This window comes from Eleutherodactylus coqui, chromosome 5, assembly GCF_035609145.1.
Source record: "Eleutherodactylus coqui strain aEleCoq1 chromosome 5, aEleCoq1.hap1, whole genome shotgun sequence".
Taxonomy (NCBI): Eukaryota; Metazoa; Chordata; class Amphibia; order Anura; family Eleutherodactylidae; genus Eleutherodactylus; species Eleutherodactylus coqui.
Window position 1 is genome coordinate 270,206,814 of NC_089841.1, and position 60,948 is coordinate 270,267,761.

The following is a 60,948-nucleotide window of genomic DNA, read 5'->3' on the forward strand; positions in this document are numbered from 1 at the left end:
TGAACAGACGCTTAACCGAAAACGTAGCAGAGCTTGAGGCTGGGAGCATTGTGGCCATAATGAGGTCCTTACAGAAGGTCAGGGCAGGGGGCAAGTAATAACCAAGTCCAATAAACAGAGCCGAAGTCAGGAACTACAAAAGTTAGAATTGTCAGGAATCAAGCAGGAGTCAGGACTTTGTAACAACGGCTAATGTTGTGTTATATGGCAGATGCAGGAATGGGATTGGAGGGGCAATGGCTGAGAATGAGTCACAGAGCAGCGCAGGAGAGGTAGAACGCGTGACGTCTCCAGCAGGAAGAGCAGACAGCTTGCAGAGGAGCAACACCCATTGGACGGTTTCAGAGCTGATTAGCATATAACGCAGGAGATACTTATTGGCCGATATCTTTGCAGATGAGACACTTTGCCAAAATATAAAGGTAAGACCCCCATTTATACTGAAAGATGATCGCTCAAAACTGTGATATAAACTGTCGTTTGAGCGATTTTTGGGCGATCATCATTGCATAGTGTATAGTAGCTAATTAGCTACTAAAGAGCTATGCAGGCACAGCGGGACACCGCCGCTATCGCTCAGCAAACAATACAGCTGTTTTGCATAAGCAAACAGCTGCATTGTTTTCTGTGCTCACAGCTTGCATCCCGGGGACAAGAGCTGAAAGAATCTTATCAGCGCTGCCAACTGTGATAACAGCCTGCACTGCTGATAAGAGTTCCTCGCTCAATTCTAGAAAACTAGAATTGATCGAGGAACGAATCGTGCATGAAAACTGCACCATGTTCCTGCATTTAGATCCAACAGTTATCGCTCAAACAGGGGAATTACGTATTCTTACCGATAGTTCCTTTTCCATGAGTCTATCATGACGGCACACATGGAGGTTGCCCTTTGACCTTGTTGGGACAGGAAGAGGAGAGTTTAAGGCCGCCTCCCACCGCTATTCTCCAGTGACTTTCCAATCATCACAACGGCTATACGGCCAAACCCTTTTCATTATTACTGTAAAACAAACAGTTGTACTGCGCATTATACATACAGTAATGACAATAGGGTGGGAAAGGATGTGCCGTCATGATGGACTCATGGAAAAGGAACTATTGGTAAGAATAATTCCCCTTTTCCCACTATGTCCATTCTGACAGCACACAGGCAATACCAGATTATTATGGACACATCTGGGGGGGGACAAGAGCCTGGAGGACCTTCCACCGAAAGGCCAGCTCCCTCTCAGAGTGCAGATCCAACCAGACATGCTTGGTACAAGTATGGATGCTAGACCAGGTAGCAGCCTTACATGTCTGTTCGGCCCAAGAAGAAGTGAGGGCCCTTGTTGAATGGGCTCTTATTCCTTTTGGAACCGCCAAATCCTTAGATTTATAAGCTTCCTGTATGGCTAATCTCAACTATCTACCAACGGTATCCTGTGTAGCTGCCTTCCCTTTGTTTCTACCCTGAAACTGGAGGAATCATTTCTTTGACTTTCTGAAGGTTTGTGAAACTTGTAGATAAGCCAATACCGCTCGCCTGACATCCACACTATGCATGCGTTGTTCTCTAAAATTTTCAAAGTTTTGACAAAAGGAAGGCAGGACAATTTCCCGCTCCATGTGAAAACAAGACACTTCTTTTGGGAAAAACCCTGAGTAGAGTTTTAAAATTATCCTGCCATCCAAGACTCTTCGATAAGGTTTTCTACAGCAGAAGCAAGCCACCACTTCTGGAACGCGCCCTATCATCTGCCTCCTCCGCAGGGATGTTTGGCATTTGTGGAGGGGCCTTACGCTCTCCAGAGCAGGGAACCACTGGGTCTTCCACCGCAGGGATGTGCGACATTTGCAGGGCAGTGGTATAGAAGATCCGCTGAATCCCTGTAAGAAAAGGCTTCTATCCTCAGCACACACAGACCTCTCCCTGCATCCCATTGGGACAGGAAGAACACTGGAGAATAGCAGTGGGAAGCAGCCTTTTAAACTCTCCTCTTCCTGTCCCAACAAGGTCAAAGGGCAACCCCCATGTGTGCTGTCAGGATGGACGTAATGGGAAAAATGGCTTTGAGCGAGAATCGTTGTGTCTAAATGGGCCTTAACACTATTTGTTATGACAGCACATACCGTATATACCGGCGTATAAGACGACTTTTGAACCCCGAAAAATCTGCTCTGCAGTCGGGGGTCGTCTTATGCGCCGGTAATACAAAAAAAAAAAAAGTGTAAAAAAAAAAAATTTTATTACTCACCTCCCACGGCGTTCTGTCGCGCTCCGGCAGGATGTCGCTCGCTCCGGCAGGCTGTCGCTCGCTCCTCGTCCCCGCCGCAGCATAGCTTTCTGAATGCGGGGCTTGAAATCCCCGCTTCCAGAAAGCTAATACACACCTAGGCAGCCATGACAGCATTGAATGGCTGTGATTGGCTAAAGCACACGTGGCTTCAGCCAATCACACTATTCAATGACATCATTGAATGGCTGTGATTGGCTGAAGGCGCACGTGTTAGCAATCACACCCATTCAATGATGTCATTGAATAGTGTGATTGGCTGAAGCCACGTGTGCTTTAGCCAATCACAGCCATTCAATGATGTCATTGCTGCCGGCGTGTGTATTAGCTTTCTGGAAGCGGGGATTTCAAGCCCCACATTCAGAAAGCTATGCTGCGGCGGGGACGAGGAGCGAGCGACAGCCTGCCGGAGCGAGCGACATCCTGCCGGAGCGCGACAGAACGCCGTGGGAGGTGAGTAATAAAATTTTTTTTTTTTCTCCACTGAATACCGGCGTATAAGGTGACAGTTGGGGGGTCGTCTTATACGCCCCGTCGCCTTATACGCCGGTATATACGGTACATCAGTATATCAGTATATTAGGTTAATAGGGCACATTTAGATGACAGACGTCCTTTAAAATAGTATAGCTGGTGTGATGGCACATGTAGACATGATCGCTCTACTGGGCGAAACCATCTAATGAGCTCTTTTATGGTAATTGTGCTGGTAATCTTATTAGACTTTTATAAGATGTTGAACAATGTCTTATCATATCAGGACAACTCATTTACAAACGCCTTATTATAGCATATGGAAATCATTCCTACTGTCTCCCTTAAAGGGTTATTCCTGACACAAGAATGTATGCCATAACCATAGAAGCGAATGGAGAAAGCTATTCACACACAAATGCCTCACAGGATGAGACTGCAGTTGAGTTCCTGCGGATATACCATATATGTTGAACTGGACACCAATTTCTCCAGCAGGTTCCGGGGTATTCTGTAGCTTTCTAATTATGTAGTATGGCATGCGCACGCGTTGTAATAACCAGTCAGAAACAAGCTATTAGTCTCAAATCTCAACTGGGTCTGGGGGGTACAATGCTTAGACCCTCAATTTTATTAAAACCCATAATACCTGCCCTTTATGGGCGTATAACATATGACATTAATAATATTTTTATATATATATATATATATATATATATATATATATATATATATATATATTTGCATTCGTTGAGCCATATAGAATCCCATCCCCTCCCCATGCCCCTCTCAGGTCCAGTGTACAAGCCAGCCTTTGTCTCCCCAACATGTGGTCAGGCACAAACCAGCTTCATTGTCTCAGAAGTTGAGAGGGCGGGAAGGGCTGAGGAAACACCCAAGATAGATACACTTTCAGAGTTACAGTATAGCAATGTGATTTTAACCCTTAAGAGGCTGCACTGAACTTTACATTGGGCTAACGTTATAACACACTTCTTTCACCGTGCCATTGTCCATCAATTAACATAATAAAATTATGTGGCCATTAGCCTCTACAGAGTTAAATTACTACAGCTGTGTAATACATCTAGTTTATAGAAATCAATAGACATTTTATGCTAACTAAACATCATTTCTACTGCAACGTCTGTTGCTGTAGGGATGGTGCTGCTATGCTGATTCAGGATACGATACAGCAGAAGGTGTTACAAGAATATACAATCAAGCTACGAATGACCACTTGTCTGTGAGTATGTATGCGTGTGTGTGTGCCGTTCTTATGCTCCACCCCTGGTGATGTCATCGCTCCACCCCCTGGTGATGCCATTGAAGGTCCTATAACATATATAAAACAGAGTCTGACTGACAGAAGAACACCCCAGTTAGGGCTCTTGAAAAGGAAAGGACAAAAATAACAAAATGAGAATGCAACTAAACCGCTATTATGTCAGACACAACTCAGCAGTCCTGACAGAACACACTGACCTACCGCCACCATAGAGATCCGGTGGGCTGAAGGACCTGTGGTGATGTCACTGTGTTTGTCTTTTGTGGTAATCAAGCTGCTGTGAGTGTGATGTGCCACCAGAAACACTGGGACTATAATGTCCTAATAATTACTAGCACTTATTTATGGACAAGGAAATTGGGTAATGTTATAATGACAAGTAAGCAATTAAACTTTTACTTTGTAGAGTTACTTGTTGCTAGCTACTGCTAACTAAATCCTAGGATTACTGATACCTTGGACACAATACGAAATAACAGCAACCACAGGAAGAACAATAATGCTGAAGAGCCATCAATCCCATTGTACAGAGCTACAAATACATAAGACACAGCTCTTCTTCACAGGATTAACACTATACTAGCATCTACATGGTCTACTGAAAGCACAACACACAAACTCTGGTTAAAGTGATTCTATTATGTGAGCTGTATTACTATTCCAGTCACAACCGCGAACAGTATTACGTTGGCTAACCAGTCCAAGTCTTGTAATGTAATGCATGTTGCTCCACTAATTTTATCCCTAGCACTGTGCAATTTAACATAAGATTTTAGGCTGGCCTCACTTACAGTTTAGTTTGGCAGGAATCTTCACTTCTACTGCCTCAAGATTGTATGAAGTCAGAAGTACAACTTTACCACACTATCCTCTTCAGTTCTCTTGCTTCCATCCAGCTGTCCCCACCAGGTCAACTGCTCTGCTCCTTTTTGGAGACGTTAGGCTCCAGTTCCTGCACACAGTGCTGAAGGTGCCCTCCAAGCAGTCCTCTCACAGCCAAGGTCCATGCTCCCACTGCTTTTCTCATCCTCACAGGCAACAGCTCTCTGCAGACTATTGCACCTCTTTCCTCAGCTCTCCATCAGCCCCTCCAGCTCACCTACATCATCCCTATGCAACAAGAAATTGTCAATTTTATCTGGGCTTCAGCTGATCAATAAGCATCAATCTGGCATGCTCAGTTTGCACTATCAACATTTTGCACAAATTTTGGCACGTGGAATAATTTGGCACAATTTTTGGTGCATCTTCTGTCCATTCCGATAGTAACCTTTTAACCCTTTTCAATGTGATAGGAATAACCCTTTGTTGGTGCCAACCTGCTGATACCTACAATGCAGTGTCTGAGGCACCTCCCATGTAATAAGTTTCAGTGCTGAAATTAACCGATTTACTGCTGAAAAGTTACTGAAAAGTACTGCTTTCATTGCACCATCAGAATTATCCTTATTCGAAGGTCAGGCTACCAGTCTTCCCACTAAACAGTGAATATATATATATATATATATATATATATATATATATATATAGGCATTCAACACCTATAACACTATGATAATGCCAAAGAGGTCTTTCGGTCATAGGGATGGTACATCCCCATGAGCACCCTTTGTTCCACTGAGCTTTGGGTCCGTCCACCTCCACCCCCAAGACTAGGGTCCTGGGCACTTTTACAGTCAGTGCCACAACCAGTACCAGAACCCATACTTGCATCTGTTGGAGCAGAACTGCCATGACCCAATTACACTGTGCTGGCGGATCAGCCACCAAAACTTTCCCCTGAGCATGTATGTCTCCCAAAGCCTCCCCAATATGTGGCTCAACTGTCTTGTCAAGTTTTTGCGGCTACCTCCTCTCCGCCTGAAACTTAACCAGCCCTTGTGATTCCAGCCATACCTTTGGGAACACCATCCCATGCCTACAGGCCCGTGCCCCCTGGAGACCTCTAAGAAGAGGTTCAGGACAGAGACCACTCTGAGCCGAACAGTCAGCCCTGTTGTGAATTTTTTGTGTAGGGGAGAGATGTTTTCCTGACACAGCAAGATGGGGAGCCACAGCTGGGAATTGTGATTTTTATGGATGCTTACTGGCATGCTTGTGTACTTTTGGACATATGTACCCTCATTTGCTTCATGCTCTGCTCCCTAAAACTGAGAAAATGAGGGAAGTCTCTGCCAATCACGAACGCTATAGCAAGTTCTACCCAGTAGATAAGTTGGTGCTGTACTGTTTCATAGTCAGTAACAAATCTAATACCAATGGCCTTACCTCAGCGGGGAAGCAGAGTCTGCCATGGCTGCAGTAATAGGAAGAAGAACCAGCAAGAGCACTCATGTCTCCCTCCCACTTGACTGGAGAGTAAGGCCGGGTCTGGTTCCGCATGCAGGATCCAGCAGCGGGATCTGACTCAGTGCCCGGCCGGTGACCTCTGTGTCCCCTTCTGGATCTGCCTTTCGGATGTGCTGGCCAGGTGATGAGGTGGATTCTGCAGCCTGTTCGCAGTGTCAGCTGCGGAAGCACCGCAGATCGGACGGCTTCCATTGACTTCATCCGCATCCACACTCAAATAGAGCATGCCACGATTTTCCATCCGCGAGCGAAAAATCGTTATTTCCGCTCGTGGACATGGAAAAGCGATTTTTAATGGCATGTGAATATGCCCGTGTACATTGGGCCTAAAGCGCCCGTATACAGGCGGATAGAGAGCTTCCTGTTTGACCACAGAGAGATGGCAGCAGGGTAGAGGGAGTTTTCCTCCTCACTGGTGTGCACTGGACAAATAGATGAGCGGGCTGCAGGGTGCAGAGCGGCTATGACAACTTAGTGATACCAACAGCATCGCCATGGTGAGATGATCTCTGACGAGAAAGAGAATCTGCTTGCTGCAGCGGATAGTTTGTCTGGTTTTGCCCATAGGCAGGACAAGAAATTGAAAGTGAAGTGCAAGCTGCTGCAATGCAGGGTTGAGCAGGAGCCCCTCTACAACCTGCTCGGTGGGGAACATACTAGGGCTCCAAAACTTTAGAATAGCCAGTAAGTTATCAACTGTTAAAAGGAGAGGCTGTTGGGCGGACGACATCATCCCAGTATCAGGAAGGTCCCACACGGAACTACTGAACATTAGAGACTATAAATTTAAGTTAAAGGGACTGTCAGTTACTGTGCACCCCATAAACTAAAGATATGGGCGCAGGGGCGTAACTAAAGGCTCAGGCGCCCTGATGCAAAACGTGAGCTGGGGCCCCCCCTCTATCTGTGTCTGTACCCGTACCCATACCTAAACCATGCTGCACAGAGACATAACTTGAAGCTTCTGGGCCCCAATGCAAAACCTGTCACAGGGCCCCCAACTATAATGCTTTATTCATAGTACTGGGCTCCCTATATGGAAAGGAGAGGCCTTATGGGCCCCTAAGGCTCCTGGGCCAAGGTGCAACTGCATCCCCTGCACCCTCTATAGTTACGCCCCTGTATGGGCGCAAAGGAGCTGAAGCTCTGAATTCAAGAATGTGACTATTGTACTTCCCCACCTCGGCATTCCCCCACTGTCCACTCTTAAAGCCACGGCTAAAGTGCAGGTTGTGGACTGCATGAAATGACAGGACTGTAGTCTGTCTCAGAAAGAATATGCAGGCGATAGAAGTAGCATTGAGTATATCACTTGTCGCGGGTGGTGGCAACGCAGATTCAAGATATGATGCAGCAGAAGGAGTTACAAAACAAGGCAATATTTATTTATGAACCAAGAAATAAAAGTGAGTAATGTTATAATAATACACAGGCAGCTTACTGCAGATCCCCCCAGCACCAACTACAGCTACCAACAGTATATCTACAATAATGTATGAAAAGGAGTCCAATAGAGAAGAAACGTTAGTCACACAATGCAATACACAGTTCATCCCAAAAACAAAAAGGGTTAAAGGGGTTGTCTCACGCCGAAATGGTTTTTTTTTTTTTATCCAATAGGCCCCCCGTTCGGCGCAAGACAAACCCAAGGGATGGGTTAAAAAAAAAAAAAAAGTTTATTACTTACCCGAATCCCCGCGCTGCGGCGACTTCTTTCTTCCTTTACCAAGATGGCCGCCGGGATCTTCACCCACGATGCACCGCGGGTCTTCTCCCATGGTGCACCGTGGGCTCTGTGCGGTCCATTGCCGATTCCAGCCTCCTGATTGGCTGGAATCGGCACACGTGACGGGGCGGAGCTACGAGGACCAGCTCTCTGGCACGAGCGGCCCCATTCACCAGGGAGAAGACCGGACTGCGCAAGCGCGTCTAAAAACGCCAGAAGACAGCGAATTTAGACGGATCCATGGCGACGGGGACGCTAGCAACAGAGCAGGTAAGTGAATAACTTCTGTATGGCTCATAATTAATGCACGATGTATATTACAAAGTGCATTAATATGGCCATACAGAAGTGTATAACCCCACTTGATTTCACGAGACAACCCCTTTAACTCTTCACTTCCCATGATGTGGTAAATAAGGCTGCACTTTGCTTAATGCAACTTTCGCAGTCCAGTCTTATGCTCTAGCACTGAATCTGCAGCAATCCCACAATTCCTGTAAATGTCTCTGTCCTTGTTTGCAGCAGGCCTGCGGGCTTACTCGCTGGTCTCCTGTGGTGTGCACATCTAGCAGCTTTTACTGAGGAGAGCCTCACTTACATCTTGTTGCCAACATACTCTTTGATGTCTTCCTTGGTCTTGATCCATCACTCTACAGCGCAATCCCATGCTCTCTTTTGCTGGTAGCAGGCAGTCTCATTTTCCTTTGCACGGTGCTCTCTGCCTTCTCCAAACAGCCCGTCTCTCATCAAGAGAGTTCAGGCTCTTGTTGCCTTTTCGTCTCTGGCAGCAGCAGCTCCTCTGCAGGTCGTTGCACCCTCCAGCAGCAGCTCCTCTGCAGGTCGTTGCAGCCTCCAGCAGCAGCACCTCAGCTCTCATTCACAGTCCCTGCTGATCTCCTGTGGTGGCGCAGGAAATTGTACTTTTATAGTGCTGATATCAGCTAGAATGTTCCCAGGGAGCATGCTCTGTTCAGTTTGGAGCGGCCATCTTGATGCTCCATTGTGAAGCCCAGTACACCCTTTGGGCATTGCCACACCTTCAGTCGTTTCAGAGGCAGCATTAACCACTTAGGGTGAGTTCCTTACACACTCCGCTATTTGTGGTTGAGGAATTGACCACTTGTCTTCTCCTTGACTCTCCTTCAGTCACATGACCGGCATGTAGTGGCCAAACCACAAACGGTGGAGGGATACACTCAGTGACACCTTTACCGGCTGCATTCTCATTGTGAGAAGCTATAGTCTTGTAATTCTATGTGCGTGCCTATGTAGTCCACAGTCTGCATGGAGCCATGGCTTTGCAATGGGAGAGCGGGGGAATGCCGAAAAGGGTAAGTATAGTCGTCGCATTCCTGGATTCAGAGTTTCAGCTTCCACAAGCCCATAACTTTAGTTTATAGGGCTCACAGGAGAGGACAGATTCTTTTTAACCCCATGTAGCCTTAAGGCCTGTATGCCGCTGTTATGAACAACATCTTAACTGTAGTGCCCTTCCACAGAGTGAACTTTTCATAACTTTGCCTCCACTTGCCTTTTTTTCCACTTCATCCATAACAACCTGCTCTATTACAGATATACAGATTATAACCTTGAAAGTCGTAAATATGGAGCAACACCCAAATAAATTAGGACGACTCCAGCATTTTAAGCTCTCAGTAGCTGGTTTGTTGCTGCTACGTCTGTGGGTGAGCTTCACCTGGCATATGGCAGTGAGATGGCCAAGAAGGTCTGACAGAAGAAAGGAAGGATGTTGATGTTGATGACTTTGAAGAGGAACAGCAGAAAGGACTGCTCTCTGAAGTTAAAAGACTCAGCTGAAAATATGAAGCCCCCTAAACCAACAAAACTTAAAAAGAAATTTTAAAAACAAAACCTTCCAGTGTGAACTCTGTTCACTTTTGTCCTAAATGTTCAAACACTGATCATTATATGAAGAGTCATACTAATTAGTAATGAGCGATTGGGGGAATAATTGATTTGCATCGGTATCGGGCCAATTTCACAAAAAGTATCATGAATCAGGAAGGCTGATTCCGACTCCTATTAAAGTCAGTGGGAGTAAAAATCGGGCTCACTAATTTGCCCTCCTGAAGGTCCCAAATGCAGCCAATAGGCCCCAAATTGCATGGAAATATAGCCACACATCTGGGGAACACTGTGCTCCTCCCAAAAATTGGTTACAATGGTATGCAATGGTGTAGGTGTCAATCATACTACAGGGGTGTTACTGAAAACAAAAGAAGACATGGGTCTTGTAGATCAAACATTTCACTAAAGATGACAGCAGGTGTGCTGCTTGTTTGGAAAGGAATGTCAGAAATTCTGCCAGGTGAAGACAACACTCAAGCACAAACCTGCTCCGAGGAACAGCTGTAGAGCTACCAGGAATTTTGCCCTGCAAGACAGCATGTGTGCTGATTGTTTGAAAAGCAGTGTCAGAAAGTTTGTAAAGAACGACTTCTACCAGGCGAACAGAACAGCCAAAGACGGACTTTCTCCAAGGAACAGCTGTAGAATTGCCCTTTTGTCTTGTGCTTTAGAAAATTCACCTACATACGGGTGTTAGTCTTAGCCAGCGCTTTTAATCCAGACACTGGCGTCATGATCACATAATTCCATTAGTCGCCCAGATCCTGTTGTATACCTTCAACAGTGCACAAAATTACAAAGACCGTGCTGCACTCATTGCCACCGTGACACGGCTCCTCAGCCCCATTTTAGAAACCGCTTAGGGAGTGCAGGCCTCTTCTCGTTTGTCGACAGTTGCAGTACTCTGTGATCGCTCTCTTCTGTTATTTTAGCCGCTGCAACATATACAATATGAAATTCCACCGTATAGGCATGTTACAGATGAGGCGGTTGGGTGGTAGCACAAACTGTCGCTGCACCTCTGCTAGATGAGAGGCGGATGGATGCGAATGCTGACACAGTGGGAGCGCAGTTTCCTCGCATTTTCCAGTGGATGTAAACCTGGGTAATTGTTTAGGAAGTGATGCATTACCGGCTTCATCACATGGGCCAGGCAAGGTACATGTGTGAGATTGCCGAGTCATAGTGCTGCCAGCAGGTTGGTCCTATTGTCACACCTTGTCTAACTTCAGATTGTGCGGGGTCAACCACATGTCAGCCTGGGCCTACAGAGCTATCAACAGCTCATCAGCCATGTGACTGCACTCCCCTAGTCATACTAGACAGCATGTTGGTGCCTACCACGTGCACCGCTATATGGAGGTTGGATTTTGTCATATAAAGATATCTGTGCCAATGTGGAGGGTGTTGAAAGTTAGTATGAAGAGATGGAGGAGGAGGGAACAGACAAGGATGAATGTCCCACAACTCTTGACGGTACCATGAAGTGGACCGCCATTTACGGCTTCATGCTTGACTTACAGGACATTGACCTAGTGTGTCTCAAACTCCAGGGATACATTATCACTCACATGGCGGTGCAGGGAGCAGGGATGGTTTTTTGGGCAAAGAATTGGCGACTAGGCATTTGGTACATTGAGTTAGCATGGAGCATCACGTCTGTGTCCACTAGCCTGAAGGGCAGCCTTTCCATTGCAAGCAGCTGTGCAATACTTGTGTTCAAGCTCTGTGCTCGTGGATGGTTAAGGTGGTATTTTTTCTTACGTTCTCACAGCTCAGAGATGGAAGCTTGGCTGCTGACCCGGGAAACGGTGAAATATGGGGTAGATGTCCATCTCGGCGAAGGTGGTGGAACTTGAGGCATGCTGTGTCATCCACTCTATGACCTGATCTGCGTGCTGAAGATGTAACTCATGGGCAGAACTAATTCTAAGAAATGGCAGTGGGCTTGCCTCACCTCCTGCAGAATGTGGAGCTGTTGCTTCAGTGGTGGACATTTGAAGTGCCAACTTGGTCTATCCTTTACCACCTCCACCACCAACAGATCCCCTAGCCCTTGCTTTCTTCATGTTTGCTTTTATTTATTTTTTTATTCTGATTTTTGGGGGTTCACTTTTTAATGTAGTCTTATGTAACTTATCAGCTAACTTTGTAGTTTGCAGAAAACCACAGTGTTAGGCCTGCAAATAATTCAATAGACCTTGTGTTATATAGGCATATAAACATGATGCAGCTTCTCTCTCCTGTGCTGAACTATAAAATGCCTGCTGGTTGCACTGTGCCTATGCAGCGAGCATGACTGAACGCGAACAAGCAACATGGTTAAAGCAGCAGGGAACAATAAAAGGGTAGTCTCGGTGGCTCTGCCGCTTCCCTCCAACTTGGAAAATTGTGGTCACGGTTGGTGATTCACATGCAAGAGTGGTAAAAATACATTTAAAAAAGTAACTTAAAAAGATAAATTAATATTGGTTAATATCCAATGGACGTTAATCTATTGTGACGCCAGTCCGTTCATGAGTAGGGACCCACGCCAGACAAAGACAAATTAAAATGGGGGTAGTAGTCATTCCTGCGGAGTTGTGTGGTACCTCAGTGTAGTTGTTGCAGATGGTGGAAAGTAATCCAGCAGACAGTCTTTTTAGATAAAAGCAATTTTCAACTCTTCATTGCAGGCGAGAGAGGGAATAGTGCAACTTTCCTGCCGACAACCACAGTGCAGATCCATGGGTAATAATGCTTGCATCACATTGATTAGTGGTAATATAGAACTTGAAATCACATTAGTAGACATGGCATTGAAACATTTTCTCAGGGAGGCTGTGGCAACAAATTGCAGCACTTCCAGCTTTCATCCTTGGTTTTGACTAAGGTTGAATAGACACATCACTGACTCGATTCTCCTCCTCTCATTTGTCTGCTGCTCTCTTCTCCTTCTTTCTCTCCTCTGTTCTCACTTCCACAAAACTCATCTTCTGTTCCTTTTGTTTCTGACCATTCTCTCTCTCTCTTTCTCTTTATAATTCCTTTGGGCTTGTACTCACACTGTGCATTCTTCTTCCCACCACACTGGGTTAGACTAGATGACCTCCTTCTTCTCTCCAATCTCCTTCAGTCTCTATTGAGCTGGCTAGACTTAGCTGGAACTCCCTAACTCCACCCTCTCTCCACCTTTTATACCCTCTGGGTCTACCAATCCTGAGCAAGGCCCCTACTAACTGTATTATATCCTGACTACCTAAGGATGATTAATGGAAAGGAAAGGTAGTTAGTTGACATTCTGCTGAATAATGCAGAGTTAGCTAATGGGAACATTAGAAATTAACCCCTAATAAACCAATTATTCTTGTCGCCTTAGAATTAAAGTATGTAACGCAAATCCTTTTCCACATTTTCTCCTGAGTATGAACATTCATCCTGACACAGTGATAGACGGGCTGTGGGATCCCAACCATGGGGTACTACACGTATATATGGCTAGGTCATGTGATGCAGGCATCCACTAAAATTGCTACCCATATGCAAGATGGAGGACACATTTGGTGACATCAACAATGCGACCTGGCTGCATGCTGCCCCCTGCAGTAGGCAAAAAAAGTTCGGACTAACCTGACTCGATTTTACAAAAATTGGGACGATCTTATCACCCAGCCGATCAAGATGAGGAACACTAATACTGACGAACAACTTCACAATTTCCACCTATGTGGTTGAGCAAATAGAACAGTTAGAGGGGTCTTCCAGGCGATTTTTTATTAATGACCTATCCTCAAGACAGGTCTTCAATAGTTGATGAGCTGGGGTCTACCACTCCCAGATGCTCAGCTGTTTGGGCACCAGCTATCACCAACAAAACTAGCAGGGTCCACAACGGAAGCATATAGCTCCGCCCCCTGTGTAGTGGCTGGTGCTCGTAATTGTAGACGCAGCTCTCATTGATTTTAATGATAGCTGTGCCTGCAACTACTAGCGCTGACCCCTACACGGGAGTGATCTGCCTCCTCTCCATACCGATTAGCGATCCTGTGTGTGTACCGAGCCGCTGACCCTGGTCAACTATTGACGACTTATCCTGAGGTCAAGCCGTCAATAAAAACTGCCCAGAAAACCCCTTTAACTTACTTAGGATCCATCTCAACACCTATATGGTTGCTTGTTCTCATGAGCATCCAGACTACTTTATGACATAGCATTGGTGATAAGTGGTGAAATGGTCAGACATCCCATTTGCAAACATACTCATGAGAAACCTCTTAAACGTCCTACATGTGATTATATCAGTGAGGTATGTTCACGGGTAGACAGTGCAGTATATGACCCTGAGGAAGGGATGTGTTAAAAAATGATCACATCTACGGCTTTGATCGGGGAAGAGGGAGTATTGGAGCAGGTCAGCTACTGAAGACTCCAACTGCTGGCTGTAAAGGCAGGAGCCTCCTCCCCGTCATTTGCTTGCATGCCGCAGTTGATTGTGGCATTATTCCATTCCATTTGGTTTCCTTATTTTTAAGCTTTCCGTTTTATAAAAATCCTATTGAAATTAATGAGGGGAAAAACTGATCAGTTTATTTTCATTTTAATTATGCTTCTCTGCTCCCAAAATGGAGCAAAATAACAGAATTATGACTGAAGCGCTAATGCAGATGTGAGCTGAGCCTAATCATACCCCTTTGCTCCTCCTAGAAAATAGTGCCCTCTTTTGCGCCCTAGACATTAAGAATGCCCCCTGTGCCTTTTCTAAGGTAATATTACTCTTTGAGTGCTGCCTTAGGGTACGTTCATATGTAGCTGATTTGGTGCTGACTAAAAACCACACCAAAATCTGCATCAAGCTCTGTATTAAAACCTGCACAATAGGTGCAGATTTTGATGCAGATCCACAGCAGACTTCACCCTTCAGGTGTTTATCGGTTGTTTACACTGAAAATGTTATGAAGCGGTGGCTACTTCTGAGGAACTGAGGAATAAAATCTGTATACACATAGAGGAACATTAGATTCTCCTCAGGCTGCATGTACCGATGTCTCACTGCAGAAAGTGCCGCCCCCTCACTCTACTCACTTTATACTCTTAAAGGGGTTTTGTCAGGAAAATAAAAAAATCTATACTCACCTGTGCCTTACCGGACCATTCCCCTGGAAGCTGCCTCTTCTCCTGTCCCTCCTGCGGCCTTTCTATCACAGGGCAGAAGCTGGCAAAGGTCCAGCTTCTGCCACTGCTACGACCACTGCCGGATGGCAAGTACTGCCGCCTGGGTCATTGGTCGACGCATGACAAGTGACATGTTGCCCACTGAGTGGCCTGGCCGCACCCAACCTCTGTCGTCTTCAGAGAGTTGACGACGATTGCAAATGTGTCCCCCTTCATGGCGCGCTTGCGCATTCACTGTTGACTTTCTGAGGACGTCAGAGGTTAAACGCGGCCAGGTTGCGTCAGCGTGCAGGAGCTTATGGGAGATGACCCCTCATGCAACAGGTAAACAAGGAAGGGAAGAAATACAATGGGATTAGGTAAGTTTACTTTGTTTTTTAACTGTTTTCTTTCAACAGGTTAGACTAGTTAGGCATGCAGAGTAGTGTTAAAAAGGGTTTTGCTGACAGATCCCCTTTAAAGGAAATGTCCGTTTTTATTCACATTTACCCCTACATTGGAGGATGCAGCCCCTTCCTAGCCTTAAAGGCATGCTCCATCCCTGCAGTCCATAGCTGGCTTATTTACTTTACATTAGGTCAGTTATATTCTCCTCAGTACATACACACAGAGGTGAGGCAGATTCTCCTCAGTATATACACATAGACTTAAGATGGGTTCTCCTCAGCATATACACATAGAGGTGAGGTAGATTCTCCTCAGTATAAACACATAGAGGTGAGGTAGATTCTACACAGTATACACACATAGAGGTGAGGTAGATTCTACACAGTATATACAGACGGGGGTGAGGTAGATTCTCCTTAGTATATACACACAGAGCTGAGGTAGATTCTCCTCAGTATGTACACATGGAGGGGAGGTAGATTCTCCTCAGTATATACACAGAGAGGTGAGGAAGATTTTCCTCAGTATATACACATAGAGGGGAGGTAGATTCCCCTCAGTATATACACACAGAGCTGAGGTAGATTCTTCTCAGTATATACACATAGAGGTGAAGTAGATTCTCCTCAGTATATACACATAGAGGTGAGGTAGATTCTCCTCAGTATATACACATAGAAGTGAGGTAGATTCTCCTCACTATATACACCTAGAGGGGAGCTCTCTCCTTTACCCCCTACATCCAATCTCTCGCCGAACATGTCAGCTGCACCTCAAGAACATCGGTAGAATCTGCCCTTTCTCACCGTAGACATGCTAAAAACACTCACTGTTGGCCTCATCCACTCTCGGCTCGATTACTACAACTCGCTGCTGATCGGCCTCCCGCACCAGACTCTACCCTCTACAATCCATCCTGAATGCAGCAGCCAGGCTCATCTTCCTGTCCAGCCGCTACTCGGACGCCTCTGCCCTGTGCCGGTCACTGCACCGGCTGCCCAGCAAATACAGAATACAATTTAAACTCACTACTCTCATCCACAAAGCCCTCCACAACACCGCCCCGCCATACATTACTTCCCTCATCTCAATCCACCAGCCAGGCCGCGCCCACCGCTCTGCTAATGAAATCAGACTAAGTGCTACTCTAATTCAAACCTCTCATTCCCACCTGCAAGACTTCTCCAGAGCAGCACCTGTCCTCTGGAACGCGCTACCAAAAAATATCCGGGCAAACACTGACACACTAAAACTCTAAAAACGCACCCCTCAGTAAGGCATACCATATCCCCTAAACCAAACCCCTCTGCACCCCCTGATAACATGCTGCCTGTCCTACCGACTGCAGCTTCTGCTACCCATAATCAACCGGCATCTGCAGTCATACGGACTCCGCCACTATACGGTCTGACCATGTGTGTATAGCATCCCTCACTCTCCACCTCACCATACCGTGTACACCTCCAGTCCCTTTACCTTCTGTATCCCCCAATTATTTGTAGTATGTAAGCTCGTTGGAGCCGTGCACCCCTACTGTTTCTATCAATTGATTACTTAATGTAACTGTGGTCTTGTTTTTATTTCCCCTGTATTGAAAGCGCTATGTTGGCACTATATAAATAAAGATTATTATTATTATATTCTCCTCAGTATTTACACATGAAGGTCAGTTATATTCTTCTCAGTATATACTCACAGGTGAGGTAGATTCTGCTCAGTATATACACATAGAGGTGAGGTAGATTCTCCTCAGTATATACACAGAGAGGTGAGGTAGATTCTCCTCAATATATACACATAGAGGTGAGGTAGATTCTCCTCAGTATATACAAATAGAGGTGAGGTAGATTCTCCTTAGTATATACACATAGAGGTGAGGTACATTCTCCTCAGTATATACACACAGAGGTGAGGTAGATTCTCCTCAGTATATACACAGAGAGGTGAGGTAGATTCTCCTCAGTATATACACATAGAGGGGAGGTAGATTCTCCTCAGTATATACACATAGAGGGGAGGTAGATTCTCCTCAGTATATACACATAGAGGGGAGGTAGATTCTCCTTAGTATACAAATTATTTCCCTAAGCTTTTTTGGTTTCTGAGAAGAGAACTATCTCATGTATCGCGGATTTTCACATAGTTTTTCACACTTCAAACTAAATATTGAACTTGTGACCCCTTTACTTTTCCTATTTAGGATCCAAAGAAGAGTTGTGCCAAATTTCATGTTTGTACAACACTGGGAAGTTAGAGAATTAGTTGTGAGTCAGTCAGTCAGTGAGGGCTTAATTTCGATACAGGTGTTTCATATAGAGGAGCATTAGATTCTCCTCAGGCTGCATGTACTGATGTCTCTCAGTAGAATATGCCACCCCTCCCACTCTCCTCATTTAGGAGCTAAAAAATGCTTGTGCGACATTTGGACGTTACATTACATAGGGGTGCCAATACTTTTGCACTTAGCATTGAATAATCGAGTAGTGACCCCTTTACTTTTCCTATTCAGGACCTAAAGAATGCTCCTGCCACATTTCATGTTTGTAAGACATCGGGAAGTTACATTACATAGGGGTGCACTTACTTTTGCAATTAGCATTGAATAGAGATGAGCGAGCACCAAAATGCTCGGGTGCTCGTTACTCGAGTCAAACTTTTGGTAATGCTCGAAAGCTCGTTTCGAGTAACAAACCCCATTGAAGTCAATGGGAGACTCGAGCATTTTTCAAGTTGACCCATGCTCCGCATAGGGGAGGTTGTGTGAATCACCTGAAAACATCAGAAAGTCATGAAAACACCAGAGAAATGGATAGGAAATGGCAGTGGCAGCATGCATGGATGCATCTGAGGCTCCCAGGTTGCACTATTAAGCCAAATTGTGGGCAAGAGCCTGGTGGTCACCCCCCTAATAATTTAGTTGGGCCAGACCATAATCAGCAAGGCACACGTGTTGGCACATCTTAGCTAAGCACCACACTAGGTGGAACGAAGGCCAATCACTGCCTGCGGGTGACACCACTGCCTCTTCTGCTGTGTTACATGCTGGCATTGCACGAGCCTGCGTCCACAGCGTACTGAAATTGTTCCCAGCGCAGCGTCCAGCTGTGCCCATCCCAGACGGGGTAAGGCGTTCACTTGCCCTCATGCCACACGCTTGCTTGATAGCCACACCACCCAGATGTCTATTTATAAGTGTGTATTGATGAGGAGGAACAGGAGACACACACAGCAGAGGGTTGGCAGGGTTAGGCAGCGACCCTCTGTGAAAGTGTGGGCGATAGCACACAATGCTGATGCGAATTGCTGATAAATTAACGTATGATCAGAATTCCAATCCCATGCCACCTCCGTCACAAAATTTCATGAGCCACAAACATGGGCATAAAGGGGACTCAGATGCCAGTACTTCTACACATCTCCACAATTTAACAACCCATTCCAAAACAAAAGATTTTTTTAACAAGAGTGCAGGTAAAAACCTGAAAGATATTTTGAGCGACAGCTCATACTTTCTTAGTGGGATTCGGGTGGCGGTCCACCAACAGGCAAGCTACCGCCTGTCCTAGTCCCTTCCTCTCCCCGAGGGGCTTGTTAACAAGTGCCCCAGGGAAAGACAGCATGTACTATGAAGAAATTAGTGGCCAAAGATGGACACCGCACTGGGATACGTTTCCGTACGCCGTGTGACCCTTTTATAATTGTGCTTCATACCTGACAATTTGCAGACAAATTAATGGATGATTGCCACCTCCGACGCAGCATTTCATTTGCCACAAACGCCAGCGTAGGGGGGACTGAGAGGCCAGTACTTCTACTTTTTTAATGAAGAAAACAACCCATTTTAAAAAGAAGAATTTTTTTTAACCAAGATTGGAGGTGAGAACCTGAAAGTTTTTTTGAGCGAGCGTGAAGGGTATTTGTTTACCAAGAGTATAGGCGAACCCCTGAAATATTTGTTTACCCAGAGTATAGGTCAGTGGTGACGAATCTACGGCATGCGTGCCAGAGGTGGCACGCCGAGCCCTCCCTGCTGGCATACGTTGGCGCTGGCCGCTCAACACATTAGTGAATACCAGCAGGGGCCGCAGCTCCCCTGCTGGTATTCACTCACTGCTCTGCTAGCGGCGCTGATCCCGGCCACACTGTGACGTCAGTATGCAGCCGGGATCCTCTCCCCCTGACGTCTCCGCTTAGGTTCCACGAGAGCAGGGGGAGGAGGCTTTCGGCAGCACACTTACTGCAAAGTGTGTTTTGGAATGCATATAAACTTTTTTCCACACCACTTCTGCCCTATTCAGCTATTCCAGCAACCTGATTGGCTGTTTGGGTTGGCTGATTCACCAAACAACCAATCAGGTTGCTAAAATTGCTGAATACGGCAAAAGTGGTGTGGAAAAAGTTAATATGCTGCTGGATCAGAACAGAGCACCAATGCCAGTTAAAGGAGGGGCGGAGCTTACACGAGGAGGAGGGGGTAAGTATGTGGGTCTCGGGGGGAGGGGCACTATCATAGTGGGGGCCACTAGGGGTGTCACTATCATAGTGGGGGGTGTCACTATCATGCTGGGGGGGTGTCACTATCATGCTAAGGGGCCGCTGTCGGGGGAGGGCGGGGGTGGATCACTATTACCGGAGGGGTCGCTGTGTGTGTGTGTGTGGGTATGGGCACTATCATTGCTGAGGCCGCTAGGGGGGGGTCACTATTACCGCTGTGGGGGGGTACTATTATTGCTGGGGCCGCCAGGGGGTGTCAATATTACCGCAGGGGGGTGTCAATATTACCGCTGGGGGGGTCACTAGTATTGCTGTGGCCGCTGGGGGGGCACTATTACCAGTTGGGCTGCTATAGGATGTCACTATTACCGCTGGGGCCGCTGTGGGATGTCACTATTACCGCTGGGGCCGCTGTGGGGTGTCACTATTACCGCTGGGTCCGCTGTGGGGTGTCACTATTACCGCTGGGGCCGCTGTGGAATGTCACTATTACCGCTGGGGGTTCTGTGGGATGTCACTATTATCGCTGTGGCCGCTCTGTGGGATGTCACTATTACCGCTGGGGCCGCTGTGGGGGGTGTCACTCTTACTGCTGGAGAATGTTTACATGTGGTGGAAATGGGCAGGGCTGTTTCAAAATAGACAGGGTGCAGATTTTGGCTGCTTTTTGGATGCGGAAATGCTGCAGAATTTTCCACTGAAATTTCCGCTGAGGACGTTCTGCAGTATTTCCACATCCAAAAAGCAGTCAAAATCTGCAGCTGTCCATTTCGAAGCGGCCCTGTCGTTTTTAGAACGACGGGGGTAAAATCATATGATGTGATAAGCCCCGCCCCCTGACGTGTTGGCACTTTGCGATAAATAGGTGGGTTTTAGGTTGCAGTTTAGGCACTCGGTCTCTAAAAGGTTCACCATCACTAGTATAGGTGAACCCCTGAAAGATTTGTTAACCCAGAGTGCAGGTGAACCCCTGAAATATTTTTTTAACATAGAGCTTGTACTTGATTAATGGGATCCAGGTGGCGGTCCACCGACAGGCAAGCTACCGCCTGTCCCAGCCCCTGCCTCTCCCCGAGAGGCTTTTTAACCAGTGCCCCAGGGAAAGACAGCATGTACTATGAAGAAATTAGAGTGGCCAAAGATGGACAATTGATTCTGTCTCGGTGTCAGATAGATGGACACTGCGCTGGGATACATTTGTGGACTCTGTCGGCGTATGAAGCTGGAACCAGAACGTTTGCTGAACTCTAGTGGTGAGCCTCTTCAAAATTGGGGGCGAGAACTTGGAGGCGGCCCTCCGAAAAAATTGTTTTGACAGAGCCTTTTGGCTCTCTGAAGAATTGGCTGTTCAGCGTGCTGACATGCTGGTTTAGGAGGAGGAGGAGGAGGAGGAAGATCAGATAAGGATAGACCAAGCTAGTTCTACCCTTTTTTGGGGTGATAGAGGGTGCGTGGTTCTCCAGTTCCAGCTTAAAGATACTTTATGTTAAGCTGCTTTCCACCGGTGGAGAAGAGAAGTGTACAGTCTTGTTATATAGTGCGGATCAACAGGACACACTTGGGCCTATTATGCAAATGCTTTCAGCCAAAAACAAATTAAAAAAAAGAAAAATGAGGAGTTTTGTTAGTTCCTATATAGTCTGTGTACACCAGTAGCAGTATACTGTATAGAAGCGGTAACACTATACAGTATACAGCCGGGATGTTTGTGAATGCTTTGTGCGCACTACTGGTCCCAGGCAGCCAAACTGATGATGCACAAAAGTGAAATTGTAGTCCTAAAAAGGACTGTTGGGTTCTTTGAAGATGGATCCCTGCCTAAACGCTCCTTCTAAGCTACACTAACGCTCTCTCTCATTCACAGCAGCTCTGTCCCTCAGCTAATCTAGCCTCCGTGTGGTCCGAGCATCAGGTGACCTGAGTTTTTATGATCCCAGGTCACCTGTTCCGGCCAGCCAATCACTGCTATAGACATGCACAGGGTTGGCATGTCATAGCAGGAGGTGCCAAAGCCTTCCCTGCATGTTCATTGGCTAAAAAAGCCACTAAACATGTGGGGAGGAGAGGGTGAAGTTTTCCCGAACACTCATGGCGCTCGCTTGAGTAACAAATACTTTCAAGTATGCTAATGGTCGAACGAGCATCAAGCTTGGATGAGCATGCTCGCTCATCTCTAGCATTGAATAATCGAGTTGTGACCCTTTTACTTTTCCCATTTAGGACTTAAGGAATGGCCGTGCTAAATGTCATGTTTATACGACACTGGGAAGTTAGAGAATTAGATTTGGTACATTACACAGGAGTGGCAATACTTTTACACTTAGCATTGAATAATCAGGTTGTGACCTCTTTACTATAACTGTATAGGACCTAAAGAATGGTTGTGCCAAATTTCAGTCTCTCTATTACAACTATCAGGAGGATGTGATTTTAGGGCTGGGACTCAAGATTTTAACACATTCCGTACCTGGGTGATAAAATTATGCATGTGAAATGTCTGCAATGTAGCACAAGGCAGAGAATTAGCCATAAACTAATAGTCCAATCAATGACAATACTCCACATATATACTATTGTAATTATTAGTAGACCAGTTTATTACATAAGTACAGCACCAGAACCAAGCATAAAAACATGTATACAGCACCAGAACCAAGCTTATAACATATGTATATACAGCACCAGAAGCAAGATCAATAAAGGGACTAACTGTAAAGTCAAGTCAGCCTCTGCTTCCTAACATGTGGAATATTGAGGAATATGGTGCACATTGCGCTGGTATAAGAGTGTGGCGCGCCCACATGTAGTCCATACAGAGTATCTAATACAATTCTAACCTTTTTTTAATTTCTTCTTTTGAGTCACTTTTCAGGACACTCGTATTGAGGGTTTCTCAATCTTTCAGTCTACAGGGTGGAGTATATTATATGTGCTGACCACATATAATATACTGTAGTAGTATCTATGAGGTTACATGCCAATTAGACAGCTGATAAAGTGTTCTCAGAGCTGGTGGGGGCGGGGCAGCACTTCTCATGAATATTTATGAGCAGCCATACACTGGAAGTGAAGTACAAAATACCTACCACATCATTCAGAGTTTGTTCCTAAAGGGTTAACTTTTTTTTTTAATTAGAACAAATACAATTTGACCAAATATTTTCTATTTTTTTAGCATAATCACATAATAAGCGGTGGATGTGTGATTGTGCGTCTGAGGTAGAGTCAACAAAGCGAAGTCCACGGTTCTTGAAAAGCCTTCTGTCCTTCAGGTTCATGCTGCCCGGCGCCAGGACAACATAACCCAGGACAGGTATGTACCGTGCGCTCATGCATGCGGCCGCGGCTCCAGGGAAACAGACTTTGAAGGGCTTAACTAGACAAATGTGTTTGGGAAGGCTCAGTGAAACGCAGAATGTGACGAAGCGAAGCCACTGGCTTCAATGGTTTCATTCTGGTGCTCTTCCTACTTGTGAGAGAAGATGGGCCTTGCCCTATATTACTGGGATTTTTTGCGCGCGCAATAGCGTGGGGTTTGAACGGTAAAAAAAAGAAGACTTTTAACTTGTTCATGCGCTCCGTAGTCTTTGCACGTGCGTCAGTCTCTTTAAGCCCAAAGAATCATTCTGCTTGGAGCTCCATAGGGGCGTCTGTCCACCCAGATTGTCTACAGCAGGGGTGTCAGCACGGCTTCAGACTGGCACATGTGCAAATACGCTCGGCGGCATGGAGGGCATCAGAGCATGAACCGGTGTTTGGGGTTTTTTTCAACTATTTAAAAAAACGTGGGGAGATAGGTCCGACCCGATCTTTTCTCGCTCGTAGAATTAACGCGCAAAATACCGCTGGTGAAAACGTAACCATTGAAATCAGAGGTTTCATTTACTTCCGTTTTGCGGACGTGATTTTCAAGGCCGCAAAACAGGACAAAGTCGCAGTCATCTGAAGAAGCCCTCAGTCTGAAAATGCGGTCACAGACTGCACTGCCATCGCCAGACCATAGCACTGCCAAGGTTAGGGAAAAGCCTGCAGGGATGCTGCCCGGCCCGAGGCCAAAAGGAAGGCCGCTATTACTACTGGGAATACTGTGGAGGGCCACTATTACTACTGGGAGCACTATGGGGGCCACCATAACTACTTGGACCACTAAGGTGGATACTGTTACTACTGGGACCACTATCCACTATGGGGGCCACTATTACTACTGGGAGCACTATGGGGGACACTATTACTACTGGGACCGCTATGAGGGCCACCATAACTACTTGGACCACTAAGGTGCATACTGTTACTACTGGGACCACTATCCACTATGGGGGCCACTATTACTACTGGGACCACTATGGGGGACACTATTACTACTGGGACCACTATGAGGGCCACCATAACTGATTGGACCACTAAGGTGCATACTGTTACTACTGGGACCACTATCCACTATGGGGGCCACTATTACTACTGGGACCACTATGGGGGACACTATTACTACTGGGACCGCTATGAGGGCCACCATAACTACTTGGACCACTAAGGTGCATACTGTTACTACTGGGACCACTATCCACTATGGGGGCCACTATTACTACTGGGACCACTATGAGGGACACTATTACTACTGGGACCACTATGAGGGCCACCATAACTGATTGGACCACTAAGGTGCATACTGTTACTACTGGGACCACTATCCACTATGGGGGCCACTATTACTACTGGGACCACTATGGGGGCCACCATAACTACTTGGACCACTAAGGTGGATACTGTTACTACTGGGACCACTATCCACTATGGTGGTCACTATTACTACTGGGAGCACTATGGGGGACACTATTACTACTGGGACCACTATGAGGGCCACCATAACTACTTGGACCACTAAGGTGGATACTGTTACTACTGGGACCACTATCCACTATGGGGGCCACTATTACTACTGGGACCACTATGGGGGACACTAAATAAAATAAATCTTGGTATTTGTATAGCGCCAACTTATTCCACAGTGCTTTCAGGTAATTATTACTTATTACCCCCCCACCAAGCTGGGTTCTCATTTTACCGACCTCAGAAGGATGGAAGGCTGAGTCAACCTTGAGCTGGCTACCTGAATCGTGCAGGGATCAAACTTGCAACCTTCAGGTCATAGGTGAGAGCTTACACTCCGCACCACACGAGGCTCACTATTACTACTGGGAGCACTATGGGGGCCACTATTACTACTAACGCCATTATGGGGGTCACTATTAGTTCTGGGACCACTATGGGGGTCACTATTACTACTAAGGCCACTATGGGGACACTATTATTACTGGGACCACTATGGGGGTCACTATCACTACTAAGGCAACTTTGGGGACATTATTATTACTGGGACCACTATGGGAGTCACTATTACTACTAAGACCACTATGGGGGTCACTATTACTACTAAGGCCACTATGGGGACACTATTATTACTGGAACCACTATGGGGGTCACTATTACTACTAAGGCCACTATGGGGGGCACTATTAGTTCTGGGACCACTATGGGGGTCACTATTACTACTAAGACCACTATGGGGGTCACTATTACTACTAAGGCCACTTTGGGGACACTATTACTGGGACCACTATGGGGGTCACTATTAGTGCTCGTTCACATGTGCGGAAGTGCAAATACATACGCTGTGTATTTGCATGACATAAAATTACTTACGTCCACGTACTATTCACTGCGCATTACATGTGCAAAAATTGCTCAAATCTGCTTGTGTGAACAAGCCCTTATTATGCAATCTTAGGACCAATACAGTTGGGCGCAGGCTCATATACAGAGCGTATTTACACATGAACTAGTCAAAATTCTTTTATTATTTTACCATTCGAATTTCACACTAGTGTGCAGGTAAAAAACCGTAGGAAGATAGATACATGCGAGAAAGATAGGGCAAGTCCTATATTTCCTCTTGCATAGTATTAACGTGCGAGAATCACGCTGGTGAAAACGAAGGTAGTAAAATCAATGGGTTCTACTCTCTGTGTTCAACGAGCACAGATTTCGCATATGAAAATATCTGCGCAAACACGGTCGTGTGAAGGACCCTAACAATTACAATCGGCCCTTTGAAGGCAACTGTAAGGCTGATGTGGCCCTTGGTGACACCCCTGCTGTAGATGTTGCAGGTGGAGAGGCGCTGGTCGGCGGTGGCCCCGTGGCGTGGGGCTCTGTTTGGAATGAGCTGTGTTCCAGTAGAGACATACGTGGGTGCTCTGCACACACCTACCGGTGGCTCCGCAGCATGGACCTGGGGATAGGTTCCCTATAGGGAAGAAATAAGAGAGGCCAAGGTGTTCTGGGAGTGTCTCCTACGAAGATGGGATGACGTGCCCATCCAGCAGACATCAACGAACACCAATCCCAGAACTGAATGATCGCAGAAGAGCGTCGGCAGTGCTTGTCCGTTTAGGGGTTTTCTGCATGTTCTTGAAACAAAGCATCTTGCAGAGAACAGACCTGCTGATCTTTTCCATTTTTGGGTGGCAGATAGCTGAGAGGTGGGACTTGGTCAAGGGGGTGGAGCTAATGTTCTTAGCCATCTATTGCAGATACAGCAGTGGGGGGAGGTTCCTGCTGCAGCCAGTGGATTGACAGTCAATGGAAGGATGGGGAAAAATGGCTGATCTCTTGCTACACGTAGAGTAAAATAGGATCAAAGTAAAGGATGAGACCAAAAGAGAAACTGCTGACTCTTTTTTTACATTTGTCTATTTTTATGTTTACTGTTCCTTTAAGATGGCCATATGCAAATATTTCACAGACACCATGGCAAGAGATACAACTCTCTTTTCTGAAGGTTTTCTGACCTTGCGGCGCTCTACTGTACTCTAGTGGTGAGATCCATAAGACTGCGTGAACAGAGCACACATCCTTCTGGCAAAACGGAAACATTGTTGCATAAGGCTGCTTTCACATCTGCGTTCGGGAAGCAGGAAAGGGGAATCCTCTGGCCGAACGCATCCATATTATGACCGAACCGACAGCGACAATCGGACCCCATTGACCATAAAGGGCGTATTACTCACCAAAATAAGGCATGCAGAATGGCCCAATGTAAATCAATGGGCTGTTAGGCAGGAAAAATATGCGCAGTCCCCATACGCCCATGTGAGTGAGCCCTAAGAGGGAATTAGGGGCTTCCACCAAAACCGGCCCAGGTGACGACACACACCTCAGTCCCAGTGGGCTGACAGCAAGGCACTGGTGCAACCGCAGTGTTTACTGTTGCCGTCCGGCATTGGATATTATGTGCCATTGCGGTAGATGCTAGAAAGGAGTTAGAGCGCAGAGTTATGCCAAAGGAAGGGTTACTACAACGTAAAGCGAGCGCCTCTAGTCTGAGGTCTAACATATTCTAGGCGTCTCGTGTGGGGTCAGAATTTGGTATTTGCTCTGGTCTGGGGTCTGTATTTTTTTTTGGCTCTGGTTCGGGTGCTGAAATAATTAGGGGTCTCATTTGTTGTCTGAAATAATTTAGAGACTACTGCTTTCAACTGTATCTATGTCCTTAATCACTGGCGTAACTATAGGGGATACGGTTGAACCCAGGCCCAGGACCCTTAGGGGGGCCATAAGGCCTCTTTTCTCCATATAGGGAGCCCAGTACTATGAAGAAAGCATTATATTTGGGGCTCCTGTTACAGGTTTTGCATTTGGCCCCAGGAGCTTCAAGGTACGCCCCTGCCCTCAAGCATTAATATTTTAGCAGTATTGTATTTGGGGACATTGGGCACTATTAGTAAAGTAATAGAAGCACCTGGGACGGCAGCAGGCACAGAATAAGTGGTAGCAGCAAGATAGGAGGTTTTGGGGATGGGCTGCAAAAACAAAGGGCCAAAGATGTATGAGCAGCAAATTCTACAGTGGTCAGGAGAAGTCATCGTGAAGGTCTGGGTTGCATTGAGGATGGAGGTCTCGGTTAGAGAAGAAACGGAGAGTTAAAGCCTCCCATCAGAGAATATGCCACCTTTGAATCATTCTATGTATATACTGTTGTGCATAATGTATCCTGCCTTGTGACTGCATTTGAACAATGCTCTACTCACTTGTGTACTCTGCAGACTGCCAATGTAGAACTGGTATCTGACTACTATATGGTTGCAGTGGGGCAGGATTATTGGTCTTTGTACAAGTGGTATGCTATATGAGATATAAGATTACTAGCTGCCAGTTTTTATGGGGGATACTCTACTGTGCACAAATCCCTTTGTTATCCCCCCTTTTACGTTGTCCACAGCTTAGCACGTGGAGCAGTCGCTATAGGGTCGCTGTAAGTCGTGCAAACATTAGTCTCTACACACAAGGGTACCTGTGCTGAGTTCTATGTAATGTAACATGTCGAATACCAATGCATTTCCTACTACATGGAGCTTAGTACACCAATGTAACGGAACAAGATGGACATTCACATCTGCACTGGGACCTCCATTCAGAAGTTCCATCGCAGATCCGGCACAAGATCCGGAAAAAAAACTGCATGCAGGACTTTTTCATCCGGTACAAAGTGAGGCAACTAAGTGGAAACCAATGCGGTCTGTTCGTAAGACGGATCTTTTCAGCTAGGGGATTCCCTTTCGAGGCAGGAAAACGGAACGCCGGGCACAGAAATTAAAGCAGCCTAGCTTATGCAGAACACTGAAATTCAAGTTTTTTTGTGAGTTACATGAACTTAAAAAAAATTCTAAATATGATGGCTCTCCGGCGGATTATTTTCCCATAACCCTTTGAGATGTTGTGCTTTTGCATAAAGGGGCATTGTGGCAGAAATCAAACTGCCCCTGCCTGTCATGGTGGTGGTTGATGTCTCCATAGATCCTCTTCCCAAGTCATCAGAGCCCATCGCTCACTGCCTCCCCCACTGTGTTGGCTGATCAAGTATCATAGACAAAGCAGAAGGGGTCAATCTGAGCCGGAGCTAGGGTCATAGCTACAAAGGGGGCAGAGGGTGCCGTTGATCCCAGTCTGTCACATAAGAGGAAGCCAATATGGCAGGTGATGTTTAAGGGGCCCTGTTGAAGATTTTGTAAGTTACACCTTTGGCAAGGACTCCTTTGTCTCAAGAGGGCCAGAAAAAAACTTGAAGGTATTACCCCTTTACCCATGAAGATGACACAGGAGGAAATTTTAAAGGACCTGGTTTGGGGAAGAAAAAAGTGTAAGAAGTCCTTTTCTACTGAAGGTGTCACCTTTTCTTAATCTAAATAATACTGTAGATAAAATATCCTTCAAGTGTCTCCAAGAGTTGATGTGATGTCTTCTATAAGCTGTTCTCAGGGCCTCCTGCTCAGGATGGATTTCACAACTGTCTTACCATACGTAAATATCAACGACATAAGGAACTTCTTCCAATTAAGAACCTGACAAGTGTGTGACAGAGATAAGCGGCAACAGATATTAAGCTTTATATTACGGTATTAAAACACCCCTCTACTGATTGATCAAGCTCAATAGAATATGCAGAGTGATCTCACAGGAGGCAGGGATCTGAGGAAAGGGTTAACTGCAAGGCACCCTTAGGATGTAATTAGAGGGACCTTGTTATAAAATGGAGAAGGAGGGGGGCAGAGGCCATGAAAAAAGGAAACAAAAGGAAGGAAGGGGGGGGGGGGGGTAGGGAGGAGGGAGAAGGTGGCTTGAATAGGCAGAGGGAGGGTCTCTATTGTATTAATCTTGTTTATCCTTCTTCAGGGTTAACCCCCATCCCCAGGAGCATTCCATGCAAACAAGAAGGTATGTGAGGGGAGGGGAGCAGCTTCAGGAAAAGATGGATGAGAGGAGGGAAGATGAGGGATTAGGGGAGAGCAATAACCCCCCCTCTCCCCTATTAGCAGTCTCCAGAGGAGGGGGGTGGGCTGGAGATGCCAGGACTGGATGCAGGAGATGCAGCATCATCAGCACAGTGCCCGGGTACCACCGGATACTGAATGACGCCCAGCTACCATTCACCAAGAGACATTATAATCGCTTCTCTTGGCAATGGCAGCAATTTATGTGACAAGTCTAAAAAATATGGTCATTTTCCTACTATTTCATACATTTTGTGACAATTGAACTTTTCCTAAGGGTCCACCACTTTGTTGGGGTGCACAAATAGTGTAACTGGATGATACATTTGTAATGTCACCAACTAGCTGTGAACCTATTGTTTCCAAGGGAAAACTGGCAGCACCTGGGGGCGGAAGGTGCAACTAGTGATGCCACACACTGGGGACCAGCAGAAGATTGGGTCCTAGTATGGCTGAACTTCCAAGTAGCCAGCTGTGACATTGGCAACTCTGTAACTCATTCATGTCTATCTATAAGGGGGAGCTACCGTAGAAGGTGCTGGGCCCTAAAGCAAAAATTATAACCAGGCAGCTTGTGGCCCTCTGAGGCTCCAGGGTCCACGTGGAACTGCACCCATTATGGTTTCTATCTATCTATCTCATATCTACCTATCTATCTATCTGTCATGTATGTATCTATCTATCTCATATCTATCTATCTATCTATCTATCTATCTCATATCTATCTATCTATCTCATATCTATCTATCTATCTCATATCTATCTATCTATCTGTCATGTATGTATCTATCTATCTCCTGTCTGTCTCTATCTATCTATCTATCTATCTCCTGTCTGTCTGTCTCTATCTATCTATCTGTCATGTATCTATCTATCTATCTCATATCTATCTATCTATCTCATATCTATCTATCTATCTCATATCTATCTATCTATCTGTCATGTATGTATCTATCTATCTCCTGTCTCTATCTATCTATCTATCTATCTATCTATCTATCTATCTATCTATCTATCTATCTATCTATCTATCTATCTATCTATCTATCTATCTATCTATCTATCTATCTATCTCCTGTCTGTCTCTATCTATCTATCTATCTATCTATCTATCTATCTATCTATCTATCTATCTATCTATCTATCTATCTATCTATCTATCTATCTATCTATCTTCTGTCTGTCTGTCTCTATCTATCTATCTGTCATGTATCTATCTATCTATCTATCTCATATCTATCTATCTCCTGTCTGTCTGTCTGTCTCTATCTATCTATCTATCTATCTATCTGTCATGTATGTATCTATCTATCTCATATCTATCTATCTATCTATCTCATATCTATCTATCTATCTATCTCCTATCTATCTATCTATCTATCTGTCATGTATCTATCTATCTATCTATCTCCTATCTATCTATCTATCTATCTATCTCCTATCTATCTATCTATCTATCTATCTATCTATCTCCTATCTATCTCCTATCTATCATGTATCTATCTATCTATCTATCTATCTATCTATCTCTATCTATCCTATAATGTCTATTGATTATTCAATACTAATTAGACAGACTTGTGAGATATAATTGCCCCCACCCCCCATGTGATGGTGCAGCATATGGACTGGAATACAGAGTTCTGCTTTAATTCTTCTATGATCACATTATCTTGCTAGTTTCCAATAAATCGATATGCCCCCATTGTTTGGGAAGCCCCTGCTCTCTTATTGGTAATACTCTCCGCAAGATAGAATAGTGAGGGGTTAAGACCAGCTACCATTCGATGTGGTCTAGTGACTCAAGGGTTAAGTATCTAAGATTCTGTGGTTTGCTTGAGTGGCAGCTCTGTTACAGGCAGCCAATTGGGAAGAAGCGAGCGAGGTCCACGTGGGGGGAAAGAAGCGTTGATTGGCTGGGGCTGGCTTGAGCAGCCTGCTGGAGCCTGGACCCACGTGGAGCTGGCGGCTGCTGATTGAGCTGGAGGGAGGGGCTGCACCGAGCACCGGGAGACTGGGCCCGACTGGACAGCGGCTCCTCCTACCTCGGGGCCCGGTGAGAGCGGGGACAATCTGGGGCGAGGGGTCGGTGTGGTGCGCGGCGCACAGGGGGAGAGAGGCCTGCGGTGGACGGGGAGGAGGACGGAATGGGCTGAGAGGTAATTTGGGGAGATGAGTCTGAGGAGGGCTGAAGGATGGAGGCCGCGGGGGGCTGAGGATGGGAGGGCGGCGAGACCGGAGGGGACGCATCCGGGAGCCGAATGTGGGGTGCGGGGAGGGGCGGGGGGCTGCAGGCTGGAGTGGTAGGGGGAGCTCATAGGTTAAGGGTGAGGGAGCAGGAGGCTGGGGGAGTAGTTGTTTATGGGGGGAGCAGGAGGCTGGGGGGGGTGCTGCACTTCTGGGGGGGATGGGCAGCAGACTGGTGGTGTTGGGGGAGGCGGTCGAGTGCTGCAGTTTGGGGGGGATGGGCACGAGGCTGGTGGGGTCAGGGGTTATGGGTTGGGGTGCTGAACTCTAGGGGGACGGGCACGAGACTTGTGTGGTTGGGGGTTTGAGTGGGGGACGGGTCGGGGTGCTGCATGTGTGTGGTGAGGGGGCAGGATGCCAGTGTGTTGGGGCCCCCTGGTCTGTTGGTGAGGGGGCAGGATGCCAGTGTGTTGGGGCCCCCTGGTCTGTTGGTGACCATCGCTGGCTGCTGCTTGTACATGGCGGCTCTGGTCCTTCCGGTATTGGTTGGTTTGGGGGTACATCATGGAGCCCCTGTAGTAGTAGTATGTACCCGGCTTGCAGCTCCCGCTGGCACAGTGCGCCCCTGCCTCTTGGGCACGCACAGCGGTCGCAGGGGGTCTTTGTCTAGGCTGCTGCCTCTTTCTAGGTTATGCAGGGGTGTAATGGCACCCGTGGTGTCGGGGTGAGGGGCGCCTCTATTGGCACATGCTGCGATGTTGGGTTGCCAATGGCCTAACTGTTGGCATCCAGGTCTGCCATCTCCAGAAGCCTCTTGGGGGCTGCTCCTAGTGGGGTCTCCATGTATCCGCCCCAGCAGAGCCGCTTCTTCCATAAACCGTCACGGTAACTTATCCACCACCGGATGGCCTTCCACGGCGCCCCCTAGCTGCAGGCCTTTGTGTAGCGGTCATGTGGTCTGCTCTTTGTACTGATCCACACACATCCACTTGCATCAATGTAGCGACCGGAGTAGTCTCGAAAGCTAGCTGTAACCCCCCTTGTTACATTGTAAGGTGTTCTGTCTACAAGGTGACATTGTTTGTCTGCGCGTAGCGCCGCTGCAGCCCCCCGTCTTATTCCGGGGTCTCCTCTGACAGTGTTTTCTCTTGCAGGCGAGGTCCTTGCTTCACTCAGACTAATCCTACTACCTCCTGGGAAGATGTTTCCGCAGAACAGACCACCAGTAAGTTCCTAGTGGCATAGTTTGGGTCTTCATGGCCGCCTCTGTGGACGGAGCCGCTCCCCCCTAAGTTTGGTTATATGTTCTCTTGCATGCCGGCGGTGGCACCGCCCAGAAGGATCACATATTGGGGTACCAGGTTTATCCCTCAGATTGCCTTTAGCTCTCGGTGATGCCCCCTTTCTTCCACTGTCTGGGGACTCCACATAGTCCTTGATGCGGTGGTCCTGGCACTCTAGTGTATGTATGACCACTGTAGAGTGGTGGGCACCATGCCGTAGACCAGTCCTCCGTAACGGCCATGCTTGGTGCGTCCGGTAGTTCTGGGGGGTGTCTTACAATTTGTACTTCGGCCTCAGTTTACCGAGCGTGGGCATTCTTATTCCTCTCTCCTTGATGCGGGATAAACTCTGCTGCCCGCTCCTCTGCCCGCTCCTCTGCCCGCGGATCAGGGGGTTAGATGCAGCAGCACCCAGATGGGGGATCCTGGGACGAGGGCTGTTAAAGGGCTTACCCAGAAGGTACCCACCGGGGTCGGAAGCCTCTGCCCCCTCGTTTCGTGGCTGGTGCTCGGGGTGGCAAGTAGAGCTCTTGTTAAAAAGCAATGAGGAGCGCCATCTCCTACCCCGGTGTATTCCGGCGGGTGCTGCCTGGATACCCCCTTTAGGCCTCCTGTCTACGGGTGATTCTTCATTGCGTTATCTGTGGCGCTAATCCGCACGCGGGTAACGCATGAAACCATTTCCATAGGATAACGATGCCAAGCGAAGCCCGATGTACACGAGCAGAAATGCGTTGCGACTTTCCGCTCACGTATAAAAATCACGGCGTGCCATCATAACAATCGGTTCACGGCCGAAAATCGCGGTGACTTTTAAGTGTTCACCCGCGGTGGAGATCCGCTTGCTTTAAAACGCAACGCCCGTGGACAGGCGGTCTTGGGGTGAATGCCCATGGGCAGAAACGCTACACGTTTCCTGCTACGGAAAAACGTGCGCGAAGTCCACAGCTGTTCTACTGAACCCAATATCTTTCTGCCTGCCAACGATTTCCGCCAGCGGGGAAAAAAGCGCGGCATGTTCTATTTTCCACGGATTTACGCCGCGGGAGGTCTCCATTAATGGAGACCGCGGAAATCCGCCATTACTCACAGGCACTTTTTTGTTTTTAATCGCGGTACCCTTGTGGCGTAAATCCGCGGGCGTATCCTGTGTCGCTCGTGGGCATGAGCCCTTAAGGTAAGCTCTGGGGGTAAGTAATGTAATGGGTCTGCAGCGGCCATGTTTTTGCTCGGCGCCCTCGCTTACTATGTGCGCCATAAGTTGTATCCGTCATGTTCCGGACCTTTCCTGCTTTGAGCCCGGGCGGTATATCGTTGCGGCATCCTGCTGGTTCTCAGTTGTGCGGACCTCTGGGACCCTCCTGTACGTCTGTCCGCTCCAACTCGTCATGGGCGGCCCTGAAACATTGCGTGTGATTTGTCAGCGCTACTCGGCTGTGCCGCGTGTCTTGGGCCGGCTTCATCAGGCCGGCGCAGTGTGTTTGCGTTATGAATACGACTTTTTGTGCCTATTTTCCAGCACTTGTTCCGCCCATAGCGCACGGTTATTTGCGCGTAGAAAACAAACGCACCAATTGGAATGGCTAGTTGTTTCCAAATGTCAGTTTTTTTTTTTGTTTGTTTGTTTTTCCCCTAGCGCAATTCCGTAGTTTTTCCCGCATCTCCTGTGTATTGTGTGCGTTTGTTTCCCCTCCCCCACTGGCTTTTATGCGGGTCTTTGGCGCAGAGAGGTAGCCATGCTCTATATTTTTTTTTGTGGTGCCAGAAAGCGCATGCAGAATGTGCGCACGTGTTTACATAAAATCGCTGGCTTCTATTTGCTGTATTGCGCGCACAAATACGTTATCGCCCCATTTTAATATGTTTTGGTCTGCAACGGATCCACTAATTCCGGCCCCGTAACGGTGGTGAAGCATGGCGGCTCGCTGCTCGCTTATCAATTTGAGGTCTTATTCGCACGACTGTACATACAGCGCTATTTAGCGGCCGCAAAAATCTTGACCATCCGAAGCGTTGATTACAATGTATTCGCTCAGATGAACGATATATATATATACACATATATACACGCTGCGGTGTATTTCTTGGCCGATGCACAGCAGCTGTCCGCGTGAATGGATGAAAATACGCTAACTAGGATCGGCACTAAATCGCGGCAATTATTCATGCAATTTTACGCCACATACCGGAAAGCGTAAAAACGCATGCGGTTGTGTAGGAGACGCGTACGGGTAGACTCACCTGCCGTAGGAATGCTGCGGATAGCGGGGGATTCCACTGCAAACTCTGCAGCGTTTCCACATCCAGAGTCCACAGCAGCGCCGGCCACTACTGCATCACCTGACCAGCGGCGCACATTAGAGGCCGCCGAGAGTGCGAAGACTTTAGTGGGGAGCACGTTATCTATGGAGATGGGCCGGCAGCTGGTTTTCAGTCCAAATCCACTTGCGGCTCAGATGTAGACTCTCGCTTGTGGAAATCCTGCAGCTTTTGCCCTGGAATCTCCCGCTACGTGTAAACCTGCCCTGAATGGGGATTCCCAGTTGCCAAGGGGTCCGATGAGTGCTGCTTGGTTCTGTTGTCAGACGGACCCGCTTGGCCAGGGGATTCCCTGGGCGGACCCCCCCCCCAGGCCGCCTGACTCGGTGAAGGATGGCGATGCTACATACTTTGGCATCACCCGTAATCTGTGTTGTGCCCAGTGTGTACCCACCGGCTTCAGGGGCCGTGGGCATCTTGTGAAGCTTTACAACCTGCTGCTTCTGTGATGTCTGGTGGCAACAATACATGATTGTTACTTCTTCACCGAAACGGGAAAGTCTATAGTTTTACTAGTTTCGCCCTTCAGTTATAGACTAAAATAATAATTCTTTAATTAGATCCTTTAAAAACACATATGGGCTACTTTCACATACTATCAGATAGGACTGTCTGACCTTAAAGGGGTTGTCCCGCGAAAGCAAGTGGGGGTATACACTTCTGTATGGCCATATTAATGCACTTTGTAATGTACATCGTGCATTAATTATGAGCCATACAGAAGTTATTCACTTACCTGCTCCGTTGCTGGCGTCCCCGTCTCCATGGTGCCGTCTAATTTTCAGCGTCTAATCGCCCGATTAGACGCGCTTGCGCAGAAGGGTCTTCTTCCTTTCTGAATGGGACCGCTCGTGCCGGAGAGCGGATCCTCGTAGCTCCGCCCCGTCACGTGCCGATTCCAGCCAATCAGGAGGCTGGAATCGGCAATGGACTGCACAGTGCACCGTGGGTGAAGATCCCGGCGGCCATCTTACTTAGGTAAGTAAGAAGTCGCCGGAGCGCGGGGATTCGGGTAAGTACTGGCCGTTTTTTTTTTTTTATTCCTGCATCGGGTTTGTCTCGCGCCGAACGGGGGGGCTATTGAAGAAAAAAAAACCCGTTTCGGCGCGGGACAACCCCTTTAAGTCCTGAGATATTAATGACTAATATTTCTATCACTGAGACCTGATCAACCCTCAAGTTCTGTAAGGTTCTCTTTGGATATTAGTCAACTACATTGTAACTGACTTATCAGCGGCCATATGCACTATCTGTAACTACCACACGGCCATCCAGCTTTCCCTTTCTGCCTGGAGGCCGAGTAGTCTCACGACCGAAATTAGAGACTTTCTGTATGGAAAGGATACCGTGATGCCCTTTGGTCTTTATGTTGTGTGTGTTGCCCATATGTGTTTTTAAAGGATCTAATTAAAGAATTCTTATTTTAGTCTATAACTGTGAAGGGCGATACATGATTGTTACACGCGTCTGATCATCCCAAACACGTAAGAATAAGGTAAAGCGTCAAACCTGTCTAAGCGGCCGCGCAAATATAAACCAACAACCTGAAAAGTGCACAAAACAAACATATTAAAGAATTTTCTTGAAAACACAGTAAAAAATTATCTAAAAAGTCACCATAGGAAAAACACTTGAGGCACGGATGAGGAACCCCAAGACCAAACCCCGAGGGGCCGTCAGACATAGGATGTCATTAACCCCTTCCCGCTGCAGGGCGTAAGTTTACGTCCTGGCAGCCTGGTACTTCCCGCAACAGGGCGTAAACTTACGTCCTGGAGATAGCACGGGATCACATAAGATCCCGCGCTCTCTCGCAGCTGGAGCCGGCTGTCAGTCACAGCCGGCGTCCCGCTGCAACAGCGGGGGGGCATCGGAGATGCGCCCCCCGCTGTTAACCCCTTCCCTGCCGCGATCTAAGTAGATCGCGGCAGGGAAAGAGTTCACAGAGGGAGCGCGGCTCCCTGTGTGTCTCCGGCCGGAACTCGCGATGTCATCGCGAGAGCCCAGCCTGTCACCATGGCAACAGGACGCCAGACACTGGCGTCCTGTATTGCCTATGCCTATAATCGCTGTATAAGCGATAAGGCATGGCAGAGCAGTAGCTCTGCCATGCCTTATACCAGCGATCATCAGGGCAGTGGTTAAAGTCCCTCAGAGGGACACAAACAGTGTAAGAAAAACAAAGATTAAAAAAAGAATTTTAAAAAATGTAAAAAAGAGTAAAAAAAAACATTTTTTAATGCTTTCTCAGATTAGCATAAAAAAAGGTAAAAAAAATAACACCCCACATATTTAGTATTGTTGCGTCCGTAATGACGCGTACAATAAGTTGCACATGCTTTTGACTGTGCACGGAAAAAAACGCTAAAAAACTGAGGCAAAATGCTAATTTTTAGCATTTTGCCTCACTAAAAACGCAATAAAAGTGATCAAAAAAGCCGTATGTACCCCAAAATGGTACCAATAAAATCTACAGCTCGTCTCGCAAAAAATAAGCCCTCATAGAGCGCCGTACATCAAAAAATAAAAAAGTTACAGGACTTTGAATGCAGCAATTTAGAAAAAAAAAAAAGATTACCCAGAAAAAGGGTTTTTATTGCAGAAAAGTGGGAAAGCCTAAAAAAAATGTAAGAATTTTGGTATCGTTGTAACCGTACCGGTCCGCAGAAAAAATGGAATGTCTCATTTATGCTGCATGATTAACGCTGTAAAAAAAAAAAAAAATCTATGGCAGAATTGATGCGTTTTCTCTTCTGCTATCATAAAAAAAAAAAGTTTTACAATATAGTCTATGTACCCAAGAGTGGCACCGATAAAAACTACAGTTCGCCACGCAAAAAACAAGCCCTTATACGGCCGCGTCGACGGAAAAATAAAAAAGTTATGACTTTTGATAAACGGAGAAGAAAATCCGCCAAAAATTGTTGCGTCCTTAAGCCCAAAATAGGCCGTGTCATGAAGGGGTTAAAGGGCAAACTAATAAAAATGGTATAAATGTGCAAAAATACAAGGGAGAAACGCTGAACTCCGTTGTGTGGGGTGCCTCGCACCATGGTGGCGCCCGCTGTTCGTGTCGGCGTACGTGCCTGAGGGTGGGTGGCTCCTATGATGTGTGTGATTTGTCACCTGACCCTCCATGGCGCTGCGTGCCCGGACACGTGTGCCTGCAGCTATTAGTGATGGCAGCGGTCTCATTGGTTGGGGTTTCTATACATTAATGAGGTTAACACCCCAAAACGTTCAGCGGGCCGCCAGCAGGGAGCAAGACCCCCCCCCCCCCCCCCAGACAGCGGAGGTAAGCATCGCTCCCTTATTGTATCCTTGCACACTTAGAATATATATATTACACTGGTTTGTGTGACCTCGGTCGGATATGCTGAGGGCTCCGTCCTTGGATTCTTCACGCAGCTTTTTTATATGTATCTTTTTGTTTTCGATGCAATTATTTTAATGTCCTTTTTGTGCACTTTTGCTGTTTTCCTGTATGAATAGCGATAGTTTCGAACAGTTTGGTCCTGGATCAAACTTGTCTGCGGAGTCGAGCAATGGGGAATGTTTGGCGCTCGCCTGGAAATAAATGGAGCGTGGTTCACCCGCCCGAGTTGTACTTCATTCAGTGACCGACTGGCCCCCATCGTCGTGATCAGTGGGAGTCCCATCGGCCGGACCCCCACGGTCAGCTAGTTAGCCCCTCTCCCGTGTGTTTCTTTCATATCCTCCTGTCTTTAGGCCACTGACCGCTGCCAGGTGAGTATTGGTGGAGCTCGCGGAAAGTCCCAATAAGGGGATTTCTAGTATATTGCATGAGTAGAACAAGCACATATTGAACCTGCCTGAGATGTTTCCATACGTGTTTTGAAGTCCTTAATGTTGATGACTTTATTGTTGTGCGTAACCCTTTGGGAACTGGTTAATGTTTGCCACCTGGGACATCGTAAGGACCGGCCAGTCCTGTTCCCATGCCCATGTGGCCGGTGTGGAGGCACACCGCCCCTGTAGTTCTGTTCCACGCTTACAGTGGTGCCTCCTCGAGTCGCTGCTTTAGAGATATTCTCCGTGAGGTTCTCCCAACCCATGAGATGTTGTATGTGGTCCAGTAGATTGCAGATCCTGTGCACTTGATCTGGATCCGCTGCCTTACCGCGGTGCTCTACGGAATCCTTTCCTCCACGTTTAACTGATTCTTCGTTCCGGGAAGGCGTGCGTTGTGTTCTGATACTGAACGGCCGCGGGGTACGTTACCCAGCCAGAGACCGCGCCGTTCTTGAAGGGGAAGCGCTTGAAAGCCGTAAAGATCCGAGATCTACTGATGAGGCCCGAATTGTGACTTCTAGACGACTTGCTCAGAGCATCTCCAAAACAGCCGGTCATTTGGGGTGTCCCCAGTGTGTAGGGGTTAGTACCTACCAAATGTGGGCCAAGGAATGGCAATTGGTGAACCATGGGTGCTGAAGGATGGCGCGAAGACCAGTCTGTCTGGTCCGAGTCCACAGAAGGGCTGCTGTAGCACAGATTGCTGATGGATGGGAGTCCGACCGCTAGGACGCCCACTGATCGCCAGAATGGAGACCCCCGTGTCCCCAAAGAGACTAACAGAATGAGTGCAGCGCATGCATGCTCGACCTCCACTCCATTTATTTCAATGGGAGCGCTGACATTGGCAGAGTTCAGGCGCTCAGCAATCTCTGGCGCTGTCATTGACCTGAATGGAGCGGTGGCCGAGCACGCTTGCGCTGCATTAATTTTGTCAGTTTCTCGGGGGACATGGGAACCGCGTATTGTGGTGATCAGTCAAACCCCCACCGATGAGCTTGTTACCCCTCGGTCCTGTCAATGGAAGACCCTCTTAATGCTGGCTATGTTATGGGAAGGTGTCAACCCAAAGTGTATTACAGCTTGCTGTGTTTAAGGCCAAGTGCAGCCCGGTCCGGGTGCCCGTGACTTCTGTTGGACTGTCACAATACCCGCAATGGGCCCATGAGCATCGCAACTGAATAATGTAAGCAAATGGCTGGCTCCGAACAATGTACAAGTCATTAACCCTGGGAAGAGATGGCACCAGGTTGTACTGTGGGAAGTCCAGCCAATGGAGGCAATGTCCTGTTGGGACCCCCGGGGTCTGACGCTATGTTGACGTGTAGCATCTGCCTAAACGTCGTTGCAGACCAAATGCTCCCCTTCATGCCACCGATATTCCCTAATGGCCGTGGCCTCTGTCGGCAGGATGAGCACCACAAACTGGGGGACAACTAAGAGTTCATGGTGGACTCGGACCCCCATTCTACAGCTCTTGGTCTGTTGAGCAGCTGAGGGATGTGCTGGAAGATCAATGTCCATGAAGGACCAACCTCGTAACTTCAAGGATCTGCTGCTATCTTCCTTGTACCAGACCAGGCCCACCGGACACCTTCAGGGGTCTTGGAGTCCATGTCTCAGTTTTGGTGGCCCCTACACAATGTCAGGTGGTCTTCATGCTACAGTTGATGTCCCGCTTTCTACATGAAAAGTAATATCGGTCCTCGTAATACTGATTTGTCGTCTTTTTTTTTTTTTTTGAAGTAGAATGTGTTGACTTGGTGAAGACCTGTGACCGGGATACATGTCCTCCTCCTCTTCCCATGTCAGTGAATGGTGTATTGCAAGTATAAATGAAAGTTTAGTGGTGGTCTACTAAGCAAGTACCTCTTAGCATGGGCTTTGGTCTTTCTCTCCGGCTCCTGTATACCATGCCCACTATAGCTACAACTGTCGCCCCTTTGACCGGCCGACTACCCTGATAACCGCCGCTGTAACCGCCCGGGGTGGTGGTGGTGGTGGTGGGGGGGGCTAGTGGTTCCAGACTGTGGAGCAGAAAACCCAGTCCTGGTAGTTGTGGGTGGCGGTCCCTGGTGAGGAGCTCGGCCGGCGGCTGAGTGATGACACCCGAGACGGTTGATGGTCTCGTAGACAACATGACGCCCCCTGTTGCTGTAGAGATGGAATCCCAAGACCTTCCATATTGGTACAATCACAATGGCATGCTTTTTCAATAATATCTATTAGAGTTAAGAACTGTTTGTGCCTCGGGCGTCCTGGAAGCGGGCGCCGCCCTGTCGGCCATAGTGATAAGTAGACTGACATAAACACTCTGTACTTTTGTCATCTTCTGGCTAAAAGTGAAATGCTCTTATTTCTTCTGCACACCTAGAAGAAAGCGGGCATGTACGTGGTGCTGGACGGTGGCTTCAGTGACCGTCTCCTCTACCAGGTTGGTTGAACAAAGTTTTAAATGGACGTCGGAGCAACTGCAATAAGAATCCGACTCGCCAGCGGGGGGGGAGGGGGCAGTGAAATTGGGCTACTGTGATTAATTGTATTGTGTTTGGAGCCCGTGGACCGCTGTGGCCCCCAACCAAGGAGGAGGAGATGGAAGTCCCTGCGGTAGTTCCTGACCCAGAGTGCATCCATACTGGCCATTTTCCCGTACGCTTTTTGTTTTGCGGGAGGCCCATTGTCTAATGGGGAGCGTTTGCATACAATTTTTTCTCTTGCAGCGCTGCGAGACAAAAACTGCAGCTTGTCCCATTTTGGGGTGATCTCACCCATTCTTCCCCGTGGGAGCTTAAAGAAACAATGCATCACGTTTGCATGTACACAAGCGTTAGGAGACTTCTTCCTCCCCCTCCCCCTCCCCCATAGGGAATAATGGGTGATTTTATTTATTTATTTTTTCCCTTTTTCAGATGTGAGAAAATTAGCAAAATCCGTCACTTTCGCCTAAAAATCACGTTTATGCCAGTGAAATATTGGTCCAGGTTTCTTGCTCTGATATCGCACTTGCATGAAGATCGCCCGTGTCCATGCACCCCTACTGTGGGTTCTGGCGTGCATGTAATACGTACCGCCTGTCTGAGGATTGTGCCCCCTTTACAGCAGTGGTGGTCCCTACTGGCGGTGGTTTCTGTCTGCAGGATGAAGCATCCCGCAACGCTGCAGAAGTAGTTTGAGGAATAGATCAGGTCAAGGTGTGGACTTCAGATCCCCCCCCCCCAATCACAATCTGAGCGTGTGCGGGGGAAGAGTCTGGTCCGTGGAGGCCCCACCTGAAAGCTTGCAGAACTTAAAGGGTCTCATGTCTCGGTCCCGGATACTGTAGGACATCTTGAGGGGGGTCTTGTGGGGGCCGAACCTCAGTGGGTCAGAGGTGTTCTGCTGGTACAAGGGGGACCTACACCATATTGGGCAGGGAGGTTTTCTTCTCATGGGCTGTCTGGTGTGTATGTTAGTGTTTTAAGTTGCTTGTTTCTTTTAAGATCTGTGCTTGCTGTCAGTGAATGGAATCCTTGTTAGAGATCATTGGTATCTGTCAGCAAGCAGAGCTGTTACCTGGCAGTCGCTGCTCTTGCGGTATGTTTACACCCTGGAATCCAGCAGAAATCTGCAACTAAGCGGCGTATTTTTTGCTGCATATTGTGCCATGGATTCACCGAGAATTCTCCCCGTTAATGGGCAAAGTCTCAGTGCCATACCGGTGCCGATTGTGCCAGCTGACGGGGATGGATCTGGGAATCGGTGGTGACGTGTGCCTTCGCCGTGGCTCTGTCACGGTTGTAGAACCCTCAGGTCGGACTCCACTGTGTGAACATCCCCGTAGTTTGCTGTCTGTAAGCGGCGAGTATCCAGAACCTGTTGTAATGTGCTTCCTCTTCCTCCAGACGCACTTACAAGCATCGGTGGCGGCCGGGGCATCATCGGGCCCTCCTCAGAGCCTCAAACTCACTTACCCGGAGACGTTGGATCGCATTAAGGAAGAGTTTCAGTTCCTACAGAGTCAGTATCACAGGTGAGGTACAGCAGGAAAGCTTCTACCTGTGCTCAATGCTGACCGTAGTTCTAGGTAACTGTCTTCTAAACTCCCACAATGCACTGCTTCTCAGTATCCGGATATTGGGAGACTTCTTATATCACAAGGAGATTGAACATGACATTTTCAGGAGTTTAATCCTTTGCAATCCAATTTTGGATTAACGGTTTCCTAGGGGCCTTTCTCTTTCTGCCATTATACAATGGCGCCACCTGCTGGCTAGAGCCAGTACTGCGGTATGGGACATGCTGGGGAGGCCCCCGACAACAGAGCGGCCAGTAATATACAGTAAGAATACCCTGCCGGACGTCTTCCGACATCGGAGCTATACAGCCTTCAATCAGAATGTCTTCAGACGTCAGACAGTGGATTGGAAAGGGTTAAGATGTACAACATTAGCCACACAGTGCTGTGCATTGTCACTGGCGAGTGTCCCCAACGCTCCCGGATGGCCGGCACTGTCCTCTAAGAACCATTATTGGGCAGGTGCAGCTGGTGGAGTTGTCCATGTTATGTCTTCTACACATGGACTCCCCGCTATCCTCCGGGGATCAGTATAGAAGGAGGAGGGGGGGGGGGGGGGGGGTTACAAGTGCTTGAACTCCAAAAACAAACTTTTTTCACTTTCAATGCCTTCTGATGACCAAGTTCTGAATACGTTTTACTGACTGCTTTGCTCTTCCCTCGTTGTCTGAAGTTTAAAGATGGAGTGTGAGAAGTTGGCGACAGAGAAGACGGAGATCCAGAGGCACTACGTCATGGTGAGTTCAGACGTGGGTGCAAGTGTGACTGATATGGGGCATTCATCAGGCTGGTGGTTGGCCAGAGGCCTATATTACTGGTTCCATGGCCATAAAACCAGCCGACACTGTGGACTATGCAGAACTGGGATGAGTAGAATATGGAATGCTTGTCAGTACTGGGATACACCAGGGTTGGAGTGGAAGCTGACCGGTGTAGCAGCCGGCGCTCATAGTTGTAACCACAGCTCTCATCAAAAACAATGGGGACCCCAGCCTGCAGTTACAAGCACGGCTCCCATTGATTTCAGTGAGAGCTGCGCCTGCAATTACCAGTGTCGGCTGCTTCCCGTTCCGAGCAGCTGCTTCCTCTCCGGCCCCGGTGTGGCCGGCACGGACAGTCGGCGCCGCCTGGAAACCCCCCTTTGCTTCAGTGTTTTCTCCTCCCCACCCTTCTCCAAAAACCACAATTTTCTAGAAATGCCTGAGCTGCTGATTATGGTAGAACAGATGAGGCCAAGCGGCACGTCTTCTCACAGTCGTATCACTCGCAGCTCCCTGGCTCTTCTGTCATGTAGATGCTTGCTGTCACTTCATCTGCTTCCAAGGGTGCAAGCGGAAACAAAGGGCTGCGTAGACTTTCTGGTGTCGTCGTGGAACGATTCCCTCTTGAGTCCGTTAAATGGAGCCTGCTAATCTTTTCTCAATATGATGACTTTGTAAGCAAAGTTGTGCCACTAAACGGCTTCCCTAAGCGTTGGCAACTGCTAGCCATATAAGCCCCCTTCTCTGAACCTGCTGTCGGCTGTTGTAGAAGGCCAAAGGGATTGCCACATGGCTTCCTTCCCTGCATTTCTGGCAGCGGTGAGCCTGGAGGTGTCCGGTCTCTTAGGATGCGGGCCAGGCCTCGCTGCTTCTTGCTAGCTCCGTCGTCTTAGATGGAATGCCTTGGTGATGAGTGTTGAAATGTTGCATGTGTTTCTTGCGCTCATTTGCTGCTCTCTTGGAAGGAACGCTCCTTGGTGGGCAGCACTTGGACTATGCCGGCGCTGATACTAATCCTTGTCCTTTCCCGCAGTATTATGAGATGTCCTACGGCCTGAATATTGAAATGCACAAACAGGTAAATCCCAAATCGACCTGCAATGAATGACCTCAGTGGTTTTCTGCTGTCCCTGTTTTGACTTTGATTTGCGCCGGCTTCAATACTTCGTTGGCATTGGGTCGGGTCCGCAGTTGAGCCCGGTAGGTTTAGGCACGACTCGGACAACACATGGCCGGAGGGTGTAGATGCACATCCGCGTGTCCTACTTCTCATCCATGATGCGGACAGTGATAGGATGCGATGAGTTATTTCACCATCGGTCTGCGTGAATATAGTCCATCTGCTAGAACGGGGCCGTGAATTAACACGGACAGCACACGGATCCGAACACGCCAGTGTGCCGGAGGCCTTACAGATGTTTCCCTTGCGTGAAGCACATCTGTTTGTGTTCCTTCGGTCGTCTCCCTCCTTCGCTCGCTCATTCCTCATGCAGCGAGAGTTAAGGTAGCAGTAAATTGCACATTAATGAGCGCGGCCCTCCTCTCTCTGCAAGCAAGTAGAATCCATCACAGCCCCTCGAGGCGGCTTCTTCCCTGCCGTACTCAGTCCTGGCAGCAGGGCCATTAAGACGGGGAAAGACGTTTGTGTCTTGCGGTGTCCTCTCCTGTGTCCTTCACATTACACGTCCCCCTCTCAGCAAGGTGTCCCCCACCCCTCCTCTTCCTCTTTAGACCAGGCTTTGTGATTAGAGATGAATATCCTCTGGATGGGCGCAGCTTTATCTATTATCTGTAATGGGGGAACTTTTCTTGCAAACCACTAATATCCCTGAATCACTTGCTTTCTTACCAACATGAAGGCCTTGTGAAGACGTCTTGGGTGCGGATGTATCCTTCATGGTCTACCAGATGTTACTATATAGCCTAGACCGCTGGATCATGGCTGACGTCTTCCAGTAACTTCATTACCGCTTTAGATTTGCCCTCTCTAACTTTATGTTCCTGTTGGTAACGGCTGATACAATGTATCTGATCCTCTGGTTTGCGGTGAAGTTGTCTTCAGCGTTTCGGATTATTACCTTGTTTGTCTTTTTGTATCTTCTTCCTTTTCACTCTGATTTGATGCATTTGTTGGTTTCCTTGCATACTAGTTGTGGAATTGCACAATGTTAGTGAAGAGGGGCAAAGTGGAAAAACGTTAACGAGAAGGAAATCTGTATGGCAGGCGGATCTGCCGCTCGTGTCCCGTTTTTAGAATGTGATTTTGATGTGAAGTACTCACCTTGGGCCCGCTGCGTGCCGCCGTGTCTGTAAGACGCAGAGAATGCAGCGCATTTATCTCGGTGGACGTGTTCACATTTCTGTATTTTGCGCACACATTTCAGTTGTGCAAAAAAAAAACTCACTTTCTGTGTATCTGCACACCAAAAATCCCATTGAAGTCAAAAAGGGGCGCGCAGTGGGCACGGAGATGCATGATGCCCTGTAGGCGCCCAGCTGGCACTCATGAGCTGTTTCAATCAAAGTGTCTTTTTTCGCACGTAAAACGCGTTGCACAAAGTACAGCATGCCAATGTGTCAGCAAAAAAGCATCGCTCCGCAAAATAGCAGCACTGAGACGCGTGCAAATATGCATCCGCCGGTGTGCGGCGGCCTCGGGCTTTCTACACCAGCGCTAAAATACTTGTGCTAACGGATGCGGTTTCTCTTCCAGACTGAAATTGCCAAACGTCTGAATGTCATCTGCGCCCAGTTGGTGCCGTTCCTGTCCCAAGAGGTGAGCTCTTAGATCTCATTAGTTTCTCTTTTTCCTGTCCTTATTTTGGGCTGACCCCATTTCCTCCCCCCTCCCCCCCCATACTCCAGCATCAGCAGCAGGTGGTCCAGGCGGTGGAACGCGCTAAGCAAGTGACGATGGCGGAGCTGAACGCAGCCATTGGGGTATGTCTTCTCTTCCCTCCTTGTCTCAGCCGCCTCGTTCCTTCAGTCACTCCTTCGGACCTCCGCTTGGGGGGGTTTCGAGATTCTATAATTTAACACTTTAATGTTTACTTTGTACGTCCAAAACTAAAATTTTGTTTTTTCTTCCATATAATGTTATCGCCACTCATTACTTGCAAACCGCTGATGTGAATAACAGCACCAGCTACAAGCGCAGCACCTCTCACACCATGCACCTCCTATTCCACTAACTCCTCACCCGTCTAGTTTGCAGTCCTCTAACCTGGCTGCGGCCGCCAGCGCCTCCAGCCTGCTGGCCCTTTCTGGTGTCCTCGGCCTCCAGTCGCAGCTGGCAGCAAAAGAAGGACTGGCTGACTCGGAGCATAGAGGTAATTCTCCCGTCGCTCGCTCCGTGCCTGCACGCCCCTGCTCTGGTCGGCCAGACTACGCAGTTTAGTAACTTGGGCTTTTCTAACTTTGGAGGATTCCGATCTGCCTGTTTGGGGGTAAACATGATAAAATGGGACAGAACGTTTCTCTTCTTGTGCGACGGAGCGCCTCATTGCCTCATTGTCTGAGTGTCTAGTTTAGACGGGGCGATCTGGACTTGCTGGTGATTGGTTTGGGCGTGCAATGCATTGAAGAGAACGCCTCTGTAGTAAAGGGGGGGGGGGTTATTTTACCTGCACTTGTTCTTCTCTGCTGCCCTCTGATCTGCCAGTTCTGGACTTTTTTTTTTGGCTGTCCAGAGAGTTTTTACCTACCTAATGCGCAATGTGCTGACCAATCAGAGCAGGTATAGTGGATTGGTCTGTAACTCGACCAGTGCGCTGCAGGGGATAGGCAGTCTGGAGATTGTGTTGGCCATCTTGGATGGTTGCGGTAGAACTGCTGGTCCTATAACCTTCCAGCCCGGGGACAGAATTTTGTCTATAAAATGAAGGGTTGCTTGAAGATTTCCAGGCGAAGACTCCTTTTACCTCGGTGCTGTTGATGCGTATGGGGCGCTCGAGCGCCGTGGAGACGCAGAATTACTATCCTCCGCCAAGAAAACAAAATGAAGGAGAAACTTGCAAAGGGAAATTGCAGTTTTTGTTCCCCTTCTGATGGAGACGGGTATTTAGTGCAGAAGAGAAGGAGATGGGGGGGGGGGGGGGGATCTAGATCTGGAAGGAAGAGTGAGATTTCTCAGTGGGAAAGAAAGATGATAAATTAATAATCTTGACTAAAATTAACCAGATCTTCCCCTTTTTCTCTTCTCATGCGTTTCCATGGAGACAGACAGAGACCCAGGGCCTGTAAGTATACGGCGGATCTGTGTGGGCTTTCTGTGTGTGAGGGGATGTGGGGAATATTGTCTTCCTAAGATCTCCGTTCTAACCCTCCGAACATGGTCCTGCATTTTATGCCTCGGATTAAGCTGTAACGGCTCGAGACGGGAGGTTTGGGTGAAAGAAATGCCAATTCAGAATAAAGTGCGCAGATTAGCCGCCTCGCGTCGTCCTCTTCAGATCTGGCGCTCGGTGAACGTCATCCAATTGCTTGTGTTGGTCAGCTTTCTGCCGGTCTACTGGTCAACATTCAAGAGCGTCCGTCGCCAGAACGCTGTTCGTGTGTTCAGACCAGTCCTGTGGGTGATAAAATACCACGTTTCGCTGTTCTCTGCCATCACTGGGTAAATGGCACGATGAGTTGGGGATTTGGCCCTTGTCGGCCCTCTTGGCCGGTGGCTAAAGATGAGATTCACAGTGACTGTTAGTGGAGAATGTGCGGTCCACAAGCTCCCCACCACATACAGGAGCCTGAGGCATCATTTAAAGAGACATGGTCACCTACTTTGAGCGCATAAGCTTAGTTTATGGGGATAAAAGTAGAGTCGCGGAGACCCGGGATCTAAAGGGCCTTCTAGACGTACTTAGAATGACCAAAACTGCGTGACGATCGTTACGTCTAAACGCCCGCCGCCACGCACTCTTCATTCGGCGCTCAGTTTCAGCCAGAATAAAAATCATTGGCGGTCCGTTGACTTCTCGTGACGTTCTGACGCTCCCCGCTCGCTGTATACGTAGTATGTGAGGCTGTGAACTATGATCTGCGGGTTTAACCCCTTGAGTGGCACGCCTGGAAATTTTCCGGCACGAGCTCCACTGCTCATAGTGACATAGCCCAGAAGATTTCCGGGCTATGTATCACTATGGGAGCTGCAGAGCACAATGCCACAAGCTGTGACAGTGTGCTCTGCCTGCACAGACCTACAGAGAACAAAGCAAGGGCTTTGAAAAACCAGCAGAAGATATTGCCGACATGTCGGCAATGTCCTGCTTTGTTTACAAGTTGCCATAGAGACCATCGGCTTGTCAGAAGCAAGCCGATGGTCTCTGTGACAGGGAGAGCTGGTTGTTAGCTGTCAGAGGACAGCTAGGTACCAGCTCTTACAGCAGAGATCAGAGAAAACCTCCGATCTCTGCTGTGTTAACCCTTTACATGCTGCAGTCTATGTGACTGCAGCATGTAAAGGGCTGTCACCATCGGACCCCCAGAATGTGATCAGGGGTCCTGATGGGTCCCTGTGGAAGTCCCCTAAAGGGAGAAAAAATCAAAAATACAATCACACATGTGGTATCCATGCGTCGTAATGACCCAGAGAAGGAAGTTAATACATTATTTAACCCCTTAATGACATGACCCCTTTTTTTCTTTTTTCCCCATTTCTTTTTTTCCTCCCCCCTGTTTAAAAAAATCACAACTTGTCCCGCAAAAAACAAGCCCTCACATGGCCATGTCAATGGAAAAATGAAAAAGTTATGGCTCTTGAGACGCAACTGCAAAACTAGTTGAAATTCAATGATTAGACCATTTTAAAAAACCTGCCCTGGTGGGCACGACAGGGTGGTAGGAAACCCGCCACTCAAGGGGTTAAACGTTCTGCGTGAACGAGTTAGTGGTGATCAATGACAAAATAAAAAGGAAAAACAATGCTTGCGCTCACGGGAACACAGAAACGGTGACCACATTGATTAAATATATAATCCATTTATTTTAATCCCCAATATACTGAGCTCCGCGTTTCTGCGACTTTTCTGTCGCCTTTTTCCAGCTCGAGTGACACAAGTTAATACAGACTATTTATACATGATTGTAAAAGGAATGGCTCACCAGTCCATGTGCAACAGACGGTGCAGGCCGTTCTCTGAATGAATTGGGCGGAGATTCCGCTACCTGGGAGGGTCAGGTTGCCGTGGTTACCTCACTCTTTGACTCGCTACATGTGTGTCAATTTTTTTTCTTCAATGAAACTTTATCTTTACTTGTCAACAGTTTGGACAGTAATTGCCTTTCACGATCGATTTGCTAGCGGGATATATCACCCGACATAGCAGTCATCATATCATATAGTTTATATATCACCACGATCGAGTTAGAATACATTATATAGATAAGAAATGTATAATATTACATAGGATTCTAATAAATAATTAATCTAATAATCAAGTCAATAAAAAAAAAATTTTAAGAAAACTTTTTAAAAAAATGATGTACATGATGTTCGACAATTCATGCAAACTTTATAATAAAATATCATAATTTAATAATCAATGCCAAAATAATCCAGTTATATCTTTTCCAGCATTTCGTTTAGCCCTGCAGGGACGAGCGTATTCAGCCTATAGATCCAGAACATTTCCTTCCTTCTCAGGGATGAGATGGATCTGGAATCTATGCTTCCCAATGGTGTCACTATCATTTTAGACGCGTTTCCGTTATGGATATCAAAAAATGTCTGGATAAACGAGGATTCCTAAAGTTATTTTGGATGTTCTGGCGGGGGTTCCCGATCCTACTCTTTAGTTTATTTATTGTTCTTCCCCCGTATCTTAGTTTACACGGACATTCGATGAGATAAATAACTTTTGAAGTTAGTTTAATTTTTGGGGGATTTTAAAACTATAAGGACAGGTATATCAGTCCCTGTTTCTGTGTTCCCGTGAGCGCAAGCATTGTTTTTCCTTTTTATTTTGTCATTGATTGTATAACGAGCCCCCATAATTTTGGGTGGGTACTCGTATATTTGCTGGGCGGCTCTCCACGGATAAGGGACTCAGCTCTATATTTCTACACGCGATCCAGGATTATGGTGCCGGTGAGACCTGGGCATTAGTCGAGCCTCACCTGAGCACCCGCTGAGTGTTTCTTTTCATTTCACCACAACTGATTGCTGCTAATTTTTATTCTTGGCGCTCACTTAATTCTCGAGTTAGTGGTGATGTCACTCGCTTGTGTAGAAGGGACCTCAGTTTTATACTTGCCTTCCCATTGTTAGCGCTCAAACCCATCACTAAATATATTGGGGTGCACTAAGTAGTCCGACCGTTCAGTACAGCATGAGGACTACTTGGTGCCCCCGTGCATTCAGCGGCAGGCTTCTAGGGGGGAAGGGAAGTCTTCAGACTCGGCTACTACTGTAAGCTCGGCTTTAAGGTACAATGTAGCTGCCGGCCTCCACCTGCATATTCTAGAGTCTACTGTAATGTGCTAGCTGCTCTTTGGGAAGACGCCTACAACTGCCACCAGTCATGGGATTGCTTAGAAAACTTTGTTAAACTTTTTGGGAAGATGGCTTCTCCTGCACTTTCCTGCTTTTAATTCATTTCTACCTTTTTGGCTCCTAACAGAGCTGCCTTACTCTTCCAAACGGGGAGCGAGTGCGAACGTTATCAGATTACCTGAACAGCAACAAAAAACGCAAGACGGAAGAAAAAGACTTTGGAACGGATTATGTGAGTCTTGATTGGATGTCCAGTAATAGTGTTTCAGCGCCTCCCCGGGATGTCGGTGCGGATGGTAGAGTGCATGGGACGTCATGAGAGGAGCGAAGTCAGAGGCTTTACTAATGGCCAATCGCACAAGTTCAGGGAAACTTATGTTATGCCCCCCCTGTTTTGCAGGGCAGTGACGCTGACCGCAGTGAAGACAATCTCGTGGTGGATGAAGTAAGTTGTGGGTGTTTTTTTTTTCTTTTGAGGCATTCCTGCAGAATCAAAGCAAAAAGGTTTTTAAAAGTTGCAATAAGTATGATTTGTCTCTGCAGGATCCGGCTTCACCTCACAGCGTCCACTCCTACTCATCGCGGGAAAACGGTGTGGATAAAGGTAACCTGCAGAGAAAGGACCCTCCACCAGCAAGTCCAAACTCCATGACTTCATCCAGCAGCATCTCCCCTTCCCGGAGCAAAGATCTCCCCACGGTATGTGCACTCCGACTTGTGTTGTACCAGGCGGTGGCACCTACTGTTGTGGCAGTCGTTGGACGCCATCATTATTCGTGCTCTGTAGATCATGTTGGGTTTCTTTCCTAGCAAGTAGAAAAGGCTGGGACCCCAGGCCTGAAGTCGAGCACCCCAAATTCTCAAAGTGATATGAGCACGCCAGGCCCAAGTGGGGCGAACGCATCTCAGTTCCGACCCCTCTCCAGTAAACCTGCTATTGACCCCTTAGGTGAGTGGAAGGTGTTGGTGGGAGGATGAGGGGCATCTCTGTAGTTCTGTATCTGCTATCTATCTGCCATTATTTCACAGCCCTGGGACTGCGGCCCCCGCTGGGAACACAGGGGGCCTATCCAGCGGCGTTTAGTATCGGTCATCCTTCTGTGAATGCTGACGGAGCCGGGGCCTATGCCGGTCTTCACCTCATGTCGCCACAGATCAACGGGGCAGCTGCTGCTGGATCCTATGGAAGAGCCTCTTTAGTAAGCCACTAGTCTGTTATCCTTTTGTGTTGGATTTGGGTTTGCCGTTGGTCACGTATTGGCCGTGCGTTGTCGTGGCGGCTGCTTCTTCCTTGCTCGTGGGGTATTGGCTTTGTGTAATATTGTTTTGTTACTCTTGTAGGTCGGTTATGACCCTCATGCTCACATGCGAGGTTTGGGGGCTGCCATCCCAGGAGCAGCATCTGGAAAACCGTGAGTGCCTGGCTGCTTTTTAACACTTTTTGTTCCCCCTTTTAATACTTTTTAAGTCAATGTAAACCTCATGCAGGGTTGTATTGTGACTAGACAGTCGTTCGATCATTAGTCCGTTTGTTCGTTAGCTACTTAGGAGTTATTGGATTACTTAGGATACACAACTACAGAAATGACACGACCTCCATGATGTTTGTAGCTTCACCATGGAGCGATCCTTGTGTTCTAGATGCTTCTAGACCGTGTGGCACGGTGATGACTGGGTATTAATCGATGGCGGTTTATACAGATCAGATTGTACAGTGAATTGGCGCTACTCTAGAATTACCTAGATGTTGGGCCCCAGGTAACAGTCGTGGATGGAAACGTGAGCTTACCTGCACCACAGGAAGCCACAAGATCACTGAACTAAGTGACCCACAAGCCGGACACATCCGGCCCTGGATAAACAAAGATGGCTGCATCAGTTCTCTGACTGTGATGCGTACTTTGCATTATTACGTTACATTCACGCAGGTAAGAACGCCCAATAACGCGCTCGCGTGAATCCGGGTTTAGCGTAGGACCCTGCATGCTGCTTTGTAGCATCTTAGACCACCTCTGCATACTAATGCCGTGAGCAGCGGTAGTCGGAGGAGTGCTGTGGCCACCTCTGTTTGTCCAGGGCCAATGGGGCGCTCTACAGTAGACTTCTAACAGGATTTGGCCTATTTGCTGACTTTCCTACAATAAGTTTTTTACGTAATTGTTTCTTTGTGTCTTAAAGGAATATCTCCTCATTTACTTGGACAGGATTTGTAAAGAGATTTTGTTGACCTCGAATCTTTCAAGAATCTTAATCCCTATAGGCCAACATCTCCAGATGTGAAGCATGAGTGGTGTGCGCCCCCTACCTTGTGTGGACGCTACTTGTCAGCGTCAAACAGCCTTATGTGTCCTCGATCCTGTGATCTACTTGTATGGAAGGGATCTTGCCACATTTTACTATTGATGAGCTAACCTCAAGATAGATCAATGAATAGAGGATTCTCGCCAATCGGCTGATTGTCCCGCTCGCTTTCGGCCAGAAGTGTAATAGCTAACTTCGTTCTTACTGAAGTCAATAGGAGCGAAGCCATTACACTTCTGGCCCTGCCCGTTGATGCAGAATATCCGGGCCTGCTGCGCTGTCATTGAAACAGGGCTACACAAGGCAGCATGAGAAGTGTGGGAGGGGAGGTGCTGGCCAATACAGTCCCATCAGAATGGCTGACTTGGGACCCATCCCACCTGCAAGTGGATTTTAAACAGAGCAGCAGAAAACTGAATTGATGGCACTCAAACCGGGTGCAAAGCAGCGCACCAGGAAGACCGGGGCTGCTGCTAAAAAGTTTTTGAAAACTCTGCTACAATGTAAGTGTTTTCTCTTGCAGGGCTTACTCCTTCCACGTCAGCGCAGACGGGCAGATGCAGCCTGTTCCCTTTCCTCCAGATGCGCTGATAGGCTCTGGAATTCCCCGTCACGCTCGCCAACTCCATACATTAAACCACGGAGAAGTGGTCTGTGCTGTGACTATAAGCAACTCCACACGTCACGTCTACACTGGAGGCAAAGGTTGTGTGAAAGTGTGGGATGTTGGGCAACCGGGCACTAAGACTCCTGTGGCGCAGCTCGACTGCTTGGTGAGCGCCGCTCCATCCTGGGGGCCGTTGTGTAAATGTTCTGTCTATTTACGTCAAATACAAACCCCTTCAGCGGCCGGCCGCTTCGCGCTGATTCTGCACCGAGCTGCATTCACGTGTAAGGCGCCGGGCTGCAGGGCTTTGTGAATTCTATTTACGAATATAAACTGTCCGTATTTACCTGAAGATGCTACAAGTGTTTTCAGGTATATATGATTTTAAAACTACAAGTTTTCCCACACAAAAAAAAAACAGGCCTGATCCGGCTTTGTGGTCCGGGAAGTAAAAATGCTGCGGTCGTGGAACGTGGCGCCAAACAAAGTACTTTGGAAATAGAAAGTATTTTATATTGCAGAAAAGTGATAAAACCTCTAAATCGGGTGTCGTGAACTGCGAATGCCATAAAAAATGCAAATGGTAAGATAAAACAATGCCTGCACAGCGCCACCTATTGGGGGGGCAGCCGTCCTGCAAGACCATGTCGGGCCTTGAGCAAGACTTTATGAGCCAGAGTAGTCTTCAGAAGGAAAAGGCCACCATGTGCAGACAGCTGTTTGGGGATGATCGCCCCCCTGCGCGCAGCAGGTTTAACCCTATCAGCCTGCTCACACCTAGTCGCTCTCCCTAAGGGCTCCTTCACACAGGCGGAATTGGGGCAAAATCGTGTCAGCCATGCTTTTTCCTGAGAATGATATCCCATCGCGTGCATACCCATCCCAACTCACACCATTAAAATAGCCAAAGAATGGTGAAATGTAGCGCTTTCCATTCCTCCAGCAAAAAAAAATAACATTTTCGTTCTATTTTATATGTACCCGAACTCTGTCCCTATAAAGACTTCCTGCAGCTACAAGGGTGAGAAGATAAGTTATGACCACTAGAACACAAAAGGGGAAACTATTTACTAGATCTGAAGGCCAAAGTTTGTCCCTAATGGGTTAAAAATGCTCTAAAGGCAGCGGCGTTCTGCGTCAAATATACTTCCATGAGGGACAAATTCAGAATGTACAATAAGTGACCTTTTTGGGGGGGTTCTTCCAATGTTAACCTCCCCCCCGGGGTTAAGTCGGGGCCGTTGTGTGGTTTCATGTAACTTTCTGCCCCCCTCTGCACGTCATGAAGTCGTTCCTCCGGTGACGGAATATATTTTGCTTTTCTCCTGCACAGAATCGTGATAACTATATTCGCTCCTGTAAACTCCTTCCAGACGGACGCAGCCTTATTGTTGGGGGTGAGGCGAGCACTCTGTCTATATGGGACTTGGCGTCACCCACTCCAAGGATAAAAGCGGAGCTCACCTCCTCGGCGCCCGCCTGCTACGCTCTTGCCATTAGCCCGGATGCCAAAGTCTGTTTCTCCTGCTGCTCTGATGGCAACATTGTAGTGTGGGACCTGCAGAACCAGACGCTCGTCAGGTGAGCCGCGCCGCCGGCAGGTGAACATACAGATAAACCTTCATTGGGTATTGGGTCTAACTAATGTCCCAGTGGATCAGCTACCAGAAAGGCTTCCAAAAGAACTGCTAAAAGTCAGTTAGCTACTAGAAATGTTCTTTTCTTCTATTGACTACTTCACCCCTTTATGTAGGAGGGGAAAACCTTTTATAATTTAGTTGAAAGACCCCGCCGCTCCTTACATGCTTTCATCTGAGCGACTTGGTTTTCCTCTTCCAGGCAGTTCCAAGGACACACAGATGGTGCCAGCTGTATAGATATTTCTCACGATGGTACCAAACTATGGACTGGTGGTCTGGACAATACAGTCCGCTGCTGGGACCTGCGAGAAGGCAGACAGCTCCAGCAACATGACTTCAACTCCCAGGTAGGGTGCGGCGCCAGCAGCAGCGGGCATCGGGAACCTGTTGGATGTGGAGGGTTTTATCTTCAATGCAACCTTGACTTTGCCTCCCCCCCTTCCCTCTAGATCTTTTCCTTAGGTTACTGCCCTACAGGCGAGTGGCTTGCTGTCGGCATGGAGAGCAGCAATGTTGAAGTATTACATGTTTCCAAACCTGATAAGTACCAGCTGCATCTTCACGAGTCCTGCGTCCTGTCCCTACAGTTTGCTTCCTGTGGTGGGTACCATTGGGGGGCTTCTTATAAGACCACATGCCCAGTTTTTCAGCTCTCCCAGGAACTAAGCTGCCTCTGCCAGAAGTGGTTTCTCTCCTCTCTGTTGACACCAAACATTGTGTGGGTGTGGAGCGTACATGTTTACGGGGAGGTCAGGGGTCGATGTGTGGCCTTGTGTAGGGCAGCTCGGGTTCCTGGGATGCTGATTGTAGCTTGCATATGGATGGTGAATACATACGTATATACTGACATAATGGACTATAAAACCCCAAACCGTCACGGGTCTTTTTGGGAAGTCAGCCATATTGAATGCTGCTCTATAGGACAATGTGGAGCGATGAGTCAGACCTCCCACCCGGGGAACCGGCCGCCACCTTGGTTCCTGCATTCGGTACACGTTAATGAGGGCTGTACAGAAATGCCCACACAGATTATAAGAGCCCAGGATGCAGTGCGACCGCTCGCCACGGAAGAAGCCCCTCTTCTGCTCGCACCTCGCTAAATCTGGCTGACGAGAACTTAGAAATACTCTTCTTAGTAAATTTAGCATAATTTGTAAGCGTCTTACAGATGTGACGTAACATTGGTGCTTGTCTCTTTCAGGTAAATGGTTTGTAAGTACTGGCAAGGACAACTTGTTAAATGCCTGGCGGACGCCATATGGAGCTAGCATCTTCCAGGTGACTGATTTGTAATGACTAGTAATTATTAGGCAATTATACAGTACCAGTGTTTCTGGAGCTCTATGTGCACGTCCCACACTGATCGCCCTCTGGTCATGTGACCATGGACTGCTCCCACACAGGTGACTGATCACATGACGGGTCCCGTAAGTACACGGCTGCTGTAGGGGTTAGTATCCGTCCCCTACAAACCCCCCTGCGGCCTCAGTTGATACATAACGCTAACGAAGCCGGACAGCAGCCATGTGCCTACAGGACCTTTTTGGATGGCGTCAGTCATGTGATCAGGGGCAGAGCATGTCACTCACACTCTTGAAACGAAGAACATTTGACATCTATTATGTGATTAGGGGCGGAGCATGTAACTCTTACTCCACCGCTGATCTGGAGTGAGTTGCATGCTCCGCCTCTAATCACATGACTGACATCACAGATCGTTCATCTAAAGGTCATCCCGAGGGTGAATTGCGTATCCCCCTACAAACCCCTGTGACCTCAATTACTATGGAATAGGCCCTTTGAAGCCAGTCATGTGATCAGGGGCGGAGCATTTAACTCACTCACAGATGGACAAGTGGTCGTTGGTATTTGATTAAATACTCTGCTTCTGGAGGGTTTCATCTTCTGTATGAGCATCAGATGGAGTCGGTGAAGTAGATGGATGGCTCTCATCCATATACTGCGTCTTATTGGTGTAGGTGCAACACTGGGATTGTTTGTCCTATTTCTACAGCTAATCCTTATTTTAATGCTACAGTAGCCCATGCCAAATGTGATACTGTGGCATCAAAGAAAGGATTACCCGGGTCTAGAGGGATCCAGCGCCGCGTCACCTATCCGTATCAAGTGACCGTGCGGTAAGTCTTCATAAAGTGCTGTTTGTTTAGCGCTTGGCATCGGACTCGGCGACGGCTCGGAGGCACGGGTGATGCACAGAAGATTACTGGGATATGGGATGAAGAACCAATAAGAGTCCATCAGGGCAGGGAAGTCTTCAGCAATGATCTGGTCTATTAAACAAAACCCAAACCCAAGAGGTGATCCAGTTGGAACAAGTCCTGTCCATATGTCGTATGAGGGGTGGGACTCGTCTGCCGCAATGGAGGACATGATGCGTCAATGTATTACACGGTCACCTATTCATGTGAATAGAAGCCATTTAACCCTTTCCATTCCAATTTTCCTGCCGCCCGCACCCTCCCCAGCGCTTACTTAATTTGGGTGGGGAAAATGAATTGTGGAATCCTTGGAATTACTCAACGGAAACCTACAAGAATGATGTCATGATTTTAATGGCAAGTTTTTTTTTTGACAATTAACCCTTTCCCAATCCAGTGACGGCCCTTGTTCAACATTAAGATTTCCTTGCTTAGCTCTGATCTTGGACGAGGGCCAACATGTTTCTAACAGTATGCAGCTCTCTGACGTCAGACCGCTGTCTTACAAAATGTTAAAAACAAACCTGTTGACCCTCGTCCAACATTGAAGCCAAGCAGGGAAATCTCAACGTTGGACGAGGGCAGACGTTGGATTGGAAAGGGTTAATAGTACATTGCCCATGAAGGAAATAAGCGGCTGCACAAAGCTTCCAGTGGAGGTTGGTGAATGGCTGGAGGAAGCCAGACCCAGAGTGGTTAGCGGACCATCAAGCCGGCTGAGGGGGGATCGGCTCCATTGGCTTCCACTATTAGAAGGGTTATAGATCTATCATAAGGGTTATCTACTATCTCTGCCATGTGAGTGGAAGGAGGAAGATGATCACAAGTGATTTATGGGAACATCTTCTATTTACTTCTCAGTTTATTGTCCAACGACCCAATATGAAGCCTATGTAATTGGTCCTATACAGTGCGACATGCGCTACATCCCAATGGAGTGAAGGCGGTGATCCCTTCAGTTCTGGGGGATGTAGTGAAGGGTTCCTCAGTTTCTGCAGTCTCTGGTCCCCTCCTATGATGTACAGTTGGGCGCGGTCATCTAGGTGATCGTATTACATAGAATGCAGAACGCCCGTTTCGGATCGCTTAGATGGCCGCAGTTTCTGGTTCTCTTCTCTAACCGGTCTTTTCTTTGCAGTCGAAAGAGTCTTCATCTGTTCTCAGCTGTGATGTTTCCACCGATGACCAGTTCATCGTCACGGGGTCTGGTGACAAGAAAGCCACAGTCTACGAGGTTATCTACTGACGGCCTCCGTCTTCAGCCTGGGTTCCCCTTCTTCTGCACGAACCCACAAAGGGTGATCTGTCCTTCTGGGTTAGTTCTGTTTTTAGGTGTATATTTTATCAGTATCGGCCAGCGTGTATTTAATAATAAAACTGGAGAAAACAAGGAATGTGTTGTCCGTCCCATGAGCTGCTGCTTCACGCCAACTTAATGGATCGCTATCCAGAAATGTCCATGGTTTTCGCCCTTTCTGTGTGGTTTTTTTTTTTTTTTTTTTAACCCCTACAGATTATTTTTGGGTTGGGGTGTGCAATAAAGGTGAACTTCATCCAACATATTTACACATATATATTCCCCAAATTAACATAAAGGTGATCTGCAGTGATGCTTCATAAGGCTCCACTAAACCTAATTTGTACGTAATTCATCAAGTGTTCTTGGAAGACGCCTTCCTCTCGCTGCCAGAGTCGGTTATATTGTAGCGGACACGGCTTTTAATGCTTACCGCTGCAGTGGGCAGCTTGTAGCGATGCTTCTGTGTCTACAGCAGCGAGTGAAGATCCATCGGTGACTGTGAATGAGCGCACTGGTGGCCCCACAGGAGCCCCTTCAGCGTGTCCACTGGTTCACAAGGTGATCTTCGGGAGTCGCTGGAAGCATTTGCATGGCGTTGGGCTACTAGGGCCGTGCAACTTGTTCTCTCATGCAGCCTCAACACAAGAGCTTTTCTCAATTGGAGAATGTAGTTGCGCTGCATGGGAGTGCGGCTCTTATGGGTCACATGACCAGTCCTACTCAGCCGCGCAGGAATGGTTGAGCACTGGTAGAAGGCTGAATTTCATGCTCTTTTTTTTTTTTTTTTTTAAAGTGTCAATTGGATGGGGCACATGTGGCGTCACTCATAGGTGCAAATTCTCTTGAAGTTCCTTGACAGCTTCACTACAGGTTCTCCAGTTGTGGGGTCTTGATGTGATCCCTTCACAGCTGGTGTGCCATAAAGAGGTATATTCCAACAAAACATGTTCACAGTGAAATCCCTGACAAGGAGATATACAGAGTGGGCGGTATACGTGTTGATCCAGAGGAAGGCAAAAATAAACAAATGAGGCAGAAGCCAGTTTGACCCTTTTTATGGGGAAAAATTCCTTCCCGACTCCATAATAGCAGTCCGGATAATCCCTGAATCCACCTCTGATAGTACCTACCTGT

The 60,948-nt window shown here is 47.6% G+C and overlaps 1 protein-coding gene across 5 annotated transcripts; it reads left to right on the top strand.

The window, feature by feature from the left end:
* Positions 1–31,765: 31,765 nt before the first annotated feature.
* Positions 31,766–59,908, top strand: LOC136628618 (transducin-like enhancer protein 1). Of its 5 annotated transcripts, none has more exons than XM_066604667.1 (22): positions 31,766–31,900; positions 33,186–33,256; positions 41,821–41,880; positions 43,328–43,455; positions 44,174–44,237; positions 45,295–45,339; positions 46,975–47,037; positions 47,127–47,201; positions 47,401–47,590; positions 48,483–48,499; positions 51,875–51,979; positions 52,148–52,192; positions 52,273–52,446; positions 52,558–52,696; positions 52,777–52,946; positions 53,089–53,159; positions 54,572–54,821; positions 55,989–56,236; positions 56,495–56,642; positions 56,745–56,895; positions 57,497–57,573; positions 59,653–59,908. In XM_066604667.1, the coding sequence occupies exons 2-22, from the start codon at positions 33,233–33,235 to the stop codon at positions 59,758–59,760; spliced, it is 2,352 nt and encodes a 783-aa protein (XP_066460764.1). In that variant the 5' UTR covers positions 31,766–31,900; positions 33,186–33,232; the 3' UTR covers positions 59,761–59,908. The 5 variants fall into 5 exon arrangements, with proteins under 5 accessions (XP_066460764.1, XP_066460766.1, XP_066460768.1 ...); XM_066604669.1 differs by having other exon boundaries at positions 52,291–52,446; XM_066604668.1 differs by having other exon boundaries at positions 31,795–32,003.
* The last annotated feature ends 1,040 nt before the right edge of the window (positions 59,909–60,948 follow it).

What these genes read in the sequence shown, in the direction of transcription:
- LOC136628618 (XM_066604667.1), top strand. Translation starts at nt 33,233, where the DNA reads ATGTTTCCGCAGAACAGACCACCA. An exon ending in AAGACTTTGGAACGGATTAT is followed by an intron (nt 51,980 to 52,147) that starts GTGAGTCTTGAT and finishes CCTGTTTTGCAG; the next exon opens with GGCAGTGACGCTGACCGCAG. An exon ending in CCTATGGAAGAGCCTCTTTA is followed by an intron (nt 52,947 to 53,088) that starts GTAAGCCACTAG and finishes TTACTCTTGTAG; the next exon opens with GTCGGTTATGACCCTCATGC.